Source organism: Podarcis bocagei, assembly GCF_964188305.1.
Source record: "Podarcis bocagei genome assembly, chromosome: 4".
In the NCBI taxonomy this organism is placed as follows: domain Eukaryota; kingdom Metazoa; phylum Chordata; class Lepidosauria; order Squamata; family Lacertidae; genus Podarcis; species Podarcis bocagei.
Window position 1 is genome coordinate 54751256 of NC_138128.1, and position 72089 is coordinate 54823344.

The window sequence follows — 72089 nt, forward strand, 5'->3', positions numbered from 1 at the left end:
TTTCCATAAGCATCTTGTTGGCCACAGTGTGAACAGGATTTTGGACTAGATGGTGTAACTGGAAAAGCAAAATTGTGGTTAGCAGGACCTTGAAAGCTGTGTAGTATTTATTGTGTCCCAACCATGTTGTATTAATAGTTTGCAGAAAAGAGTTATTCAACAACAACCTTGTTTGGAATTGGGAAATGGAGCATATGAGTTCATAATGCACAGTCTTCATCCTACTCACTTCTGTTCAGGAAACACTAACTGAGTTTTTCCAGTTCTGGATTTGATGGTGACTGGTGGGATGAGTAAGAACAACTTGGGCAACAGTTACTCACCTATCAATGAATGGTGCACATGGCTGTTGAAGGATGAGTACTTATTGATGAGCACTAGAAGTAACCACTGAAACTAGGAGAAGACAGTGGCATGCCAGAAGAGGAGGGGAGTAAGGGAAGGAATGATTGGCAGGAGGATAAGGTATATGGGAATGGTGTGTGCAGATCTGAGGCTTAGGAGAGATATCATCCTGTGGCTTCTTCATAGGGATGTAAGAAGACACCCATTTCTACCCTGACCTGTATTCATTGCATTCAACACTATTTCTGTTCCACTGCAGTTCAGCTTCAAACAAAAACTACGTTATTCGTTTCTCCATCTGCTGTGGCAGAATTTTTACATAATTAATTATGTTATCAATAATCATTACATTGTTCCACTCCATTCCCTTTCAATGCAAAGAAAACACAATAGAACTTAGGGGGGGTCATTCATTACATATCATTTACAGAATGAAAATAACAGCAAATAAGTACTGTATTGATTATTTCTATTCTGGACATAGCATGAATAAGCAAACATAACAATTTCCACTCCTGTTTCCATTTCCATTGGAATTCTCTGACATCCCTACCTCTTGGAAGTAGTTTACTTATCCCAACATGTTCCCAAGGCAGCTTGCAATAACTGCAAGCAATAAAACCCAAAACAAAATGCAATTCACAGTAACTAAGAACAGAGAGATAAAATAAGAGCCAAGTAAACTCACTGTAAGGAGCAAACAACAAAAGCAAAACACCTCAGGTCAAACCAACGGCCTCAGTAAAGAAAAATGTTTTTATGTTTCACTGAAACATCATAGCAGAAGCCCCTTGGACTTTTCAGGGGAAGAAGTTCCATGGTCTGGGTGCCACAATGGAAAAAGCCATGTCCTAAGTCCCAGCCACACAAAACATCAATAGGAATGGGGACACAGAGCAAGGCCTCTGATGATAAACACGTAGAACATGAGGAGTCCCATGTGGAAAAAGGCAGAGGGTTAACCCTTTATCAACCTGTTGGCATCGTATCCAAGACTTTGCCTCCTGTAGCATATGAAAGAGGTGGCTGAATTCACCAGAAAGCACTGACCCAGTAACAGCCTACATTTATCAAGTACAGTGGTACCTCGGTTCCCAAACGTAATCCTTTCCAGCAGACCATTCAAGTTCCAAAACAAACAAAAACCAAGGCACAAAGGGCTGTCTGCAAATATAATTGAGAAAATTGAAAAACATGTAGTGGAAGCCGTTCGACTTCTGAGGAGCATTCAAAAATGGAAGCATGTACTTCTGGGTTTTTGGTGTTCGGGTTCTGAACGGTTCGTCAACAGAGACATTCAAAAACCAAGGTACCACTGTAGAATATGAAGTAGACATGGCTAGCCTGAAAACTTGTGCCATATCAAATCTGAGTACTGTAGGTATTACCCATAGCCAGAATTAACTGCCCACCATAGCTATAAAATGTGATGGCTAACCAGCTATAAAACCAAGACCACCCTATCCTCTCCCAGCTTCCAATCTGAGGCAACACCAGAACTGAAAAATTGCCTTCAGCTGCGTACACACCATACATTTAAAGAGCATTATTTTACCCCAAAGAATTCGGGAAACCAGTTTCTGAAGCGCTCTGGGAATTGTATTAATGCAAGGGTCAAACTACAATTCTCAGGATTCCTTGGATGAAATAATGTGCTTTCTGTGTATGGTATGCCGGCAGCCCTAGTCGCTTTTGTTGTCAGGGCATTTTGTTTTGTTTGAACAGCAGCAGATCATTATTAACATGTCCTGAACCTTGACAATCCTGCAGCATTTCAAGCCCCAATGGGATAGAGAAAGAGCAGCAACATTTGCAAACATGCCGAACAGCATCAAAAGCGTACAAACGCTTTCGGCACGTGCCCCTGGGAGCAAACTTTTTGCATTCACCTGCAACCTAAGGCTTGATCACACTCCGAAATTCAATATTTATTGCCACATGAAATGTGAGAAATGCTTTCACTCCAGCAGAAAGTGACATTACTGCCAAATGGCAGGTGATCACAAGGGCTCCATTTCAACAGTGCACCACATACCAACAGACTCGCAGCCGCGTAGCATCCAAGACTGCCGAACGTATTACAATTATTGCATCTAATTGCACATAAATACTTCAAGTGAAACATTTTCAAATGACAGCCTCTGCAAACTGAACAGAACTGCAATAATTATCGAAGATGCTTTATGACAACACAGAGGTTAGCCAAGACATAACTCACCCATGGAAAAATTGTCTTGGCAGCAAAGTTTCAGTTAAATATTTCATCATAATAGCTACATGAAGGCTAAGGGCCATACGCGATAAGACACCACTCATGCAATTACCAATTGCAGCTTTGCTGTTGTTGTTGTTGTTGTTGTTATTATTATTATTATTATTATTATTATTATTATTATTATTATTATTATTCAGTGCCTTTCTTCTAGAAAAAATGGTGCTGGTACTCACCATGAAGTACCCTTTTTGGCCAACCAGCTGTGGGTGCTGCTGGGTGGGCTGGGCTGTGGGCTGGGCTTGATGCAGGGCGAGAATCTGCTGAGTGCCCAGAGCTGGACTCGCCACAGCCGGGAGACATGGCCTTCATCCTCTGTGCCATCCATGAGGCCTTTGAGGAAGCTGGAGTCCTCTTGGTGCTGCCTGGTCTGGCTGCCACCGAGGTCCCACCCTGCTTGCTCTGCCTGCCAAGCGCTTTCTGCCGACCTCAGAGCTGGCTGAATGGTGGCAGCAGGTGCAGTAGCAGCCTGGAAGCTTCCTGAAGCTGTGCCGCCACAGGAGGAAGACAAGGAAGAAGCCCCACTGCTGGGGCTGGCAGTGCCAAGGGGCCCACTGCCAAGGACATGTGAGAAAAGGTGGACCCTTCTAACACACTTTCTTTAGAAGCCAAGATTTATTTTTTGGAGGGGGAGTGTCGGTACTGTGTACTGGTGAGTACCATCATAAAAGAAGCACTGCTATTACTATTACTGTTGGAAAGCATGGCCCCTGGTCCATATTGGGCTCTTGGCAGGGAGAATAGATGGACTTTAACCTGTTCTCCCAATATGGGGTCTCAATCGAAACTGAGGCTGGTGCCTAGCAAACTTAACACTAGTTCTAGTTACAGGTAGGTAGCCGTGTTGGTCTGCCGTAGTTGAAACAAACAAACAAAATTCCTTCCAGTAGCACCTTAGAGACCAACTAAGTTTGTTATTGGTATGAGCTTTCGTGTGCATACACACTTCTAGTTATTTAGCCCTTTACTTAGTAGCCCACCTTAATGTACACAATCTAAGCATTTTGAAGCACATCAGAACTATATGGGTTTTGTACGTTAATATTATTTATAACAAATACCACAAGGAAAATGGGAAAGTGTTGTGGATAGACATTTATTTTATGATGATTTGAAATCTGAACTTGTGTGTTGGAAACAGAGCTGAATATTCTTTCTGGCATGGTTTTAGAACTTCCTCTAGATATGATTAAGAAGCAGGTTTGTCAGATGGCACCGCTTTCATCGTAGCACATGCTGAGCTGCTAATGAAACCATGGGGACTGCAGAATTTTAATCATTTGCCGTGTCCTACCAACCTACACAGAGCTGTGTAATGCATCTCCTGCATGGAAACATTTGCATTGTACCTGTACATTGTACAGAAGGCTGGGGGAAAGGCTTAAAATGGAAAGCTTACAACATACTATGCTAAAGGGTGAGCCATTTGATACAACAGCAATCACTGCCTCTTATTCCCATTTTAAGCTCCGAAGACACCTTCCTGCAGAAGACATTGGTATTTTCAGTTGTGGTCTGTACCTAACACAAATAAAATAGTGGGGTTCTGGACAGGCACAGACAATGCTTGCTCTCATTAACAGAAGTCATTTTGTCTTTTCCAGGTAAGATCTTCTTCTGCACCACAAAAATGTTGCAGAACTTCACATTCTGGATGCCAACCCATATGTTCGTATATGGAAGGCAGCTTCCAAGAATAACACATTCAAGTTTTGCAAACAAGCAGGCTCCAGCAGCAACAAGAAATGCACCACTGTAGACAAGATGCCTCAGAGACAAATGTAGTGCATGCCAGATCATGCATCTCAGAACAGGGATTCCCAAATTAAGTTTCATGAGATCTTTGCCTAGCTGCCAAGCACACTGACACCTTGATGTGGGATTTTCAATACTGACATATGCTGTCTTATTCCTGCACAACATACACAGACTATCAGGCTGCCATAAACAACCACATCAATGACTAAAGATCACGCAACCAAGACTGGGGTTAGGCAGTTTTGTTAGAATAACTACTCAAACTGTAGGCTTAGTGCAGCGGATGTGGGGGGTGGGGGAGCTACATTTATAAACATTTGTTTTGAACAATTTTGGCAGCATTAGGCATGCAAAAGTAACAGTGTTCAAATGTTTGGAGGCACCCTCTGCACTCAGAGCCTGGCAGAATATCATGGAAATCAGAATTAACCTTTAGGCACCCCTCTTCAACACTAAACATTTGTACAGGCAAGTTAAAATATCATATAAGTATAAGGTAGCAGTGCCAGCCCCTGTAGGCAGCTTCATAGGCATATGGCTGAGGAGAGGAGGAACATGAGATGCAAAAGACAAATTAACATGGTCACAAGAGCTAAGACTTTCCCCCTTTACCTTGATTCACCCCAGCCTCTATTCTGGTGCTAAACATCGCTAAGATTTGTGTTCCCAACTGAACCCCAGCTGGCAAAGCATCTCATCCCCAGTTAGAAAGGTAAACAGCTAAGCAGACAGGTTGGTTCAGGGACAGGGCAAAGAAGCCAGGGTAGTCAACCTTCCTCTTTTTGAGATCATACATATCCCAACTTCCCAGGTGATAAAGCCCAACAACAACAAACAGTTATGAAGGTAGAAAGCCAAATGATGCATGAGGGCAATAGAGCACAGAATGTCCCATGTATCTACTGCCAACTGGGTGTAGACAGAATGTCCCATCTGCCTACTGGGTGCCTGGTGTATTCTTGGTACAAAAAACTTCTGGCTCTCGGGGAAAAATTTTGTTCCCTCAAGATGAAGATAGCTGTCCTACAGAAGCAGAAATGGGAGAGAGGTTTATGAACAAAGCCTTCAAAGATATGATAGCAGAGTCTCATTTGGATGACTTTGCCCAGTTCTGAGGGCCACACCTCAAAAAGAATATTGTTGAGCTGGGAAAGGTTCAGGAAAGGAAAAACAAAAGGTTCAGGGGCTGGAGCAAATCCCTTATGTGGAAAGGTTACACATTTGGAGCTACATAGTTCAGGAAAAAAGAGTAAGTTGGTGGACACAATTTAGAAGTGTGTATAATAGTGCACGTTGTGGGGGAAAAATGAACTGAGGTAATTTCTTCTCCCTCTCTTGTAATACGAGAACTAAGGGCCATGCAATGAAGCTGAAGACTGGAAGATTCAGAACAGACAGAAGGAAGTACTTCTCCACACACCACATAGCTAAACTACAGAATTGACTCCCATGGGCTATAGTGATGCTCACCAATGAACAGCTTTATAAGGGGATTAGTCCAATTCATGGAGACAAAGCTATCAATGACTGCTAGTCACGATGGCTACATGTTACCTCGAGTATCACAGACAATGCATCTGAATACCAGTCACAGTGGAACAGTGGGAGGGTGCTATTGGCCTCATGTCCCGCTTGTGGGCTTTCCATAGGCATCTAGCTGACCACTGAGAGAAACAGGAAGCTAGACTTTTGGTCTGATGCAGGAAAGCTGTTCTTATATTCTCAACTCATTCATGCTAGAATATAAACCTGGGGTGCTAGCAGAAGCCAGCTCAAAGGCTCCCACTAAAATGGGGCTTCCCTCATACACTCCCTCGTACATTCCCCCAAATCTTCTCCAGAGGTCAGGAGAACCCCCATAACATTGCATGAGGGAAAGAGAGGGTTGAACATTACATCTGGCAAGCCAAAATGCTTGTGCTGATGGAATGATCCTAATAGCATGTTGTTGAATTCTTCTCTGTGCCTTTCAATTAACAGGCTGGTTAATCCAATTAAATGCTCCCGGATCTATTTGCCAGCCTCTTACCTCCCCGTTCTTGGTTATCACTAGGGCTCTAATAAGACCAAAACAACTGCAGAACAGTGCCCGCAATACTCATCTCCTGTAGATGGTTCTGGTGGAAACCATGGGCAATGGTACCAAAAGCCAATGAGAGATCTAGTAAGAACAACAGGGTCTCACTCCCACTGTCCCTCTCCCAACAGAGATCATGCTTCAAGGCAACCAAGGCCGATTCAGTCCTGAACCCGAGTCTGAACCCAGGTAGGTATATGCTTAATGCATTAAATGGCAGATTGTTTTCTGAATCCACATGAAAATTAGTATGCAAATACATATTAAGATATATAGAGCTAGTATGGTGCAGTGTTTAGAGTGCTTTACTAGGACCTGAAAGACCAGGATTTAAATTTCAAAACATCCATGAAGCTCACTGCATGACCTTGCGCCAGTCACTGTCTCTTATGTCTAACCTACCTCACAGGCACATTATGAAGATGAATGGTGAGGGGAAAACTTTATAGCCACACTGAGTCCATTGGAGGAGAGGTGGAACAAAAATACTAAAGATATTATTACAAAATACATGTTTTAAATGCATGCATATTATTTCAATGTATACATTTCTAAATGTATTTCATTCTAAATTACATATATCAACATATTTTGATGCATTTTTGAGCTGAGAACTATATTGCAAAGTTCAGAGAAGTTTAAACTCTGAAGGAGAATTGTCCTTAGTTCTGTACTGCACTCCAGGAGTTGCACTGGAATTCTGCATTGGAATCCACACAGAAATGAAATTCTTCAAACATCCCCACATGCAAGAAGAATATACTTTTTTTTTACATTTTATTACTGAGATCTTTCCCAGTCGCTAATCTTGAACTTGGCTTCAGTTAGGCACTTTTGGATGCCAGCCATATAATTATTTAACTGATGACTAGATCAAAAACATGCTTTAACTCACGAGAGTCAAGCATTCCTTCCAGCATCTCAAAATGAAAGGGAGCACTCCTGCAATCCTAGTTCTCCTTTAGTCCATACAGATGGACAAAGTACCTCAGGCTAAGCCCTCTCACTCCAAGATAGTTGGGTCATCTATCATCCTGCCAAGGGCTAAGGAGAATGTTATTACACATCAGGAGCAGATGCATGGAGAAATGAACAGGGAAAGATCATCTGCATCCACTCTGCCTTCTGCCACTCACACCCATTTCTTTAAGCAGTTCAGAAAGCAGTGAGTTCTCCAGCTTTGATGGATAGCTTTTAACTTGAGGTGTGATGGACAAGAGCAGCTTCTTTGTAAAAACAACAACAACTAGCCGCTTTAGAAAGTTCCTTACAGTTTTTCACAGATGCCGAGGCACCTTACAAACCATTTCAACTGCTCAGTTGGGATAATCAAAACACTTCATTTGCAAAACCTCTCTCTAAAACCCAGCAAAAATAAACAAGATTCACTGTAGTTCCATTTAAGAAATCTATCTAGCATCGGCAGGCCACACAATTCCAACTGACATCAGTGTCAAATGTCTTGAGTAGTTGTTGCAAAATTGAACCATTTCCACAGTGAGCGAATCAACTTTCTTCCTTTGACTCTCATTAAACTGTGTGCTCCATTTCCCGGCAAGTTTTCCTTTCAACAGCTGTATCGATTCAACTGCACATGATAAATTCCATACAAAAGAATGCATGTTGGAGATCAAATGGGAATCCCCCAACCAGTTCCATTACCTTTCAAGCTCCAACGCTGACTGTGGGTGGAACTCTAAGTGAACATCTGAGACAATGCTTCCAGCCGCTCCCAACTTTGTTGATTATCTGCCCAGCCAAACTTGGGTTTTTGGTTCTCAGAAATTCAGCAACATGCTCTATTGATAAAAGACTTCTATGATCCTGATTCCCTTCTTCCAACATTCTTGCCATAATATCATATTTTTCAACTTGATATCCCCAAGAGTAAGGCATGGTTTCAAAAGCCCCAGGAATGGGCTGCTTAACTTAGGATATTGCCTCCAGATCTGTTACTGAATTGTAGCAACATTTGCTCTGTATATTTCTTGGAAGCACCCAGCTGTAGACTTTAACTCTTGAAGAATAGCAAAAGAAAAGATGCAGCTCTCAAAAACCATCTAAATAACTTTATTATCACAATATTACACAAGAAGCTTTTAAGTACTTTTCTATATAGTTACTTCTGCAAAATTGGTTTTGTTATTATTGAAGTGTTTATTATTACTCATTTATTTGAATTTGTATACTATGATTGAAGATGTGGCTTTTTAATAAAGCTTTGGCTGATTAAATAACTTTTGGCTTGGTTTAGGTTGAGTTTTAGTGTCTGCTGGATTTATTCATTTGTGTGCTATTTTACTGGAATTAGTTTGAAATGTTCTTTGTTTTATATTGCATTATTATGTACAGTGGTGCCCCGCAAGACGAAATTAATTCGTTCCGCAAGTTTTGTCGTCTAGCGAATTTTTCGTCTTGCGAATCACGAAATCCCATAGGAATGCATTGAAAATCAATTAATGCGTTCCTATGGTCAAAAAAAGTCCAAACAAAGCCAAATTTGGTACAACAACAGTTTATTAACTGCTCTTTAAAGTCACACATACTGTAAAGAGCAGTTCAAAAATTGAAGGGAAAATAAATTAACTTTATAAACATGACAGAAAAACATTTAAAAATCAACAAAGTGTACAGTACATTTTCTAAGACTCTGGGGGACAACTCGAAGAAGGCTCCTATTCCACTCTTTGCTTCTTGCTCAAGAACCTGTCCATAGTCTGCTGCTTCATCCGCCTTTTCAGCACCTCCCTGAAAGGCGACATGACACTCGTATCAAAAATGTTCCCAACGTCATGTGCCACGTGCTTCTCAGGGTGGTGCTGCTCTGCAAAAGTCTGCACCTCCTTCCACTTCAGGCAAATGTCCCTCAGTTTTTCGGAGGACAGCCGTTCCTCAGTTGCTTCCTCCTCTTCCAGTGAGGCCTGCTCCTGCACAGCCTCTGCCTGCAGTTCGACCAGCTCCACGGTGGTCAGCTCATTGTCGTGCTCCTCCACCAGCTCGCAGACGTCCTCCTCCGTGACCTCCAGGCCCATGGTCCTCTCCAAGGCAACAATGTCCTGCACCACTGTTGACTCTGGTGCATCAGAGTCACTTGGTGCCACACAGTCCGGCCACAGGCTGCGCCAAGCGCAATTCAAATTTCTCTGGCTGATCCCGTTCCAGGCCGTGGTGATCATCTTCAAGCAGGTGACGATGTCGAAGTGGTCCTTCCAGAATTCCTGCAGGGTGATGGTGGTGCAGTCAGTCACCTCGAAGCATCGCCTGAAAAGCTCCTTGGTGTAGAGTTTTTTGAAATTGGCGATGACCTGCTGATCCATCGGCTGGAGCAGTGGCGTGGTGTTAGGCGGCAGGAACATGATGTTGATGAAGCTGAACTCCTCCAACAAGTCCACCTCAAGGCCTTTAGGATGGGCAGGAGCATTGTCCATCAGAAGCAAAGCCTTCAGCAGCAGGTCGTTGTCCAGCAGGTACTGCTTGACAGCAGGGCCAAAAGCAAGATTGACCCAGTCCACAAACAGCACACATGTGACCCAAGCCTTGCTGTTGGATCGCCACATGACACTCAGCCGCTCCTTGTCGATCTTGTGTCTCTTGAAGGCCCGTGGGTTCTCTGAGTGGTACACCAGCAGGGGCTTGATCTTCAGGTCGCCGCTTGCGTTGGCACAGAAGAGCAGGGTCAGACGGTCCTTCATGGGCTTGTGGCCAGGCAACTTGGCCTCCTCCTGTGTGATGAAAGTCCTTTTGGGCATCCTCTTCCAAAACAGCCCAGTCTCGTCGCAGTTGAAGACCTGCTGTGGAACGTAGCCCTCCGTCTTCACAACCTCCAGGAACTCCGCTGCAAAGTCTTCAGCCGCAGAAACATCAGAACTGGCAGCCTCTCCATGCCAGAAAAAAACACACAAGCTTCCAGATTCTTGCAAACCGCTCCCCAACTGTTCCCCCAGCCACCCAGCACACAGAAATTCAAATCCAGATTTTTTTTAAAAAAAGAGCAGAGTGGCCCAATGGTCACAGAAAATCATAAAAATGCAGAAAAAAACACACAAGCTTCCAGATTCTTGCAAACCCCTCCCCAACTGTTCCCCCAGCCACCCATCACACAGAAATTCAAATCCAGAATTTTTTTAAAAAAAGAGCAGAGTGGCCCAATGGTCACAGCAAATCATAAAAATGCAGAAAAAAACACACAAGCTTCCAGATTCTTGCAAACCCCTCCCCAACTGTTCCCCCAGCCACACAGCACACAGAAATTCAAATCCAGAAATTTTTTTGAAAAAACAGCAGAGTGCCCCAATGGTCACAAAAAATCATAAAAATGCAGAAAAAAACACACAAGCTTCCAGATTCTTGCAAACCCCTCCCCAACACCAAGTCCTTGAATTTCAAACACCCCAACCCAAAATCCAAAACCCCCCAAAAATGTTTTAAAAACTTAACTTACCAAATGGCTGCAAAAGAAGTTCTGGAAAAGCTTCAAAAATCACCAAAGTCTTTAAAAACCTCAAAAAAGGCTACTATGTACACTGCGTTCTATGAGTTGCTCCTCGAAGTCAAGTCGCAACTGTATTAACAGTGTTAAGAAAAAGGAAACAAACTTGCAAGACGTTTTTGTCTTGCGAAGCAAGCCCATAGGGAAATTCGTCTTGCGAGGCAACTCGAAAACGGAAAAACCTTTCGTCTAGCGAGTTTTTTGTCTTGCGAGGCATTCGTCTTGCGAGGTACCACTGTAATATGTTAGCCACCTTGCATTTCCATGAAATGTAAGTGGGATAGAAATTGTCTGAATGAATGAATAAGTGATACTATGGGAATAGTTAAAGTAACTCTATATTTTATGATGAAATATTAGTTAGAAAATAATCTTTGTTATGTGGTGACGCTCTAATTGTTTGTTGGCCCCTTTGACAAATATGAAATCTGTATAATATGCTTATGCTCTCTCTTTTTGTTATATCATTTTGTTATATCATTATCTTGTATTCAACTTTGGGGGATTTTTTGTTTTTCTAAATTTTTTACTTATCTGAAAATTAAGTAATTTAAAAAACAAACAAACAAACCACATTCTTTTATGCAAAATTCTCATCAATAACTACGAAAATATAAAACACAAGTAGAATTTTGGTAGACGTAGGTTTGTCTATTGTTTTATTAATTCTATTCCAGCCCTATTTTCTTATTATTATGTGGTCGTGGGAAGTTTCAAAAGCCGTTTTTTGTTTTGTTTTCGTTAAGGGCATTGCTGAAGAGAAAACAGTCAGACAATCGTCGGTGCCTGTGAAGCTACGTCGTTTGAAATCCATCCCTCTTTATTTCAGCATCCACTTTACCTGGCAAAAGCTGGCATGGAACTTAATGAAACATCTATAAATGTAATGTGGAACTTGAAAGATTAAGATCAACAGGTTTGCCTTCACACAGAGTAAGCTCTTTATATATATAAAGAAATCCAGCGAAGAGAGAGCATTATCTCAGAACAGTTGGTGAGATTTACTATGGTTTTGACTTTCTAATCAAGGATACATGTCGCTTTCAGACATGTCGATTTTCCCTACAAATCTCTCATATTTAGAGGTGCTTTTATCAATGAGAAGGATGAGGCTTATATATATCATGACTGGTCTGCGTCATGTTTTACCAGTTGCCTCTCCCCAAAAACATTTGTAAACGTCATTTGCCTTTTATGTGAAGTGCTAATGTGTAACCTTGGGACATAGGTGGTGCTGTAGGTTAAACCACAGAACCCAGGACTTGCCGATCAGAAGGTGGGCGGTTCGAATCCCCGCGACAGGGTGAGATCCCGTTGCTCAATCCCTGCTCCTGCCAACCTAGCAGTTCAAAAGCACGTCAATGTGCAAGTAGATAAATAGGTACCGCTCCGGCAGGAAGGTAAACGGCATTTCCGTGTGCTGCTCTGGTTCGCCAGAAGCGGCTTAGTCATGCTGGCCACATACCCGGAAGCTGTATGCCGGCTCCCTCTGCCAGTAAAGCAAGATCACGACTGGACCTAATGGACAGGGGTCCCTTTACCTAATGTGTAACCTTTTTGCATTTCATTGGGTGGACAAACATAGGGTTGATATTATTATTTATTAAGTTTATAGCACTCACCTTCCTCCAAAATTGCCCAGGACATACATTTCTAATGCCTGCATAAGAGTGGAATAATAAGGTTATCATGTTTTAGCGATGCCATTATAACATCAAACCTTTAAGTTGATGGGAGTCCTGCACCTTTGTTAACTATGTTCAATGAGAAGAAGCAGATTGCACAGGGACCTACTTTCCATATCAGTATAAATTTAAGAAAGAAAAATAACTATCATTATTAGAGAGGGATGCAACCTGTTAAAAATACCTCCACATGTTAAATTTACCTTGTGGAGCCTGAATTTTCTTTTCTCTTCCTAGCATGGGTCTTGACTCTCTTTCCTACTTCAGCTCCAGGAGGGATCTTCCTTGATCTTCTTGTTGCACCTTTCATTTTCCATTGTATATTTCACACTTCTCTCTTCCTCACTAAAAAGACGAATTGGTTATTCTCACATAGCATCCTACAGTAAAGCTTCTCATCCCAAGGCAAAATGTGAAATTCTTTGCTGGAGAGTCCTTGGGTTCTCCAAGCGTGCCTCTTGTGAACTGCGTGATTGGAATTGCAGTCCCTCTCTATATGACCTTAGTGTTTTTACTGGCAAAAGGATGACTTTGTGTTGCTTTGTATTTGTGTTGCTGAAGGATTTTAATGCTATCTGGGGTCATTGTGGTGCTTGTAAATGTAGTTGCTGCTCTCCTAGCCATGGTGTTCTTAGTGAATTACATTTCTATCTCGCCTTTTCTCCAAGGAGTTTAAAGTGGCATTAGCTGTTCTCCCATGACACGTCTTATCCTATGGGAAGCCTGTGACGTAGGTAACTGAGAAATGATAGCTGGTCCAAGGTCACTGAGTGAGCTTCATGGCTGGCTGGAGACACTTTTAAGAACTATACCGCACTGGCTTAGTTCCTACTGACCACAGCTCCTAGCAATCTGTAGTGGAGGCAGAACTGTAGACCTTTTCTTGGTAGTGTGCTTGCTTCTTATGGGTGGAAGGTACAATTAGGCAACACTGGCATGGCATAACCATAGTGGTCATCTGTTGATTGGGGCCTTCAGTATGTAGCTAATATGGGATGGAGCCAGGACGACTCTTTTGATTGTTTCTTGTTGATAAAATTGTTTGGGACTCTGTAGGAGTGGTCACATCTATTGGTACAATCACTCTCTTTTCAACTTGCATTCTTGTACTTTTGGTGTTGCTGTTGCACAGGATATCACCTAATAAAAATGATCTAAGCACTGGCCATTTTAGCTGGACTCCTGCTTCTTCTGTTCTATCTTCCACCACACTACTAGCTGAAAGCAGTGTATGTGTGTTTAAAACCATGCCTTGGATTCTCTAAAATTTTGAAATTGCAAGAATTTGTGTGTTATAATCCAGTAACTGTTGAAATGGCACAAATCCCCTTTAATTGAATAAATTTGCTGAAAAGCTTCATTGATGTAATGGTTTTATAAGTCATTTAACTAGAAAAGATTTTGCTCTTTAAGCCAGCTGTAACTTGCCCTGAGCATTGTATGAATTCTTCAGCAGAACAGATAGCTTTTTTTATTTGGTTGAACGTGATGTTCAGTAGTTTTGTTTATCAATGTAGAAAAACATGTCTCAACACAGTCGGTACTGTACTTCTGTCTTCATGAAAACCATCCTTCTGTCTACCACACTAATAATCCCGATAGATTAAAATTTATCAAACTGTAGTCCTAAAATTCATATCTAACTGAAACTGAAATACTTTTTGACGCCTCCAAAACTTGGAAGCTGACGTAATATATTATGCATGTGTGTGTCTGGATATATAAAATAAGCATTCTATTGCTTATGGTTGAGGTTTTTATGTAATAACGTAGATAAAACCATCAAGAAGGGTGAGACATTCTAATTAACCCTAGGTTTTGGGATAGCTCCAAGTTTGCAGTTTTCTTTCAGCCTAGTTGCACCAGGTGCCTAACAGAGGCTCTGAGACTGGGCAGAACCAAATGTTACAAGGAACAATGAGCAGCCTTTCTTTAATGTCATGTTTTAAGACTTAGCCCTTTCCTGGACAGGAGCCTGCCCCATTCCTTGCATGGAGAAGCTCTGGCAAAGTGGCATTAGTTTGTTGGTAACATTAGATCTGAAATACAGTGAAACGTTTGGCTGGCAAAACAAATCCAAGATCCAAGCTACATGAGCCATGGGAGATCTGTGATAAGCTCTCACAATGTCCTTAATTTTCCGTAAAATATCAGCCATGGGGCATATTAATTAGAGCACTGGTTTGGGTATTTTCCCATTCATTTTTCAGTTTACATCATGGCTGCCATTGCTCTAGGCACTATTAACTGTGGCATATTAATGACATATACAACATGGGCAATTTAAATAGGGGAAGCAGCCTAAGGAAAATGGGTTATTTCTCCCTCAACTTGGCTTCTGGGGAGCAGCAGCAGCAGGAAAGGGCTATCTTCATGCTTCACTTATGGACCGCCCCTTTTAGACACTGTGTAGAGTTGCTATATGTCCTCTTTTTCCAGGATAGACACCCTCTTTTTCATGGGTAGAGTTGGCATAGCGATCCATACTTAAAAGTAGACGTTGGCAAATGTGCCCTCTTTTTTGCTGTTCAAAATATGGCAACCCTACCTACAGGAAACAGAATACTAAACTAGCTGGACCTTTGGTCTGATCTGGAAGGGCCATCCTTGTTTTCCAAACTATGCGTAAGAAATATGTTCTTCTAATGTGAAGGGTTTTAAAGAAAAGATTTGCAAAGGCTTTTCCTGCTTGTTGATATACCTGTTCATCACTTTATGTACTCCTTGTTGGAGCAAAAAAGTTTCTAACAAATTGTATTTTGGAAGAATTAGGAATGAAATTATGCATGATCGTGTTCACAAACTATTTTGAAAGTATTCAGGCATGCACACTCTTTCTCTCTCTCTCTCTCACACACAAAATATGCTCTCTAGGTGAATTTTAATAACTAGCTGCTTGTTAATTGTGCTATTTTAATGGTAAAATCTCACCACCACAGAATAGCAGGACTGATAACTGATCAGCTCCACATCTGGTTAAAGCAGATTTCTGCTTTGTCTTTTCTATCTTGCTATGGAGCTAATACATTGACTTAACCAAAGAGCAAGGAGAACACAGGTTTTTCTAATGCTATTGTTCGCTCTCTTGTATAAATGGCATGATATTCATTAATGAGACCCTTTGAAGTTACCTCTAAAGGTGTCCTGGGGAGTCAATTTTCAAGGAATTCCTAATGGAAACCGCAGATATCTGAGAATGAGGCCCACATCACCTTAACAAGGCCTGCATGAATCATTTAGAGGAGGAGGTGACATGACACATTGCAGTGTTTTTCCTTGTTAAAGCTATTGGCACCAAGCGACAGGCACCTACGCAGGGCAACAATAGAAGCAATCTGGTCTGCCACAGTCCTGTGACACCAGATTTCTTAAGACGTTCCCTGCTGATATTGGTTAGTTTAATCCCTAAAGATTTATAAAAGTGTCCTAGAGACCTAGAAAATGGAGGCGACAGCAGGCTGAAGCAATACATTTGCCCCTGACATATGTCTTACAGACAACCCCTTAGTTACTAACCCATCTGCTAAACTTCCTAACATTTGTCATTGTCTTGCACTGGAAATCAGAGCTCCACACGGATCTCTTCCTCCCACCCCACAACTGAGCTGAACTATATTTAAGATTTGTTTCAGGGTGTTGTCCGAACGGGGGATGCGGTTAAGCTGTCTCCTTAACCACAATCTGCAACACAATCTGCACTGAGCTACAAAATAGGAGGACTGGGGAGGAGTCACCCAGCAGCAACCCTCTTCCCGTGAGCCAGTGCACTTACGCTAATCCCTGAATTACCTTAACATTCAATGGGAACATGGGCATTCATTCTATTTGTAGTTGTTTTTATTGTGGTTTTATTTCTTAGATGATTTATTTTATCATTTTTGTTTTTGCTGTCCAGAGCTCCTTTGGAAAGAAAGGTGGGGCATCAATTTAATAATGAATGAGCAAAAACATTTCTTGTCTTCAAACACTTTTTCAACTGAAATTTCCAGGCAGGATTTAGGCATGGAGGATGAGTTGTTGGGTACAATCCTGCTGATGGTTATCTACACTGGCTACATGGGAAGCAGGTGCATTTCCAAGCACAATTTAAAGCACAGGTTACTATCCTGTTTCGAACCAGGTTTTCTAAAGGAATGCTTGCAAATGTACAAGTCTTCCTGGGCTTTAAGATCAGCCATAGGTGTAACTACATTCCCATTCCCCCCTCCCAAAATCTTCTCCAGAAGGTGCCCCAGCCCACCCCTAAAGCTGATTTTGAGGGCACTTAGTGATCAGAGGTGGGGAAAATTCTATTCCATTAGCAGAATTCTGGGCAGAATGAGAGCACTGGATACCACCTTGTGGACCAAACCTTCCTGTGTTAAACAGATTAAGTCTGAAGGAGGCTCCTATGCATGTTTGCTTGAATGCAAGAAGCCTCCAAGTGATTGGGAACCTGCTTTATCAAGGCTCCTGATCACAAAAGGTTCTACTATTATTATTCTGCCCATGTTCAAGTGAATGTGGGAAGATAGCTCCCTTTGCATAAGAATGTCAAGGTGGGGTGGGTGTGAGGGGATGTTGGGGACAGCAACCCATATCTCCTACCTGGGTTGATAATTCTACAGCCCAGATAATTCAGAAAAACAGTCTGCGTTGACACAATCTGTACTTTTCTGCACTTAGTTTCCTTTCTGACTTCCTGGTTTACAATTCCTTCACCCTGACTGCGAATGAAAACATATGTAATAAATAAATGTGTTAGCCTTTAAGATGCCATAAGACTTTTCCTTTGCTGGAGGACACTAACATGGGCAACTCTCCAGGAATATAAAGGTAAAAAGGTAAAGGACCCCTGGACAGTTAAGTCCAGTCAAAGGTGACTATGGGGTTGCAGCGCTCATCTTGTTTTTAGTCTGGGAGAGCTGGCATTTGTCCACAGACAGCTTTCCAGGTCATGTGGCCAGCATGACTAATCTGCTTCTGGCACAATGGGACACTGTGACGGAAACCAGAGCATGTGGAAATGGCGTTTCCTCCACAGCGGTACCTATTTATCTACTTGCACTGCTATGCTTTCAAACTGCTAGGTTAGCAGGAGCTGGGACAGAACAACGGGAGCTCACCCTGATGTGGGGATTTGAACTGCTGATCTTCTGATTGGCAAGCCCAAGAGGCTCAATGGTTTAGACCACAGCGAATATCTTGTGTTGGAAATCATGACATCAGAAAATGCAGGGCTGGTGTAGGCTACAGTTGAACTTACTACATCCATCACATTATTAATGCAACTGAAACACACACTGCAAGGAGCAACAGAAGACCTACTGCTTAAAATGAACTGAAATGACTTGCTTACTTCATGACTACTCTTTTTATTTTCTTACAAAATTGCTGCTTTTATCCATTTTTCAGGTTTATGATTGAGAAGCTAAGTACAAATACTACTCTCAAAATTCCCAGACAATTTATGCCACCCATTTGCATCACTGATAATCAAACTTGTGTTAGTTAATTTTTCACAGTATGAATATTACAAACCTTGAAGTGGATTTTAAATCCTTGCTGCACTGAATGTTTTAGAATGACCAGACATATGGCTGTGGCTATGGAGTGCACAGTAGCATTTTATTGATGTCTGACATGCAACAATAACTGGAGTGAATCTCTAAAATTAAGATTACAATTTTGATCAAATAAAACATGTTCAAGTTTACAAAAGCAGTCAAAATAATAGTTCATGCATTTCATCATTCTATATACACAGGTATCACATAAGATGTGACTTTTAATTTTGGAAAGGGAAAATTCGTACAAATGATTAGTCATTGCACAAAAACAAAGGAACCCTCTTTTATCCAAGACATGCACCTATCTTTTGTATAGTTGTTTAAGTCTCTAGTACAGCATCTTGTTGTACTAAATACATTTGCAACCAATTCAGAACAGAATGTGCTGTATTTGCTGCAGATTCCCGGAACATAGAAATGCTCTTCAGACATTACTCATGTGAAAAGGGACATATACAAATGGGTTGTGGGATGTGCATGTGGTCCCACCCCATTGCTGCACACAAATTTATCTGTACTGTAAGCACTGGAAGAGCAGTTTGTAAAGTCACACGAGGAGCCGCCATGAATAAAGAAGGTTCTCTGCTGCAGATGTCACAGCCGAGCTCCCGATAGCAGGTAACAACTGAAGAGGCCTATATTCTACAGGACTAACTGATGGCCAACAATGCTGCTGGCAGAGGTACCTTAGTTGATAGATATCAATCTGAGAATCTTCACCAAAGAAGTCAATCTGTTAAAGTCCTGTAACTGTTGCATAATACTGCTGGTAATGGTACCTAGATTTAGAGTCAATTTGGACACGCATAAATGGGGATGTCAGAATGCAAGTCATACTGCTGCATAACCTGCTTCTCCTGCTCAGCCCTTAGAACGCCTGGGAGAAAAATATTTTAACAGAACCCACAACAGACTTGTTCATCTATCAGTGCTGTAATCCTTCATTAGTTGCTTGGGAGCAAAGAATTTTGACACACAACAAACATATTTTAAAATACATACATTTTCAATTCTTCCACTTCTACAGCTTTTAAGGACACACAGAGCTCAGCTTGTGGGGAAACCCTTAGCCTAAGTTACATTTTTTAAAAATATATAGCTGTAAATAATGTTCCATTGCAGCAGTAAATATATTTTAAGACATACGTTTCCTTTTTAATTGAGTGAAGAGCTTGGGGTGGGAGGTGGGAATAACGGTTCGTTAAAATGCTTAATTGAGGATATGACCCCATTCATAAAGCGCTCAAATACAAGGCAAGGTTTTAACAGCTGGAACATTACAACTAGCCCTTGATTTACAGCAAACAACAATAGATGTAGCTAAGCATAATCTATGAATAAGTCTACATTCATTGGAAAGTGGCAATCAAGTTCAACATAAACATTTAAAATACAGCAGTGAAAAGTAATATAACACTAAACATTCTTTCTGGTAGTAACTTTTCACTTGATAGCTACAACCCTAAGAATGGCCTTCATATACTTTACAAGAAATGCTAGCCATTCTGCTCTTAGGTGGTGCAACTTGAAAAGGAATAAAGTACGATTGCCAAAAAGCCCTTCATGCTAATTTTTCACAAGACAGAGAATAGAAGGATGGGTAAAATGCGGGCATTCCCAATACTGTCCATCTTGGTGATGAACTGCACGTGGCATGAAAGGATGGGTTTTGAAGCTCCTAAAACAACTCAGCAGAAATTGCTTAATGCTACAGGTAAATAAAAAAATATTGGGGGGCAGTGTTTTATTATAAAATGAATATTGTATATAGTTTAAATAGAAGACATACAAATACTGGAGTGTGCTCTCACCAAAGTTATTCTCAGGCCAGAGTTGCCTTGCGAATTGCCGAGGTGGTACAGGAACAACCACCCTCCTTTCTTAAGAAGCCTCTCCTAATTTCTGCTTATAGCTGAACCTTGGTCATTGCTCCTAGAAGCATATATTTGTACAGGACAGTCCTGTGCCTACCCTATAGTGTAGCTCAGAATTGCTCAGAGAATATGGATCAGTATTCAAAGTTATATTTCCAGTAGCCACTTTTTGTCACAAATTATGAAGAGGTTTTGTTGCTTATAAACACTGTATTTTTCAGTCTTAACAATAATAATTTTATGAATGTATTTGCCATTGTTTCTGATATTTGCACTTAAATATTGGAAATACAAAGGTGCTTGAATTCACTTATAGATCAGATTGAAAGCACACAACAACCCTTCACAAAATGTTAACTAAAGTTCTGTGTATGAGAAAAGCTCTATAGTCAAACAGTTTGATCTTTCACATTAAGATGCTAACAGAAGTAATTCGAAAGGTGATTGAAAATAAAAGAGTTAATAATTAACATGAGTTCAGAATTCTGTGGCTTATACTCTTCTGTTGTAGCTGAGGAATGCTCATTGAAGACACATAATGAACTTGCATATAATGGAAGTTCAAGTTAAACACCAGCGGCCCTGTAATTTCCAGTATCATGGATGGTAGTCATTAAGTATGGTACTTTGGATCTGCAAGCTTTAAGTGAGCAATGGAATTTTAAAATACATTCTGGTATAAATGATGATGGTAAAGCATCTGTTTCAAACACAGTAGTTAACCTTAAAACACAAAAATAGCTTAGAATATGTATCCTTTGGTATTCATCTAAAGTGAAAGTTCACAGACTTACAGAAAAAGATCTTCATGTTCTTCTAAGACACAGTACCAACATTTAGAGTTACTCATGTATTAGGAATGACAAAATTGCTATAGGAAAGTGGAAATGAATTTGTCCATGGCACAATATTCTGCTTAATGTGGCTGAGGATATTCAATAATAGAAACACTCCCCTTTCCATCATATTCTGATGACAGCTCTGCCCTATTATTTTAGTTAAAAGAATGTTTTGATTAAGGAAAGGTTCTTGACCTGGTAACAACAAAAAAATAGAGCTATTTCAATTAGTATTCTTTATCAGTCTAAAAGGAGGTGGAAACCCTCTTTAGGTCTATATTTGAGAAATGTAGATTACAAGCAAGAAAAATGAAAATCTCAAAAGAAAAAGAAACCTTCTTAACACTTCATGTACCTTATGTTTAAACCTATATTTCACTTCATGTTAGCAAACATTCTGTTTAAGGTTTTGTATAAAGCAAATTAAAACAATGCAAAGTTTTTATTACTTGTATAGCAAACTATCTTTCTCTTCACGGCAGTGCTTCCCATTAGAATTGCATTTTGCTACTTTGCAACAGGCACACTATACACAAATGTCACCTAGTCAAGAGACATGCTTAACCAAATACATCTGTCACTCATAAGTGAAGGTCAGTATTTGATTTGGACAAAGAATATAGTACTTAAGAAAAGAACAACAACTCCCCATTTTAAAAAGCACTCTCCTAGATTGGGAAACACAAGCGAGCACACAATTTCCATTTCCCAAATTTGGCAAAAGCCAAGGAAATATGTAAATGCTGACGTGTCCATCAGCATTATCTCCCATAATTCATATAAACTTTCAGAAAAAGAGGTATTCATTCATCACTTTCCTATGCTTTCTTTACTTAATGCATATTTGCATGCCATGTCCTCATATTTAGTATCCATACCAATTTTAATAAATTGCTACTTGCCATTTCAAAAGCCCCTGACTCTTATTGGGCACAAATGCTTCAAATACATTCCGTTCAGGAACCATTGCTGTCAGCATCCTTATGTAAAAACACATGACACTTCCTCACTGATAATCCTCTACTGGTGATTCCTAGTCATAAAATGCTAACAATAAAATCTCACATCTTCAGATTTTCCTTCGTTTAGAGCTGCAAAACACATCCCGCTTGTGCGCATACACATAGACAGCATGCTGTAACATCAAAGAGACTGATTGAAGTGCAAAATAAATATTCAAGTATGTGTCTGGGACTGTGTAGCTCATAGTGGTATACAAGTTACTACAAAATTTAAAAACAAAACAAAAGACGCCTGCATGTAAATGTTAAGAGGAATGTTTCATAGCAAATGGAATTTAAATCTTACTTTTCCAAAAAGCGTTATGCAGCTCGTGTGTGGGTTGCCAGTTTTGACAATACTAATCAGTATTTGGAGTAAAACTCTCTCAGGGTGTAAAGAGTTAAAAAGGGAAGCGAAGATATCAAAACACTGAAATAAGCAGTCCACCTTATTGAAGAAATACCATCGGGTGTTGGCACTGGCTTAGCTTTTTGAAAATTTGCCAGCTCGCCGAGAAGGTTCATATGGCACTCGGAGAATACTAGGAGTTTCTTCCATTACTCGCACAAGAAGATTGTCAATATAGTCCTCAAGTTCACGAATATGGGTGTCCTTCTTCTTCAGTTGTTCTTTATGTTTCACTAATTCTTGTAAGACCTCTTCATGTGTAAGGTTACGATACCCTGCAGCAGCATCAAAAGGATTTGCATCCTAGAATAAAGAGAGGTGGGTTTTTTTGAGGGGGGACATTACAGAACTTCAAACATCACATTAATACCAGTACTAGTGCTAGAAGAGAGGATGCGAATCGGAAACCACATATAGCAACTCCTTCCCCCTTTGACATAGTATCTGACTAGCACAATAACAGCCTATTTACATAAAGAGGAACAGAGAAAAGCAGCTGTGGTACCTTGAACAAGCTGTTTATCTGGTTCAGCTAAAGCATAGCTAGATGATTCAGCAAGTCTATGTATACCTTGTAAAGGCATTTTTACAATGCTCAAAATTCATGCTGGCTTAAAAGTGTAATATGCCAAATTCTTTAAAAATGTGAAAAGTATAGTCAAATCTTGTCTAACCTAACTCCTCCACCCAGTCATTAAATACTGGACTGTAATACATCAGGCACTGATGCTGTGTAACTCTCATCTTCATGGAACATGAGGATAACACCCAGTGGGTCACAAACTTCATGAATTAGTGAGCAGTTTGCTGTAACAGAATCCCAGATTCTTAATACCTTACGAATCATTATACAAAAAAATGTTGAAAGAGCACCAGAATATAGGAATACTGTCTCACTAAAGTACATATCCTTTGCACCAAATGGACTGATGTGGACTAATGACTTGATTCTTAGGCTACACCTACCATGTGGAGCCACTGGAGATATTTCTACTGGGTGGTCAGATCACCTGAGAATATTCACTACAGGGATCTCCCACTGTGTGTAGCACAAGCTTTACATGGTACTTTGTAACCCATGCTAGCATGAAAACTACATGTAAGTTATTTCAAGTGTTTGCCCGGTGTATTTCTGTGTGGTTTAATTGGAATAGGCTCTGATAGCCAGGACAACAACTGACAACACCACCTGTGCCAGCGCCCCCTGTGCTGTTTTTCAGTCAGTTCGCCATTACACAGGAAAACATGGGTTGAACCACTGGTTGACAATTCTCCTTTTTCTAACAACGACTATGTTATATAATGAAGTCAGTCTCAAACAACATCATTTCTGATTTGTGAGCATTTGCTTACATATAGTCTAATTCATTAAGCAATCACAGTCCCAGGAGAATATTGCAACCATCAGAATGATTTTGCTGATTAATTCTGGCAGCACTTCAGTAAGAAAGGAAAGAGAAGTTGCAGCAAAATATAAATACTGAGGAGTTTATAGTACACCAACTTTTCAAGCTCTCACTGTTGGTCTGTAGCAAAAGCAGGAGCAGGTTGTAATTGAGATCTAAGGGAAACAGGCCTCCATCTGGGACCCACAGTACAGCATTATTAAGTGAACATTTCTCTGGAACATTTCCCACTTTCCTGGCAGAAGATGCTGCAAGGGAACCAGTCTATATTTGAAAAGAATCCAAAACGATTAAAATGGATAATAGATGTGGTTCAAAAACATTTCTTGGTTGCTTCCCAACAGTGAGATAATTCTTTTGCACTCTTGCTTTTTAATGAATCCAGGCTCTATTTTAAGACTTGTCTGCATCTATCACTTTCTATATTTAAATAGCAAGTTATGGATAATTCACATATGCACATACCACTGTTTGCTCAAAAACCTGTGGCTCAAATGAGTGAACTGCCTCCTTTGAGAAGTATTGTATTCGTGGTTATGTCTGGTATGGTGATTTGTCTGCGATGACCATTTCACAAGTGCAAGTCATCATTTGAAGTTGCAAGTCATCAAATCACAAATATGTATAAAAATACTGCTGCCTTTTGAAAGCAGTTATATTAGTATCAGGAACACAAAATAGCGTTTTTTATTTAAAAGTATAACAGCCAGACTCATCAGCACTGTCAGACAAACAGAACTGGACAACAGTTCTACAAAAATTTGCCAGATTCCGTAGTTGCATCCCAAGCACTTTGGCAGATGGATGGCCAATGAAGAACTGACAACTGAAAAATCCCTGTTTAGCTGAAAGCTTGCTGAACCTTCTGAGTCCCAGCTAACCCCAATATCTCACCCCAATATATTTATCTATTGGCCTCTTTAAATCTGACCCCTTGCCCTAATCCTATGTGTGGAAGGGAGAGAAAACACATTCCTCTGTGTTTAATTTTCCTTTCTTTTGGTAGCTCCTCTCTGCCACTTTACATGCCAAGCCTCGTCTACCATGGGAATGTGGAGAACGGAATTGTGTAAACCAAGGCATATCCAAAAACTACTGTTTGAACTGCCTTTCTTTCACAACTCAACCTTTAGGAATGCAGCCAAGGATTTATGTAGCTTCTTAAGCCTTGTTTGTCTAATTACCCATTCTAGTCCTCCTGTGTCTGTGATACAAAAATCAGAGCACTTGGATTTAAGCAGATTTCAATGGGACTAAATAGTTTATGGATCAGGCTGCTTATGTTCTTTTTCCAGACTGCTTAATGTGTGTTGCAACGTTTGAACAAAGTAAGAAATATACTACAATTATGAGACAGCAGTTAGCTGGAAAGGAAGACCTATTAAAACTGACCTACGGGGCTGCTGATGTTGCATACAGAATTTTGAGCTAGCCTACAAAATAAAATTAGAAACTCACAAAACTGATGGGCAAATTTAATTGATTTACAGTCCAATCCTATACACGTCTACTGGGAAGGATTCTCCTCTGAGTTCAGTAACTTACTCCCAGGTAAGCATGTAGTGAAGCTGTGGGTGGGTGGAAAATTTTTAGGGGGAAATTGAAATATATGCAGTGCTTGTATGCCTATCAAATCTAAATATGTTTCACACTATGATGACACACATAATTCATAACTCAACATATACAATTGTACAATCTGATAAATTTATTATATTTTCAGTGCGATTCTATGGATGTTTATTCAGACTCACTCAGTTTAGTGGGCCTTAGAAGTAAGCATAATGAAATGTCGGAGGCTGTGCTAAGAATTGTGGGGGTGGATCCCTGGAAAAAGCAAACATTTTCTCCGCCCCAAATTTCCTCAGACCTTGATAATAACTTGGATAATAGCATAGAATTGAAGTATTTTAAAAAATATAAAATTAGTGTGTAAAATATAGCTGATTAGAAAAGGCAAGCTAGTGAGCCAGTATAAATGTTACAAGTTAAAACATCAGTCAACTGTTAAATTTTTGAGCTCTTGATAATCACTGTAAGCAGAAGAATTTTTGACTGCTTTACACTTCAGCCAACTTTCCTTTATCAATTACCACAATTAAGAATATTTACATCTTGAGGTAATATTTTGTAGATTAATGTGTTTAAGAGAAACTTACAATGTGGTAAGTTTTTGTCTTAAGGATTTGAATTCAAAGCCAATTCAGTATATTCATGCATAGTCATTTTATCTCTGCATTACAAATGAAGGGTTTGGATAATCAAAAATGTTTGTGTGTATGTACACAAACTAAAACCATGTTTGTAAACAAAAGTAATAAAATCTGACGTACTTCTAACCTACAAAAAAGCTAGTAGCAGTCATATAGTTTTTAATTATATAATATATCCCAGATGGTTCTGTGTGATGTATCTTTAAGATGTTCATTTATAAAACAGACCATATGATTATTTCAAGAAAAATGGTCATATGCATACAAGTGCCATAGCTATTGAAAACTATAATTTTAGTACTTCAAGTAAAATGAAAACATGTGTTCAATGACTGAGGACAAATCTTGCTGGAAAATAAATATTCTGCTGTAACTTTCTAAACAACAACAACAACAAAATCCCACAGACTATGATACCTATCATTCAGGAAAGAGCAAGGAAAAGGGTAAGATTTCAAATGCGTAAACATGTAGAGAAAGCCTTGATAACCAAATATTATTTGGGTACAAACTGATAGTCACAACTGCTGGGAAACGGAGAGATAAAATGACAACTTGGCATACTTTGATCATCTGTTTATTGTTCTAATGAGGAACTTTGCTTTGGGAATATCATCTAAACCACTTTCTCATCTCTTGTCCTACTTGCTTCATCTCCCTTTCAGTTCCTAATTAGGCTTTAAAGAGCTCTTGGTGCCCTTTCAACTGGCTATTGCTCCTGTTTAAACACTGTTCATTCAAAGACAGGTGTTGGCATCACCAGAGCACAAGGCATATAAACTTAATTACCAAACACCACTTCCAAGGGAATAAAAGAAATAATTCATTGGAGGAACGTCATTTAAATTACTTCAAACTACTTACAGAATAATCTTACAACATTTGAATTTTTACAATAGTTATGTTTCAAACTTACTATATAAAAACATACTCTAACTGTATTTTGCCCAAAATGAACTGGGCATCAGCATTGCAAGTAACAAAGGTTAGCTCATTCCTAGAGAGGAACAAGTCCCAAACTGGATTATTTTATCACCTTTAATTTCTCTAAGGAAAACTAATTGCTTTCTTAAAAAAAAATTCGTTCGCTAGCAATTTATTGCATAATGTTGGCTGTTATCATTAAAATACACAGAAGCCAATTAGGCATTTTCCAGACAATATACTGAAAATCATCTCTAAGGCTGCAATCCTACACACACCTATTGGCAGTTAAGTGTCAACCACAAATGAATTCAGTGAGTGATATTAGTCATACTCAGAGTAGACCCATTTTAAATAATTGATTTCAATGGGTATACATTGTATGTGACTAATGTTGGATATTAAATATATATATATGTAAGATATGCCTATGGACTTAAGTTATGACTAAATTTCACTAGAATGCACCCCAAAACAAGTTAAAACATTTTTTATAAAAATATTACCTAACTCATAGAATAGGCTTGAGCACTAGTATATTTCTAAAGCAAAGGGAAGGTTTTTGTTTTGTTTTGCTTTTAATCTCATCACATTAGCTATTCTCCTGAATTTTCAGGGTCAGATGAATATTCCAAACAAAAACAGATTACACTTTGTGAGCATTTTTAATCATCATGAGAGTTCATTTGTTATTTGTATTAGCAATCTTGATATATTTACTCATCAACTTAGCACACTCACTTTGTTAAATCCTCCTAAAACATCTCATATTCATAGGATTTGGAATTGTGAAAGACTAGTTAAGTTCATTGTCTTCCAGTAAATCTGTTCCTTAAGAGTGTGTATTCCACTGAGCAGACTGAATAAAGACTATTGCTGCAGCTAATTTATTAACCATAGCACCATTATGGTACTGCATGCTGACTGCTCTGGTTGTCTCAGTTAACATGACTAAGAGACTGGAACAACTTCCCTGCAAGGAAAAGCTGAAGAAGAGATGAGGCTGTCCATTCTAGAAAAGGGAAGAGGGACATGGTAACTGCTCTTAAAATTATGGATAAAGGATTTTATTTTTCTTTCATGTAAGGAATGCTCACCTGCTAAGAGGGGAAGTGGGGTTATGTTAGTGAGCACACCAGCAAACCAGTCAAACGCACTGCCAGCTGCATGTTAAGCAAGTATGAGAAGAATCCCTACATGAATTCCAAAAGACATGTGTACAACTCCTCTACATAAAGCTGGATCCTAGGTCAGTCATGATTCCACCCTCCACTTCACATGAGGAGGAGCTCTACACATGTATGTCAGAATAAAAGGAGAGCACATTCTTACAACAGGTGGTGCGTGTGTGTAGTCGGTGCAGCAAATTGATGCTCCATTTGCTAGAACTCTTCATAACAACCACAGAACTAAAGATCACCACATTACATTGATTGGCAGCCAGTTTAGGACAGACAAAAACATTTATATAATATAAATAAATATGTCATTATCATAATCTACTTGTGTAGATCTATGGTGTGATCGCACTTGAAAACTGTGTTCCATTCTAGCAGCTGCATTAAAAAAAAGATATAGAGTTGGAAAGGTTGTATGGAGCAAGACAAACCAAGAGACAGTATGCCTTTGAATGCCAATTGCTGGGATGGAACTCATGAACAGGAGTGCACTATTGCGCTAATGTCCTTTTTCTGGGCTTCTTATAGGCATCTGATTTGCTGCTGGGAGAACAGAACGCTGGACTTTGATGACCCAGCAGGGTTATGTTCTTATATAATTAACTGAAACTCACTACCACACTAGCTTTGATGGTGGTTGCTAAATTGAGTCCACATGTTCAGAGGCAGTAGACCCGCAAATATCAGGTGTTGGGATGAACAACAATGAAAGACTGCCTTGCTTATGAGCTTCTTAGAAGCATCTGGCTAGACACAGTTAGATGCAAAATGCTGGACATGCAACACCCTTGGGCCTAATTCAGTAAGGTAATTCTTATGTTTATATATATAAAACAGCAAAGTAAATATTTATGACACACTTAAATAGGGTTAAATAAAATTTACCCTGTTTTATTTTAAAACAACTCTCAGACATCAAGTGGAGTATTGATTAAGCAGTAACTTACCACAGTTTTCCTGAGGTCTTCGATATGCGCAGGATTCACATTAAAACTATGGAAGCAAACAAAATTGTATAATAAATTCCTTTTTCCTCTTTCCTTTGTTCATATACAGGTAGAACAGAGTCACCTTCAATTCCCACCGGCAGCCTTATCACCCACAAAATAATAACATATAATGTTACAATCAGGTTTGCCCCATCATTTTCACTGAGGAAGTCTTTATTCATTACAATCATACATGGGGACTGAAGGAAGGCAGAAGTGTGTTAGTTAGTTAGTGAAAGTCACATGTAATCCAGGTGTTAACTTAAAGAGACCCAGTGGTGGGTGTACCATTTTGTGATCCCTCCTCCAAACTCAGTGGCCCCGCCTGCCACATTTGCAAATTATTGTTGTTTGCAAGGCACTAAGTAATGACTTGCTACTGTTAAATGGCAAATATGTCCAAAACAAAACATCAATCATCCATGATTCGATCCTGCAAAAGGAAGCTGGCACAATTTATATTACTGAGATCTGTGCGGAAGAGCTAGGACTAAATTTCTCCTAACTGTGCCTGATAAGTAGGGGGATTGGTTTGCTACAATCTATAAAGATTTGATCTCCCATTCCAGACTTGACAGTCAGGACTGAGGACTCTGTTAGAGTACCATCCACCACATTGCCCAATAGTTTTCCCTGCATGAGCTGACAGAGGTGGCATGTATCTGGTTTGGTGTTGAGGACTCCCATGATGTAGACTCTGAAGGACTTCAACATCCTTGCCAAAGCTACCTTCACAGTCACCACGACAACCATGGGGCAGTCCCAGTGTGTCATCAATCAACAGAATGACACAAGAAAAAATGGTTATTTTCAAGCTTACTCTTGTGTCAGTGAAGAAGCCTTCTTCAAAGCACCATCCAACAGGGGTGTTCTGAAACTCATTCAACAACAACAACACCCATGTTCTTGGCTGAAATGCCAATGATGAAAGAAGAAGAAGAAGAAGGGGGGAAATGTTTTAGCAAGCTCTTCAGGACACCAATGAGGCAAGGCCTACCCTGAAGTGCAGGAGTCTGTCGTTGGAGGAGACAATTAACAAGCTGACCTTCATTCATACTGTGTAGGAGGGGCAATCATGAAGGATGAAAAATTTATCCCCTCCACTTACCAGAAAAAGGGATTTATGAATCATCATTATTATTATTATTATTATTATTATTATTATTATTATTATGAAACTGTACTGACTCCACCAAGGGTTGCATTTTTAAATTCAATGCATCATCAACTCTAAATTGCAAGAAATAGTTTCTTAAGAGCTAGCAAACAAGGAACAGTAGATAATTTTTCCTAGTTCTCTCAGAATGACTATGGGAAAATTCACAGGGACAACTCTAAATATAAAAGCCTTAAGATATGTTTTGGCACCTCAGATACACTCCTTGGTATAATTACCACTATCTCTGTATTGCTATTAATTGTGCAACTGCAATAATTATAAGATGACTTAAATGCCTTTTTGAATCTCAAAAATAAAAATGCCCTCGTGGAGCACAATTTTCTAAAACAGTTTATACAAGAAACAAAAAGTTGTCTTTATGAAAGGCAAGATTTTAATTGTACATTTTTTAAAAAATAACAGTTGCTAGGATCAAAAGATTATAAATTTAACTGTCACAGATTAAAAGCCCCTACAGTTTGGTATGTGTTAGTAGATCCATTTCAACATTTGCTGTTCAAAGATCTAAATGACATTCATTTGACTTTGTACTTAAAGATCTGAAAATCAAGATTATTTATTGCCAATTCTTAAAACCAATACATTTTAACCCTTTTGTAAGGAGGCTATTGGAACAGCCTCAGTATGATCAAGGTAGAATAGAGAGGGACTATTACTTCCCTTGATTGGGACACTCTACTTCTTTTCAAGCAGTCTAGAATAGCATTAGTGGGGGTTTCGGGGGGGGTTGTTTGTTTTGCAGCACACTGGGTACTCATGTTAAGCTTGTGGTTTTCTAAGACCCCCTATATTCTTTTCACATGTACTACTGGTAATACAGGTGTTCCTCATCTTATATTTTGCAGCTGGTTCTTCTTGCCTAAGTGTAGAACCTTTCATTTGTCCCAACTGAAATTCATTTTGTTAGTTTGGACCCGGTTCCCGAAACTGTTACGGTAATCCTGAATTCCAATTCTGTCTTCTACAGCATTAGCTAGTTTGGTGTCATCCCAGTTTGGTGTCACCTGCAAATTTGATGAGCACCCCCTCAATACCTTCATGCAAGTAAATAATAAAGACACTGAACAACAGTGGGCCCAGGAGAGAACCCTGCAGCACTCCACTTGTCACTTTTTTCAGCGATGACAAGAAACCATTAGGGAGTACTCTTTGGGTTCGGTCAACCTGCTACAAATCCACCTAACAGTTACCTTGTCCAGCCCACATTTTACCAGCTTCTTGGAAAGAATATAATGGGGGACTTTGTCAGAAGCCTTACTGAAATCAAGATATACTACATCCACAGCATTCCCCTGATCCACCAGGTTTGTAACTCTATCAAAAAAAGAAAATGATTCGTCTGGCATGATTTGTTTTTGAGAAGCCCATGCTGGGTCTTAGTAATCATAGCATCTTTTTCTAAGTGCTCACAGACTGATTGTTGAATTATCTGTTCTAGGACCTTTCCTGATACTGACGTGAAGCTGACTGGTTGGTAGTTACCTGGGTCCTCTTTTTCCCCCTTTTGAAAGATTGAAACAACATTTCCCCACCTCCAGTCTCCAAGAATTCTCATCAGGCCCTGGAGATGTGAATTCATTTAAAGCAGCTAGGTGTTCCCTTAACAACTCTTTCCCTATCTTTGGGCTAAATCTCCCTCCTTGCATCATTTATTCTGTTGGGCACTGCTTTCCTTCAGAGTGAAGACAGAGGCAAAATAGGCGTTCAGCAGTTCTGCCTTCTCCCTGTCACCCAATAGCATTTTTCCATCATCTCCATGCAAGGGACCTACTGCTTGCTTGTTCTTGCTTCAAACATAGTCAAAGAAACCTTTTAAATTATCTTAACCTCCCTTGCAAGCCTGAGTTCATTCAGAGATTTGGCCCTCCTTACCTTCTCCCTGCAGCTGTTGGCATCTCTTTATGATTTCTCCTTTCTTCCATTTCTTATATATGCACTGCTTACATCTCAGATCATCTGTAAGCTCCTTATGCAGCCACACCAGTTTCTTTAGGTGCCTCCCACTTTTCTTTCTTGCTGGAACTGTCTACCATTGTGCCTTCAATATTTCAGCCTTTTGAAAGTCCAGAGTGCATGTCTAACTTCACTCAGCTTTCCCTTGCCTGTGGTGTTTACCTCTCCTACAATTTTTACCCATATACTGTAAGTAACCCAGGGATTCAGAGGGATTCAGAATGACACCTTTCTCTCTCTCTCTCTCTCTCTCTCTCTCTCTCTCTCTCTCTCTCCATTCCATCTGAAACACGGGAGACATATCCATTTCATCTGGCTTCTGGGTTCCAGTTCATTATGACTTCTGTTTGGCTATTTCGTAATTGAACTGCAAATTGGATAATTCTGTAATATTACAGTTGTTGTTTTTTGTATTTTAAAACCAAGGGACACTTTGTAATTAACTTCACTCAAATATAACACACACACACCCCATTTTTGTGCTTTTCCAGTACTTCTCTAGTATCTACCAATATTCAGGATTATTAAACACACACTCTCTCTCACACAGAGGGAGTAAAAAAATAGTTCATGAAAAGTGAAAAGAACCACACTTTGCAAATATGGAAAAACAGTAAGTCTCAAGACAGAAAACAATGGAACTATTAAGACTGTTTGAAACTTTACAAATACCTGTATTGTCAACAAGAGGCATTCCAAGTTAATGCCCAACACCCTAAAGCCATCAAGCCTGAACATTAAAGCTCATCAGCGTGCAGAAGAATGAAAATTCACAGATGAGGCAAATAATGTTGCAGCTGAGACTGACAGACAAGAAAGCAGAAAGATAAACATAACAGATGGAGATTACTTAAAATATTTAATTTTTTCCTTAAGCTGTGATTTTTTTTTAAAAAAAGAATGTTTGAAGTCGCAAAAGAACATTTCAAAACATAAGCTGTAAATATAGATTACAAGATACAAGTCAAACCTTCTTTGCTTCTATTTGCCATGATACAGCAAACTAAAAAAAATGTCAATCTGCTCAAAATCACTTTAAAATTTTGCTATTTTCATTCTTGTCTTCAGAATGTTAGTTTTGCCTGTAATTAGTTCCTTTTTCAGGAGTTAGAAGATCTTTTAATCAATTAGTGTCTTTCCTAGGGCAATTTATTAGGAAACGAAAGTTGAAAAACACAATAATCACTTTCTAATAAACACATTAACAATTTTTTTTTAAAAAAAACTATTGCATTATGAAGTATATGTACTTCATTAGTTCATGTTGGCAGATTTACAAAACGCTACTCTGGTAATCTAGGAATCATTTATATTACTGCAAAAAGAGGTTTAAAAAAAGAAGAGCAATTTATGATTACCATTTTTTTAAAAAAATCACCAATAAATAAAAGCACAATTTTACTTCAAAAGGAAGAAGGGGCACCCTTCTGACTAAACTAACATGCAGCATATATATATGTTACTTTGTGACACAATTATCTCAGTTTTCTGTTCCACTGTTCCCAAAATGCAACAAACTCCAGATGTGATCTGGGGTTAATCAATCTCACTTTAACGGGTACATCCCTAGCAGTACCATCTTAAATCATTTATTTCATTGGGATTCATGCCACAGTAACTCTTTGACAGGACTATTGTGGGGCTGCCTTTGACAACTTCTTGGAAACAAAATACAGGTGCTAGATTACTGATTGGGACTGTTCCCAAGCACACTTCAACATGCTGGTTGTTACCCTTTGAAACGCTAAACAGCTTGCAGCCTGGCTACTTGACTCTCCCTCTAAATGACTGAAAATGTCCCAAGCGTTAAACCATCAATTTTGGTCTTGGTCAGCATCTGGATGGATGACCACCTGAGAACCATGTGAATGCCACTTCATGTTCCACGATGGAAGAAAAGCAGGGTATAAATGAAAGTAAATCAAAAAACGTTATTTCACCCCTACACACATAAGCCTGCCTAAACCCTCTCACATTCTTCTCTTGAGTCTGTCTGCTAGTTGAGGGACTTCTCAGTTGAGTCCCTCTTGGATGTGGAATGACCTCTTCAGAGAAGCTTGCCTGGGATTAACTTTAATGTCTTTTCAACAACAGCCCAAGACTTTAATTACCTGGGCATTCTGTTATGTTTTTATAGGAGGTTTTAGAACTGCTTTATAATGTCACTAGGTTTTTGTGAATTTTAATTTTATTTATAAAAACTCTGTTTTATGAAGTACAGTGGTGCCTCACAAGACGAATGCCTCGCAAAACGAAAAACTCGCTAGACGAAAGGGTTTTTGCGTTGCTTCGCTAGACGAATTTCCCTATGCGCTTGCTTCGCAAGACGAAAACGTCTTGCTCTTTTTTCTTAAAGCCGCTTGAAGCAGCGCAGTTGCGACGGACCGTGCTTTGCAAGACGAAAAACATCGCAAGACGAAAAGACTCGCGGAACGAATTATTTTCGTCTTGCGAGGCACCACTGTACAGCTGGCTCATCTTCTGTGAAAGAATATAAGCAGAAGGAAGGAGAAGGTGATGCACTAAGCAACAACCTGTACTAATGTCTGGGAAATAACTACCAGAACTTACTTTTCTAGAAATGCATGAAAAGGTGGCAAGAGATATCAAAGAGACAAAGATTACAACTTCCACAAGAGGCTGAACTTAGTGGAACAGAAGCCAAATACATGATAATGCTACATGTGAATAAAGCTACAGATCAGATAAAGCTGGAATATTGCTACTCCAGCAATAGCTTCTAAGCAACAAGTTTAATACAGAATATTTGAAATATGTTACAGAAAGGTCATACTGACATCTGACTGTTCTAGAGTCAGGTATTTAGAAAGCTTCCTTCCCCAATTTCAAAAGATTCACAGTAAAAGAAGAACTTTTCAGTAGATAAGTGCTCATATATTTATTTTATTTTTATTTATTTGGGGACACAGCCTAGACACAAGAGGGACATAGCTTAGATGGTTATATAAGCATGTTAGTCCTATTGCTGGGATGCAATCCAGTGGTCTCTGGAAGGGCATTCCAGGGCCAGATGATAAATCAGATTTGCCACCTGATGTTGAAGACAGAGATTTAATGTTGGAAAGGCCAATCCAATGTCAGAGACTCCTTCACCAACACCTCAACCCAACCAACCTTCTACCTACTCGTATAAAAATAACAATAAATATGATAATGATATAACTGTTCTCAGTGGCCCAGTTATTATCAATTTATGCTGCAAAAGGCAGAGTGAAACAAAAATGAGTGCCAATGATAAAACTGCCCAGTGTGCATGTTATTTACAGCCCCATACTTAAGTAAGTGGGTACAGTCTTGGAGCCTAAGAACTTAATAGGAGTATATAAAACTGCACTACTAAACTCACAACCATCATGAGTGCTAGTTGCAAGAAAGACCCAAAAAGGGAAATATTTAAAAGATGTTCCCTCTAGAGCTTAACAGGGAAAGCATGCAAAAATATATAGGGATGCAAAGGGATGCAAGGCCCGGTTCCAAGAATAAATAAACAATATTCTTATTTAGTTGCAAAGTAATATGGTTTAGTGCTCGGATTTTCACTTAAGGATTTACTTTTCATTTAAGGAAATATAACGTGTCAATTGGAAACTTGATTAAAACTGATGATTCCAAATGACATTTTTCTGATTTAAATTAATGATTTCATTTTAAGTTGATCTACCCTGTCTAGACATAAATCCCATTTATTTCAGTGAAACTATGAGTTCCACCTAGAACAAGTTAGGGATGATCACTTTCAAGGTGGGTTGGGGTACAAACATCTTTCAGTGCTGCCGTCATTTCAGCTGATACCCACTTCTAGGGGTGCCAACTTGAACAAACTATTGGGGGGGTGAGGTCAGTCCCGCCCCGCATAATCGATCACAAGATTCAGTGCACACACACCATTTGAATGGCAATGCCCATCAACTTTGGGGGGCCCTGGTCCCCTCAAATATTTTACTGGGAGGAGCCAAAGGGACCTTGGCCCATATAAACTGGCTCCTATGCCCACTGCTAAAGGGCCTTGAATGTTGCCTGGGGCAGGAAAAGGATCCGTTTCCTAAATCTTACAGGAAAGGGCTGCCCCTCTGGGATACAACCTTTTATGTATCCCAAAACCAGCACAGAATAAAGGTATTACCTATCGTGGAGGATAAAGGGCAACAAATCTCTTCAGCCTAATCCCACCACCGACATTCAAGTGACGTCTACTCCAACTTTGGCACCTTTCGTTCTTGCTGCTATCTAAGAGTGAATTGTGCCTCATTCAAAGATAAATTACCTCATTAAAATACTATTTTCTTAATATGCCATTTTCATTTTTCTCTTTTCTCCCTAGTAATCATTGTAAAGGGCACTACATTTATTGCCAATTTTTAAATGAAATTTCGATCTTAAAAGGGTCCTCACGGGTGGGTGGGTGTTGCTATTACCCTGACTGTTATATTGCAGAAATGTAATCTAAGGAGTTTATATATAATAAAAAAATACTAATTAGACACCTCACTGAGACACCTATCTATTCACATTCTCAAATCTGGCATTTGATCATGGTAGTAACAACCTGTCCCCTTTAACTACTGGACTATTTGTTACCCTGTGTCCAGTGCCTAAGAGCTTGTTAATTACCCAAACTCTCTTTCTGTAGGTCTTGTTAATTACCCGTCTCCTGTCTCAAAGGACCTTGTTAATAACTTCCACAATCCCTCTAAAGAGGGCCTAACAACACATTAAAATTAAAGATGCTTTTCTTTTAGCACCTGTCAAGTGCTGTAAATTGAGAAATTTTCACATCAGTGTATTAGCCTACTGTAGCGTAGCTTTAAAAAACAAACATTTTTTTACGGAAATGTTGCACATAGTGCTAGCTATTTTATGGGGAAGTTTGTATATTAAGTTGACATTTGTCCTCTGGTATGCTCACTGTACAAGACTGCCATGACAGAGAGCTGCAGATTAACCCCTTGAAAGCCAGTGCAATGAATGATTGCAATTAGACTAATGAAAGCAATCAAACAGCTTGCAAATGCAAACTTTCAAAGATGTGGATTGGGCTTAAAACAACATAACCCTATTACCACCAAATGCTAACAGGTAGGAGCTACCAGAGCCTAACACAGACTTGTTATTAACATACAACCTTGTCACCATTGGTGACTAGAAATTGCCTGCTGTCCAAGGTAACTAGGCAAAAATTCAGATTCTCTGATGTAGCACCCATTTTTAAAATTCTCAACCTGTGGGTCCCCAGATGTTGTTGAACTACAACTCCCATCACCCCTAGCTAGCAAGGCCAGAGCTCAGCGATGATGGGAGTTGTAGTTCAACAACATCTGGGGACCCACAGGTTGAGAACTGCTGCTAGCAGCATGGGGGGGAGGGGTCAGTCCAACATTTTGTCAGTTGCAAATCCACGCAAGAAGATTCTTCCTAAAGCTTTTGCAAAGGCCTTTGCTCTTTGAATTCTTTTTGTGCCCCATCAAGACCTAGTAAATTATGACAAAGATTCAGTCAGCTGAATTGTTCATGTTCTCAAAATATAATCCATTTTTTAAAAATTTAGGCTCCAGGCAAATGCATTCTTTTTCACCCAGGGCCTTTGGATATTAATTTTCTGCTTATCTTTCAGTAGGGTAAGCTTAGATCTGTTTTTAATGTGCATTTTGTAAGTCACCTTTAATTTCATTCGGAGGGGGAGCAACTAAATATAATAATTAATAATCATAGATAAAGTGTGGAACACATCTACTTTTTACTACTTCACTACTTTTAGTAGCATAAGAAAGACAGTATGCCCATTCAGATCTAATTCCAAAACCATGATTTAATGCTAGCCAGCTCACAAGCTTTGTGTGCATTACTACCTTCTCTGTTTTCAGAAATCAGAGTACACATGTGTGAAAGTGAGAGTGACCAAAACATGGGTCAGCATAACATCTCTAGTCTGTTCCTCTAAAAAGGTCCACCCTACAAAGGAGGGACAATAAGAGGTTTTTCTTGTTTAGATTTAATTGACTTAAATCCTGCATTTTTAGCCCTAAGCCTTTTTAAGTAGCTAAAAATGTTAAATAATTATAAAAAACTCTACAGTATAAAAAGTTACAATACAACCTTTTTTAAACTAAACAAAAACAAGCCAGTTATCCAATAAAACAGAACTCAAACAATGCAGCCAAAATGCTTTCCTGAATAAAGTTTGTGTAAATCTTTTTTTAAAAAAATAACAACTGGGCAATGAATCAGGCAGGCTAGCTTTTTAGCTATTCTAAGGCGGATTTGGGGGCATATTCCTCCAGTGCTCAGAGAATTCAATCTAATCAGTTAAGGTTAGAATTGGCCTTTGCATGCTGAGCTATGCAAGGCTGTTATTGGGGGAAGGAAAGGATAGAGCTTCCCACACAACAGCTGAGTGAGCTCCTTTATAGCATAGCAGTAGCCATCTGGGGTTAAATATTACTTTTGAAATATACTTCTAATAAGAAAAAAAATGATAACCTTGATGATTTTTTTTAAAAAAAGGTTTGCCCAAACTCTGTTTTCATTTTTATAAAACTGACTCCAAGACATCATATCTCAAACACAGTAAAGCTTACCTAGAAGATGGCAGCACTTTTGTTGGCTTGAAGCTTGTTGTAAAGGGATTAGTTGAATCAAAATCAAAACTGTCCTGATGATTTTCGCCAAGTGCACTAGGTGATTTCAAATCAGCAGAAGCATCTGATCCTCCATTGCTAAGTCTGTCAGACCGCTTGCTATCTTTTTTCCCAGTCACTCTTTCAAAGAGACTAACCTTCTCCTTTTTCTCTTTCTTAATGTCTTTTTTTATTTCAGCAGGTTTTGAAAACAGACCTACGTTTTGGTCCCATGACATGGGGCTTTCTTCGAATGGATTCTTCTGCCTTGGCAGGGTGGCAAACTTCTGAGGCAACGAAGCACTCACATTTTTAAAAGGGTCATTTTGTGCTCCAAAAGCTGAGTCGCTGTCATCAACTGTGCTGTCTGGCTGACTCACTTTAGTTGTATCTGCACTTAACGTCCGTCTGTGCGGAGATTTTACATTTCCTGCAAATCATTTTGTCATTAGTATACAAGAGACATCACATCATATTTGGCAATACCCACACAAAAGCTTGCATAACTGCATTTAGAACAGGAAGGGGAACCTGTGGCCCTTTGGGTATTGCTGGACTACAACTCCCATCATCTCTGACCAGGCTGGCTGAGATTTCCCATCCTCATTTCTGAATGTACTCAATTGATCAACCAGTCAAACTGTTGTTGATTTTTTTAAAAAGGGAGGGGCATGATCCACCCAAACACAGGGATGTCCAAGTCCCATTGATTTAGTAAGAGATTTGGGTACATACTTGGTACTCCCAATGAAATAATGTTTCTATATTAAAGATTTATTGTAACATTCTATATGCACTACAAAAGGTTCTGGAAGGCTGTCATGGTTTAAAAGAAAAGTGGATATGATTGACTTAAGTTTTTTATAAAATGGCAAAACAATGTGTTATTATTAATTTCCTACACTTCCTTCAAGGAACATAGGGAAATGTAGAGAAAATAGAAAACACAGGCTGGACCAAGATCTCTCTGAGGTATTGACGGTCGAGTGGGAATTTGAATCCAGGACTCCTCGATTCTGGCTTGACACTCTTAACTTAGGTGTGGGGAACCTCTGGCCCAGCACTTCTCCCCATTTATTACTATTATTATTTATTGGACTTATATACCACCCTTCATTAGGGCTGCGGGTGGCACTGTGGGTTAAACCACAGAGCCTAGGACTTGCCAATCACAAGGTCGGTGGTTCGAATCCCCGCAACGGTGTGAGCTCCCGCTGCTCGGCCCCAGCTCCTGCCAACCTAGCAGTTCGAAAGCACATCAAAAGTGCAAGTAGATAAATAGGTGTCTACTACTCTGGCGGGAAGGTAAACGGCATTTCCGTGCGCTGCTCTGGTTCGCCAGAAGCAGCTTAGTCATGCTGGCCCCATGACCCAGAAGCTGTACGCCGGCTCCCTCGGCGAATAAAGCGAGATGAGCGCCGCAACCCCAGAGTCGTCCGCGACTGGACCTAATGGTCAGGGGTCCCTTTACCTTTACCTTTTACCACCCTTCATTGTAAGATCTCAGGATGGTTCACAAGAGTAAGAATAAGGTAAGAGCACAAATAAACAGGTAAAACGAAGCAACCAAACCACTCACCTCCCCCACCCCCGACATCATGTCAGGTGTGAAGAAGGTGGTGATGTGGCTAAAAAGGAACAATCAGGAGCTTAAAGTAAGCTCCCAATTTTTCCACTGAGGGAGCAAGATATCCCAGCACGATTAGCTGATGGGCGTATGAAGTGTACCATGCTCCAATAGCACCAAGCATTTTGCACTGAAACTCCTGCTAAAAAAGAATGGGGAAGCTCCATTTCAGCAGTGGTTTCAACACAAAATGTTTGGTGCTACTAAAACAGCAAAGCCTCTTGTGCTGTGATTTCCTAAAAACACAAACAACCCATTGGATTATGAGTGCTTGGGAAGCTCTGCACAACAAACTTTGGGAGTGGATGGGGCAACTAATCACATGGCATCATAAAGACAGCTACACTGCCTGCCTAAAGATGGACTCTGGGGATGGGGGTGTCAGATAAGGATCTGGTCCACCAGGCTAAAAAAAAAGATTCCTTACCCCTGTGTTCCAACCACTAAGCTACACTTGATATATTTACAATTAGCTTCAGTATCTACTTTATGTTTACTATGCTATGAAATTGGAGGACAATATTATAACAAGCTCCTAAGACTCAATGAACCACCAGATAAATGTGCAAAATGGGCCAAATGGTCAACACAATATTATAATCTAGTGTTGCACTGGTCCAACAAGCTAACTTATATCACATCAACAGAATGTAACTTTAATTGGGAACAGACAACGTGAAAAATTAACAATTCTGATGTACAGAGCTCTAAAGTTTCTTGATTTCCCCACGCTTTTCAATCACTAATCTTGTTGTATCTCTGCTGGTTCCTTTTAATGTTTTGATACTCCCAGTAATTATTGTTTTATTGTATTTGTATTTTGTGTTTTATTGTATTTCATGGTATTTTATTTACCAGCCTGAACATTTTTAACTGAACGGCACACTGCAGCTTGAGTTGGACCTGGAATTATTTATCTCTCAAGCTTTCCTAAAAACATCACCCACCTGTCAGCTGTTTCCAGAAACCTTTGCACCTAATATTTGGTGATAACCTGCTTGAACAGGATTGCTGCTGGTACATTACTGATGTGCCCCATTTGCCTTTACCTTACAGTGTAGTCAATATACACTGCTCTGTGAGCTTTTGCAACCACACATTTCTATAAAGTAAGAGCGAAAAGATAACAGGCTGGAAGCAACGAGCAAGAGTCTGTCGAAGTTTCTTACATCAAACAGCATCAACAATTTTCACTTACCACTTTCATCTGCAGAACCAACAGACTCAAGCTGACGTCTGAAGAGGTATGCATTGGCAACTGTGCCCGATTTAATTTTTTCCGAAGTCACCTGGGGCCCAGTTAAATCGGACATTGAATGAGCTGAAGATAGTCGCTGAGGTCCCAACAGGAAAGGCTTTTTTGGTTTAGATTTTAACTGTATTTCACCAAGGGAAGTTACAGTGTTAGTTTCTGGTATGTGACTGCTTGGAATGATTGCAGAGGATGTATCCAAAAATGTTCCATCAGTCTTCCGACCCTTCATTTTGTCCTTTAGTTTAGCAAATGGAGATTTAGTTTTGTCCTTCATGGAAAGGTCAAACATGCTTGCTGTCATATTGTTCCTCACAAACTGAATATTGACCTTTATTTCTCCTCTGTCTTTAGTTCTCTTTCCTTGTTTGGACTCCAGGCTAAACCACCTTCAAGATAAGATAACAACACACTGTAAGTTGTGTAACATTGTATGAATTTTTTTTTATTTAAACTGCTGCTTTTTTTTAATCTCCCGTTAATCCTGTTAGATAAATCATGTAATTGTTAAGAACAAATAATCCAAGAAATAAAAATTGGCTGCAACCAGAGATTTGGGCTGGTGTTTTAAATATATGTATTTCATAATAAGAAAAGCTGCCTTAAATCAGGGCAGATCACCTGTCTACCTAGCCCAGTAAGGTCAATGCTGCCTGGCAGCAATTTCGGGGGGGGGGGGGGTTCATCGCATTACCCTATATAGATATGGGTATATGCTCTATAAGAGCATTTGCATTACCTACTACTTGATCTTTTTTTAACTGGAAATGCCAGGGACTGAAACCAGGACCTTCTGCATGAAAGGCATGAGATCTACCATTCAGCCTCCTGCAAAATTCAGTTAAAATGATGCCCATGTAGACGAATACAGAAAACAAAAATTCACTTGTCCACAGCCATGTATTTGGAAAGCTACAAAAAAGAATTAAGACAACTTCTTTTTTAAAACAAACCAAATAAACCACCCTATGATACAATTTGATGAAATGTTACTTTATGAACATTTTTTTTTTCAAATAAACACTGCAGTTGTAAAAGGCCCATAAGAAAATAACTAAATTTGTAATGTGAAATCAAAAGTGATTAAGACTAATGTATCTTCCATTATGCTTCCTTTAATGCAACACATAAATGAAAGTATCAATGTTCAATTTAGGAAATGATCCTTAAACCAGCCAAAGGCCAGCTGAGGGACTGTAGGAAGTGATGTCAAGTGCTGCTTTGCTAATGGAGATGGAAGTCTTGCAGCGCTGGAGTCCCGCTCCCCACGCACCCATGGAAAGCTCAGCAGGCGCAGATGTTCTGCTGCACCAAATGCCAAAAATGGGCTTGTCAGGAGTGGGCAAGGATCCACCGGATCCTTTGTGAGTAGTTCTTCCCCTGACATCCTCCCAAAGAGAAGCCTTCAAACAGACCAGCCCGAGAGATGGAACAGTATATTCCCACCTGCTGACTACAGTTTGCGGGGTGGGGAGAGAAAAAAATAACGGGGCAAAAAAGATAATGAAAATCACCCTGCACCTCCATCCCTGCTGGAGTCAATTGGCAGGGCTCAGGAAGTAGCGGTGGCTCTGCCACAGAATCTCACCACAAAGATTGCCAAATTTGTTCTGCCTGATGCTTACAGAGATTTAAGAGTTTCCCCAAATACAGAGATTAGAAAATATATCAACATGCCCTCAAAAGTACAGTAGTTCAATGCTTTTGTTTACTCCTGCTGTGATACTGATCCAAACCAAATACAAAATGCTTTCCAGTGAGAAATGCCAACCGGGTATAATATGAACCAGGCTGTGCCATGAGATATCTTATCTCTTAGATTGCTGTAAAAATAATAATAATAATACTAATAATACTAATAATAATAATAATAATAATAATAATAAAAAATTCCACTCTTTCTGGGAACGGACTGAATGAGGCATCACCCTGATCACCTAACAAAAGTGGTACAGCCTTACTCATTCCTTAACTCTCTTGACAAGAAGAATGAGAAGAATGAGTTCGCCCAAGCCCTGCAGCAGGTTACGATTTCTCCCCAGGAAGTAACTAGCAAATAGGCCTTACGCCAGCACATATTGCCATGCTCAACTTCTAATCATGAAAGATATGAATAGCTCAGGTGTTCTTGGTATAACAAAACTAGGACTGTAAATAAAGCCTTGAAGACCACCACCTGCTCCAAATCTCAACTAGCCGTTCCAATAACCCCTTATTCCTTTTCTTTAAAAAGCTAATGATTTTTCACACTCATGAAAGGGAGAGCCATTCTGGAATAAAAATATTTATGTGCTAAGCTATATTAGCTATTGTTTTAGTTTCTTATATCTTGTGCCAGAATGAAGATATTAAAATATACGACAGGGGCCCTCTCGTAACACCACTGCTTCAGGAAACTTCGCTGCCTTTATTTTTAAAGGCATATGTTTGTTTTAAGGTGCAACCACCAGCAACTTAAAAAGTGTTACGTGCAGCAGGCTATTAGTTTGTGGCTTAATACGTGGTTAAAGTCACTATGGGCTGGCATACACACTTCTCTCTGTTAAAAGAAAGAAAGCCCTGCATGTTGCATGCGCTGAAGCTTTCCTAGAAATTCTAGATCAGCTGGTAGCCTTCATTTTTCTTACAAGAAAAAACACACATGGGGGAATTGCTGACAAGGTTCAGCATTGTGCAGAATATTAAATATCTTTTTTTGTAATACTCTAGTGACTCTGAAGTCTGTCTCTTGGAGAACCATATGTACAGCTGTGCTGGAAGGAGGAAGCTATTAAATATATTAAAAACTAGAAATATTACCAATAAAGACACTTCATCAAATATGTGGATCTCATTTACCCACAAACTAAGCAATGTTCAGGTTACATCAACTTTAAAAAGTCACTTTGGATATAAGGCTCTGGGTCTGCTAAATGCATCTGAAAGCAAAAAACCACTATTTAATAAAATTTGTATTTATCATCAGTTTTGAAAGAAATCAAAATTATATTGTTAGGTATCAACTTTTGTTTTAAAACTATGGGGTCACAGCTGTGTGTCCTTAATTTTAATTTAAATAACTGAAATTTTACTCTGTATTTCCATAATTGTGTTTTTTTCCAGGCAACACATACACAATTCAGCCATATACCATTTGAAAAAGCAATAGGCTACCTGCCTCCCAGTTGTGCTGGCAAGTTTCTAAACACCACAGTGATAACATTTCCCTAATTTTTCCACTCCTGAACAAAGAGCATCTTCCATCTCTGCAGTGAATTCCTGATAGTAATGTCACACTATTATGTTGTCCTATCTCACAGTTCTGAAATCACCACGTACAGAATATTCAATTTCAGTAGTACCTTACTGAACCTATAGTTCTTGTAAACAACAATATGCAGACTGAAAATGGATATGTATACAGTCATATCTCGGGTTACAAATGCTGCGGGTTGCAGACCGCGGTGAACCCGGAAGTACCGGAACGGGTTACTTCTGGGTTTCGGCACTCGCGCATGCGCAGAAGTGCAAAATGACATCATGTGCATGCGCAGAAGCACCAAATCACGTCGTGTGTGTGTGCAGACACGGTGCTGTGGGTTTGAACATGCCTCCAACACAGATCACATTAGCAACCCGAGGTATAACTGTATAGGTAGATTTCTGGGCCAACTCATAGCCCTTTCCATGTTACAAAAGTCAGAACCGGACATTTCAAATAGCAGTTAAAAACAACATGATCTCGCCCCTATTTTCAATGCTACAGCAAGAGTATTCCAGATCTTGTTAGTAACGCTAAAGCCCATATGCTGAAGTCCCTAAAATATGCATAGTCATGGGTCAAGATTGCACTGCCATACACACTCCAGAGCCCGGGATTTCACATTTGCATAGGAAGCTTACTCAAGCAGAGCCTCAAACATATAGATTAGAACTGTGCAAACTGTACACCACAATATCAAGCAATATGCATTGAAGTTTGGGTCAACAGACACTGGCTTCTCTATGTACATGTGTACGTACGCATGTGCACATGGCTTCTATGCATTCTGTGTGTACATCTTACACAAATGTAAAAGCCAATATGCAAGAATCAGAAGTTTGTGGCTAATATTTTGTCCCAATACAACCAACAGAAGACATAGCCTTACTGAAAAGAGAACAGGCTGCTTTTTCATTCTTTCCCCCCTCTATCTCTTTTTGTCTATTTTGCATGCTGTGTGCGCTTCAGCACTAGAAAGTGGAACTTCTTGGATGGGCACTGTATGAGAAGGTGACAAGTAGCCTTGCTGGGTTTTCAATATGCGTGAAATTGCGGGTGGGGGGAGGGCTGGGGAAAATACTGTATTTTTCGCTCCATAAGACGCACCTTTCCCCCCTTAAAATCTAAGGGGAAATGTCTGTGCGTCTTATGGAGTGAATGTGTGGTCCCTGGGGCTGGGGGGGGGACCCGGGCTTCCCCCGCCAGCCCCCAACTGCTCTTTGGGGCTGGCGGTGGGGGAAAGCCAAACTTCCCCTGCCAGCCCCGACAAGCTCCTGAGCAGCTCTGGGGTAGCCCGCGAAGCCTCCGCAGGGCAGCGGGGAGCCTTCATCCCACTGCCCTGGGGAGGCTTCGCGCGGCTTTTGCGGGAGGTGGGAGAAGGGACAGAGCAAGGCTCTCTCACTTCCCCCACCTCCCACAAAAGCCCCCAAGAGCCGCATATTTATTTTCTTGAACCCCCCCCCCCAAAAAAGTAGGTGCGCCTTACGGTCGGGTGCGTCCTATAAAGCGAAAAATACGGTACATGTATGATTGTAGTACCAAGGGGAGTATTCAGTCACCAAGAGCAAAGAATAAATTTGAAAACACTTTGTTAAAGGTATTTCTTAATGGCACACTCATTAAGGCAAGAAGTGAGAGAACAGCTTGTGAATGGTTTCAAATGATGGCACAGATACTAGCCAAGAGATACTCCTAATACTGATGCAATTGTGGAACAAACGGAACTCCAAACTGCAATGTGGAGAGTACAGCGGTAGGCAGAGGCGCATCACCTTTCGCCAACAACAAAATGTTGTTTACTGCTTGGCAAAAGCAATTTCTCTTTAATAAATGCACTTATTGGTGTAAAAGAATAAAAGGCAGGCAGATGCTTCCGCAACTACAAGTAACAATTTCACATTTATTTTGTAATAAACACTTAACTGAAACAGAACTATGACTGCTGCAGTAAGTGTGTATGCTTAGGCATAAATCTTAAATTCACATAGGATAATAGAATTGTAGATAGGAAGGCATCATAAGGGTCACCTAGTCTAACCCGGCAAATGCAGGAATCTCAACTAAAGCCTACATGACAGATGGCCATCCAACCTCTGCTTAAAAGCCTCCAATGAAGGAGAAAGTCCATCACCTCTAGAGGGAGGGTATCCAATGTGAGGACATGGAATCAATTTTGTAGCTCCAGAGACACAGCATGGCCCCTGACGGTCCTGCTCTCTTGTGTCACGTTCCTCCAGGCGTTCACCTCCTGAATCACTTTCCCTCCTGCCACTAGATAGCACTGCCTCAGAGTAAGTTCCATTGAACTCAGTGGAATCTACTTTCAAATGCAAGTGCAAAGGAATGCACTACAGAAGTTGCAAGATTGGAATTTACAGTCTCTGACACTGAAGAAGTTCACATACAACAACAATTTATTATTTAAATCCCACCCATCTGACTGGGTTTCCCCAGCCACTCTGGGCGGCTCCCAACAAATTAAAAACAGAATAAAATATCAAACATTAAAAACTTCCCTAAACAGGGCTGCTACAAGACAAGCAGATTAAAAATGCAAATTATAAATATACAGGCGAATCCTGATTTAGTATATGTGCTGCCGAAGCGAGCACCAGGCGAATCCTGATTTAGGCGCATCCTATGTGTGTGCGATCGTGCACATGCGCACAGTCTGGAAGTTTTTAGATATTTCTAGCCCACCTTTCCTCCAAGAAGCTCAAGTGTCAAGCTGGGAGTCAGGAACCAGTCAGCAATAACTCACAAGGTGTCAATGAAGTTAATTTTTTACTCAAGAAAACAAAACAGCTCAGTCCTATTGAGCACAGCAACTCTTCCCAGCAGGTCTTGCCCCAATGGGGGAATTGCAACTGAAGGTCCACAGCTCCCTAAGTTTCCTCCTCTCCCAGGTCCTTCCTAAGCAATCTGAAACACCCATGTCTAGTCTGTCTCTGCTCCACCCTCTTCATACCTTTGTGGGTTCTGAGAGACCAGCAGGGAGGGGACCTGATCACAGTCAAGCTTTACTTGTCAGTTTATTTCAGCGTGTTTATAAAATGTAGGGTTGCCATATTTCAAAAAGTGAAAATCCAGGCACAAAAGTTGTTGAGTATTGTTGGCAGAGTTGTAGAACTTTTTTGGGGGGGGCAAGATTTCAAAAGAAGAAGAAGCTTTTAAGCTGTTTTTAAGGAAATTCGACAAAATCTACACTTCTGACATGGGTTGCCATATATATGTTCGGATCTGATTCTGCTGGCCAAAATCCCAGCAATGTCCAGGAAATTCTGGATGTTTGGCAACCCTAATACAATGGATGTGGTGATGTTGCAATCAGTGAATCACTTCCCTGTAATGAATTCATTTGCATTTCATAAACATTTCAGTTTGACTGACTACAAATGACATTTCATTATTTATTCATCATGTCATTCCATTAGTCTTCCATTAACCATTTTTAGCAGTGATCTGTGAATAAGAAACTATTTAATAATCATTTTACCTTATTTTATCTTAGACTTTGAAGTGGTGGACATTTCAACCAGACATTCTAATTTGACATGATGTCAAAATTTGAATAATAAACATTATGAAACCTTTATGGTTCTCTTGCAATGCTTAAGGCCCAGAACTCTATCCTACAACAAACAGCATTGCAGTTAAGAGTCTTAGACAGAATTCACTGCCTGTTAAATAATAAATTATATATATAGGCTGTTTTGTAACATGTAACACATGAATAAGGGAGATGTTAAACATATAACAGCATTATGGGGACAGATATCTATTAGCAACAGTTATGTGCAAAAAAACCCAACCCTGAAATAGTTAAGACTTCCAAGTTTGGAATCAAGGGTTAACTAGGAAAACTAGTATCTGAAGAAGTGTGCATGCACACAAAAGCTCATACCAATAACAAATTTAGTTGGTCTCTAAGGTGCTACTGGAAGGATTTTCAAAATTTTGTTTCGACTACAGCAGACCAACACAGCTACCTACCTGTAACTAGGAAAACTAGTTATTCTGAGATGTTATACCATCCCAATAAACCAAAAGCTGTATGACCGACACAAGTAGATACCACATGCTCATATTGTGTCTGCCATTATAAATTACAATACCAAAGGCTTCATTGGGAACAAATTGATTATTGTCCTAAGGGATAATGTAAAAGAATGCAGTACTGTACTGAAGCATGTAACGGTTCAGACATTCATGTGTTATGGAATAACAGAAGAACAACCAAATTTATGAGTGACAGAACAGAAGACAGAGTGAACCTACAAAACAGAGTAGGCCAAAATGATGTACAGTATTTTAAAAATAAACCATTTCTTTCAAACTTCATAGTATGGAGGTATACCAGTGGGATTTACTTTCTTCTGCATTTCAAATTAGCATTTTGGTTTCATCCAAAGTGAAACTCCTGCACAGTTTGTTCTGCATCATCCAAATACCTTCTGTTGACAGGCTAGCAATCCTCAGCCCCCAATTACTGATGAGACCCTACGTACCATTTGGGAATTATTACTATGTATGACCACACATCAGTAATGAAGTGTGCATGTATAAATTTCAAAATGATAATACAGTCATACACCTATTAATACTGCTCTGCATATAAACTGGTTTTTGGAGCATATGGGTAAACCTTAAAGCAAAAAAAGTTCCCAGCATATATAAGAAAATAACACTTACTCAGTTTTCCTTCTGAGCTTGTCCTCAAAGATATCATTCAGATTTATTGCCACTTGTCCCAGAAACTTATCAAGCCCAACAAGTGACCTGTGCATCACTATCAGGCAGAGGACGTATTTCTCAGGATTCCCTTCCATCAGCAATCCGGGCAACTCAAAGGAGGCCTCTTCTTTCCATACAGGATCCAGGGTCTTCTCTGCCACGGAAGTGGAGTATTTCTCCTTTCCCAACTGTATGATTGTGTATGTATCATTAGTGCCACTTTTGCCCTTTGGCTTCAGGTCTCTGGCCTGCAGGACTGTGACCTGCACGTGAGTTGGGAACCACTTCTGGGCTTGCTCGGCCAACATACTGTCGGCCGGGGTGGGGGGTCTTCAGCAGCAACAGCGACACAGGTAACCTGTTCTACAGGCAGGTACACTTATTACTAAGGCAGCTCACTTTAGGCTGACAGACCTTTGAGGACATACAGGCACAAGGGTCTCAACTGCTCCTTGGTCAGCTTCCTAACAAGTGGGGCAAGATTCTAGCTTCGATTATGCCCTCAGTATTCATTTGCACTGTTTCCCTCCCCACTTTCTAGCATCAGCCCTGTTTCCCTGCACTTGTGTTCAGGGCGCAGCTTATATCTTAAGCCCCCTGCTCTGACTCTGGCGAGCGGGATTTCCACCTGCTACCCCCTTTGCTTTTTAAAAAGTGGCGGGGTGGAGGAGAGGGCAGAAACCAGCACTGCAGGATTTAAAGAAGCAGGGAGAAAGTCCCCAAGGGAAACTTCCCTCTCCCTCCCTCCCTAGCAAACACCCTCTCTGCGCTTCCCCCACAGCCTCGGGGACGAACCCAGCGCCCTAGGAGTGGGGCGGGGAAACCCCAAGAGAGCGGCATTTAAAAACAACCATTGGGAGGTGGGCAAAGGGGGCTCCTGCTGAGGGAAACCTGCGCCCGCCCGGGCGAGGCCTGTCTCCTTGCTTCCCCTTGCGGTTCTCTAATGCCTCCCCCCCCCCCACTGAAGCAGCTGGGGGAGCCTAGCCGGGGCAGAGGGAGAGGCAAAGCCGCCGCTTCCCGCCCACGGAGGCGTCGCTTGGGGCGAAGTAGCGGCGCGTCCTACCGCGGGAGCGAGAGGGAGAGACGCCCCGCCGGCCCCTCAGCGCTGCCCGGCCGCCTCCCCTGGGCAGAGGCTGCGAGGCCGCCGGGCCGAAGCCGCCACTTCCGCCTTCCCCATTGTTGCCTTGAGCCGGCGCCGCTGAGTGGGAGAGGACGAGCAGCAGCAGCAGCAGCGCCGCCTCTTTCCCTGGGCGGTCAGAGGGCGGAGGGCAGGGTTCACACCGCCGCCGCCGCCGCCGCGCCTCTCCTCGCTACTCCCGCTTTGCCCTGCCCAGATCGCAGCTGCCTCCGCGCACGGGGTGGGGGTGCTTTTATTTATTTACCCCCCCCCCAAAAAAACAAAATCCTTTCCCAAGGCATACAGAGGAAGAAGGACGGGGCTCCCTGGCAAGCGGAGCATTCCCCGCAAGGCACCGATGCGCCGAGATTGGGTGCGCGCAGCTGAGCACCCTTTGTAGGACATCTCTCCCTCTCTCTGCGCGCGTCTGGTGTGGCGTTTAAAGTCAGCGCTCCCCCCAGGACTGAGAGATCGGTCTTGCCTCTCTATGTACCCAGAGTGGGGTCTTTTTCTTAACACCGCCGTCGGACGGTGGGGCAGACGCGGGAAGCCTCCCGATGGGTGCCTAGTCCTTTCGAGCCGATCGGTTTTGTACTTCTATGCCGCGACCAGCTGTGTGCCCAAAGCGGCTTACTACACAGCAGACATCCCAGAACAGCAAAACGGAGAACGTTGGACATAACAGATGTACAAAAGGCAAAACATGTCGGTAGTTTCGAAATAACTTGAAATTTAGCAAGCACAGAATGCTAATAGTGCTAGCACAGGACTCACACAATTTTGAGCTTTGATTCGCACAAAATCAACCCTGGTAGTTGAAATCAATGGGTGATAGTTAAAGGTAGTCATGATGGGAATAGGTCCACTGAAACTAATGGTCTTAAAAGACCATTGATTTCTACTGGTCTACATTGTGTGTGAACAGATTTGTTTTAACACTCATTATTCAGTATGTTAAAACCATGACCTCTTTTCTGCCACAATAGAGCTGGGCGGTATTCTGCTAAATTTTACTTGGAGTGGTTCCACTGAAATTAACATAACGTAAGTTAAATCCTTTAATTTCAGTGCATCTGCCCCGAGTAAAACTTAGTTAATTATCACCTTCAGTGCCAAAGAAACTCTTATTCAATTGCCCATAGATTAAAAATTACATTTTTATGGGTCATGATGGCCTGAGAAACTACAGTGAAAATAAGAGCCAAACCTGAACTGAAAGGTGGAAAAACTCCAAAGAGGAATCGTAGGGAATGGGCACGATTGATGTGCAGTGACTATAGTGGAATGACCACAAGAACAATGAAGTAAAAGACCCCCCAAAGTAGGAAAACAGCACAAAACAGAACAATGATTTTCAGCATACAGGAAAAAAGTGTAATTAATATAATGGACGCGGGTGGTGCTGTGGGTTAAACCACAGAGCCTAGGACTTGCCGATCAGAAGGTCGGCGGTTCGAATCCCCGTGATGGGGTGAGCTCCCGTTGCTCGGTCCCTGCTCCTGCCAACCTAGCAGTTCAAAAGCACGTCAAAGTGCAAGTAGATAAATAGGTACTGCTCCGGCAGGAAGGTAAACGGCGTTTCCGTGTGCTGCTCTGGTTCGCCAGAAGCAGCTTAGTCATGCTGGGCACATGACCCGGATGCTGTACTCCGGCTCCCTCGACCAATAAAGAGAGATGAGCGCCGCAACCTCAGAGTCGGTCACGACTGGACCTAATGGTCAGGGGTCCCTTTACCTTTACCTTTACCTTACTGTTCTGAAGCAGAATTATAGTGCCACAATAATTCCACAAATGGAGTAACAGCAATTAAGAATGGTAAATTCAGAGAAAAACTAGTTTTAGTATATTATAATTCCCCAAAATATTCAAGTCCACGAGTTTTAATGATAGTAGCATTTGTACCATATTATTGTTGCTGCATACTCCTTTCTCTCTGCCTTGCTCAGCACCTGAAAAAAGGAGATTCAAGCTGAGCTCCAAAACTTTGAATGATTGGTACTGTGTATTACAGGGATTATTCTGGGATAAAAGTGCTGCTAGGAGTGAGATGTTGGTGGCATAATCTTAACTTCTTAACGTTAGGCACAGAAACGGAATTACATTTTCTGGAACAGTATGACCATGGAATGGCAGTCCATAACACAGAATAGTATAATAAAGCCTGCTAATGCGTGTCAGGGTATAGAGAGGCTGGTATGACAGAAAACAGGAATGTCATGTGACTAAATCATAGTTGACTAATCTTACCTATTTCATTAAAATGTATTATTGAATTAAAACTGTGTGTATCTGTGTAAAAGCAAAAGCACTGAATAAGAAACATGCTTTGTTTGTATTTAATGTATGTGATGTCACAGCAGGCACCATTGTTGGAGAAGTAGTTCTGCTGTGTTAAAGTGAAGGCATAATACTTAAAATTTTGCATTTCTTTTCAAGGTTGATCTTTCTTCAACCTTGGGTTCCCAGGTGTTGGACTCCCTTCCCCTATCATCCCAGCCAGCCTCACCAATTATCAGGCATGATCAGGACCCAGTGCTGAACAACACTGATCTAGTGAATGCAATAATACATCAGTGTTTGTCTCCCCTCTACAGCCTCTCAGGTCTTTTTCAGCAGCCTAAGTATGTCCAAGACCATACCTTGTCATTGCCTCTTAAAGCAATGATGTTATTCCTTAAAGCTATTCCATAAAATAAGCATTTTTAATTGTAAAACCATGGACTCACTGTACCTCAGTTTGGTTCCACAGACCAAACACTGGAAGTGGCACTTTAAATCATACACAACTTGGTATGTGTGCAATTCATTAATACAGATCGCCAAACACTTTTGTGTCATATGTGCCTTACATTGCAATAGGATTGCACAAAAATAAGGACTATTCCAGCTGAAACAAATAGATCTTGTTTGCCCAACACTGGGGCTTGGTGGATTTAATCCTTGAAAATCAAGGTAGGGTTACTATTTTGATACTTCAAAATGAAAATGCAAGAATTTGACTATATTTTTCTCAATCAACAAAACAGCATTAATGTAGTAAACTACCTTTACCCAACCTAAAATGAAGATGAAAAAATAGCCCTATCTTTAAAAGAACTATCGTGCTGTCAATTAATTAAATTGACAGCACACTAATATGCAAGTATTCCAATCCTATACCCACTTATTATGAATAAGGAGGACTTCTAAGACCACGCAAGACTTATTTTTTCTTACTGTTTATTCTTCATGTTGATAATTTTTGCCTGAAGATAAGCTACATAAAGCTCAAACCAATTGCTCTGTTTTTCTGTTTCCATCAACAAATGATCTGTTCAAGGAGGCCTTATCCATTGGTAATTAATTGATTAATTAATTGTATGTCATGTGTCTACAACTGAGATGTAAAATCAACATTAACTAGAATTTACATTCAACAAGAAAATGATTCTCTTTATCTTCCTGTTCCACTTTCACATTCACAAGCAATACATCCCAGATTAAAATGTGTTCTTGGCATCCAGTTAAGGAAATTATCTAATGAATGACAAATAATAATACATATTTCCTCTATGGAGAAAACCTGAAATAAGGAAATACCCACCAAAATAATTTGACATGTATGAATTAGTGGGTAAATACTTTCATCAGTAATTGTTATCTGCACACATGGGAATAAAAACACAAAGTATGATTGTGCACATATATACACCCTATGTGAAATTAAATTGGTTTGAAAGCAGCCTCACTCAGCTCAAAGATCATGATTTTTCAGGATTTTTTTCTCCATGTCTGGAGCTCATTATGATTTTCAAAGGGGCTCCAGTTTGTAGGAGAGGGCAATTCCTGGCACATCAACTCCAAGACTTGATTCAGCTGCCATTGAAGCTTCTGCACTGGAGATATCCAATAACTTCAGCGTGAGTGGGTTTCCCCTGCCCCCAATATGGGCACAATCAAAAGACATTCAAGCCATCTGTTAATCTCTCTAAACCAGCAATGGTTCGATTTACTTAATGATATGTATGTATGTGTGTTTGTGTATGTGTGTCTCCAGAGCACAAACATATGCATTTACATATCTGTCTCCATACAAACTTAGATCATTTAGGAATACAGGAGTATCTTCATATTAACAAGACTACTATTTCTGCAATCCTGAAATCACTTCATGTGGAAGAATCCATTGACTTCTATAAATATAGCCCTATGTTTATGTTTTGGGGGTTGCTGGTTTGCTGCATTGGACTTGAAAATGTATGCAAGGACAACCACAAGCACATCTTCCTAGCAATGTTTCTGGGCACAATTTGGTGAAGTAATGGGATTTACTCATCCCAGCTGTTTGCCAATCCATAGCATTAGCCTGCAGAATTGTTAAGTGACAAGCTGGTGGCAACAAACAACCTTAAATAACAGGGTGAAGGCCCAGGGATTTAAGATCCTTGCAAGGGTTCCCGTCTTCACAATTTACCAACCATGAGCCCTTTGAAAGGTAAGTTTATAGATCAAATGATGAATCTTTAGATACAACTGAACTAGATTACCATGAATGGATTCAGTTTTACAGATTTAGGGGTGTTATGTACTGAGTTGAATAGGATCAAAAAGGCAGCAGTCTGATTGGTTCTAGGATCCAGAATGCAGCAGTTTGATTGGTCCACAGGAGCCACCCAATCCAGCTCCAGGTGGAAGGGAATCCGCAACCTGATTGGCCTATAGGAGAATCCCGGAATTAGCCAATCACGTGGGGCCCATTGTGTAAATAATGTAAATAAGGCAGACATTCTGGGGGAACTCCATTCTTCCTCTCCTCTATGAGCGGAATAAAGAGCATGAAATCCAATCTTGACTCTGAGTATCTTTCAAGGATGTTTATGAGGACCACTATATTCATTCACTAAGTAGGCCTTCCTCTCTAGTACAACCTAACCAGTTGAATCCAGCAGAGTGGGCTCAGCTGAGCTACTAATTTACCCAGTGGCCCTTCAATAATTACTATTCAGTGACTGGCCTTGATAGTACAACAGCTTTCTTGCATTTACAGCTTTGTTTAAGCAAAGTTTGGTCCACCTGCAACTGTTCAGATAAATCACACAGTATTGGAAACTGCTGCATGGCTTCTGAGCCATGTGCTATTCCAGCTCCTCCCAGGCATGCCCATGTTTTGCCAGATTCTAAGTCTCTCCACGAGTTCAAGTCGCACCACAGGCACTATGGCAGTTGTTCTATTAGCACAAGCAGTGATGGGGGTGGGGAGTGACTTTCCCATTATGGACAATTTTGAAATACTAGTAACACAGCATGAGCAAAAGCAGAATGACCACACATCCTTTAACACAGTATGGTAACAGACAGAGGTTCAGGCCTGCTTTTGATGTTGCGCCTGCGTGAGTGCAAGCTGAGGGGGCAGAGTGACGCATGAGTCAGAAGGAGATAAAACATCACAGTGCAGCTCCAAACCTCCATCTCAACTCCAGCTAATAAAATGGGAGTCAGAGGAGAAGGAAGACACAAGCAGAAATTCACAGGTGTAAGAAACATCTTAAGGTTTCAGCAGACCTAGCATGCCGTTTCCTTAAAAACAACAAACCAGTTTTACGTAGAAGCTTCACAAGAAATGAATGAGCCAGTTCCTAATTTATTGGCTATTAGTTGATTGATTTCACAGAATTCTAGATTTTAATATTTCTAATTATTATTTCAAATAGTAGTAAGAACTCTTGTGATGTAGTTGCTCAAAAATGGAGAATATACACATTAGGTATGTAAACTAGGCAAGCATACTGTTGTGTCAGCTAATAGGGTAAGTTAGCGTGGTTTTGGTTTGCTTGGGCTCCTGTGGTTCTCTCCTTGTTCTAACTGATAGGAAAGAAAGGTTGAATTTGAAGGCCTGGCTATGCATTGCTTACTTCCTGAACCCCCCAAAAACAAAACACTATAAAATAATAAGACTATATATTCCAACTGTTTCTGTTAGACACAGTCCATTTTTTCCAACACCTGTCTCTGGTAAATTACCATCCTTCTTTTTGTCTTATGAGGAGCTCGGGGTTTGTGTTCTATTTATTTATTTACGGTAAGTTAGCCTGTGTGTGTGTATGCGTATAGACAAGAGTATAGACTCCCAATAGCAAATGTTACTGAGTGTGTTCTGAGTTGCTACTCTTCTATGCGTAGATCCATTGCATACTGTTTTATCATTCTTACTTTCTTGAAAAACAATTAAATATCTTAGAGGGCTGAGTTAAACATCAGCTCAGCTGAACCTGCAGTGCAGGGTTGAAGGTCAGGATGACCAATAGAGAGCCAGGCTAAGAACCTCTAAAGCCATATTATAGGGCCATCAAAAAGCTAAAAGCACAAAGCCATTTTAGAAAGCTAAAGACTATTTCTCTTTCTCATGTTTGTCACTTTGCCACCTTTTGCAGAGGCAGCAAGCATGCAAGCTTGTGGGTGCCGCTAGCTTGCCCCTGCAGGAAGTTTGCTAGTTGAGGTTAAGCCATTTCTGAGAAACGACCCCTGACAAAGGCAAGTAGCAGGATGTTTGCTGACCGCCAGGCTCCAGAGATAACGCTTAGGTGTGAAGTTGCTAAACCACAAGGACATTTCTTGGAAGCGGGGGGTTCAGGGGCACTTCCTGGAACTAGTACAGAGGTTAAGTAGATTATAAGCCAGTAGCGCCACCTAGTGGAATAGGCAACTTGGAACCGAAAGGACACACCAAATTTATTCATTGGTTGAGCTTTAATGAATATGCATCAATGACCATAGGAAATTGTCAATCATTGGCTAAAGGGATGCCAAGGGGCTGAACTGTGCTTTGCAGAAAGATATATAAGTTGACTGCCCCAAAGGGGGGGCGGGCATTCTTCATTTTCCTGAATGCACCCTATTTGCTTTTTGTCGGACAAAAATCCAAATAAAAACTTTTTCTTTAAGAAACTTTGCTGCCTGATTTTTACATTCCTGGTCTGAATACCGATGTCCCTTTCATTTCTGGTGCCAAAAGTGACTCGGATCAGAAGGACTTTAAGTGTCCTCAGAGACCAGGAGGCAGCTCCCTTGCCCTCTGGGCAGAGACAGGGGAGGGTCAACAGACCTCCTGGCTTCCACGTGCACACCGAACCTTTTCTTCGGAGGGGGGCAGAAGGCAACTTGACCCTCTTGCTGTATCCTGGGACAGAGGACAACGGATTTGAAGAGCCGAGGTTGGGAGGACAGGACAGAGAAAAGCCGGCTGGGGTGAGTACATGGCAACAAGCCCTGAGGGGATAGGAAATCCTCCTTTTAATTAAGGAGAAGGGAGATACTGATCACATCTCCAGCGTGGATAGTGGCATTAAGTAGAAGGGTTGACTGCTGACAACCACCCACGCTTTGGTATTAGGAAGGAGAAAAAGGGGGGGCACAGGGTGGTTAGTGTGTCGTGCAAGCGTCCAACGAGAGAGGCATTTTGTGCATGTATGTGTGTTACCCCGGGGCATTCCCCTGGGGTCGTAGCAACAAGTACTCCATTTCCCAGTCGGGCGACCGCACCTGGGTGAGAAAAGTTGCGAAATGAATGTGTGAGTGTTTGGTGTGGGGACGCTGTACAGGGCCATACTGAAAATGGGAGGGGGGAGGCTTGAAAGCCTTGAAAGGTCCAGTAATTCCCCTTCAATGTATGTTAAACAACTTCAAGGAAGGACCAAAATCAGCATAGACCAGGGGGGACATCCTGACCAGATTCCCTATATAGACAACTGGCTGAAGGTGGTAGATGACAATCACCCCCCCCCCCGGTTGAAGAAATGCAGGACTGAACATTGCAAAGTCACTCCCTCATGTCAGGTTTTGGAGAGGGAAGATGTCCAGAAGAAGTGCAGTGTTTATGGAGAAGAGTGTACAGAACAGTAAGCAGTTATTACTGCATTAACAGAGGAAAATAAAAGAAAAGAGCATGAAACAGGATGCTGCTATAGAATTAATGTAACAGGATCTTGAACAGACAAATGAAGGACTTAATAGATTAAACACAAGTCATTTAGAAGAGAGGTCTCAACTAATTCAAGACCTCCAGAGGCATGGAAGAGAATTTGACAACCTCAGAGAGGTTTTAGCTGAGAAAGACAAAGAAATTTCTGCTATTATTTCAAATACAAATGTGTATTCTGAGCAGATTAATATTCTGAAATGTCAGATCAAGTGCAAAGAGGATGAAATGCAAGACAGGGAAATAGTGTTGTCTAAGGCTGAAAGGGAAGTCCAGTTACTGAAAGATCTACAAACCAAAAGGTGTGAACAGTGGAGGCAGAAAGCTTTCAGAACTTTCTGAACAGTTAAGTGCAATAAAATCAGAACTGGCTGAGGAAAAAAAAATGAAAACGTTAGTAAAACAAAAGAGAATGAAGAATTTGTTAGGCAAAACAAAGAGACTAGCCAAACAGTTAAAGATCTTCATTCTGCAATTAAGACTTGTGATGTTACTTACAACAACAAACTCATGGAGTGTGACTCACAAATTAAATTGTTTAAAGAACAAATAAGTAAATCAGCTACAAAATTGCAAGAAACAGGAATAGAATGTAAGGAGGAACAGACCATTTTAAATCCCAGGTCGATGAACATATCTCTGTAAAGGAGAAATTGAACAAGTTACTAAAATTAAAAGAAAAACAAAGAACAAAGTTTTGTGAATGAGCTGAAATCAGTGAAAGATTCATACAACCAGCTCACTTTACAAAATGCAAAAAAAGAAAGGGATGAAGATTTAGCTAATTTATCCAGACAACTTGCTGAACATACTGACCATCTAGAAATTGTCAAAAGGTCACTGCAAAAAAAAAGAGGCAGAGATTGTGATATCCCTAAAAGACAAGCTTAAAGTTGTGGAGCAGTAGGCTTTTGCAGAATCCTGATCCAAGGCTTCAGTATTTTAGCAAAACCTCTAAATGAAGTTACCAGAGGAAGAGAAAGAGACCCCTTTGAGTGGGGACCGGCCCAACAATAAGCCTTTGAGACTATCAAGCAATTAGATTCCACAGTGAAAGGCTGGCCACCCTGTCTGTGGCCTGTCACTGCCACCGCCACACTAGTGGAAGAAGCAGACAAGTTCATGTTTGGCCAGGAGATGCATGTGAATGTGCCCCATTCGGTTCTCACCCTTATGGAATATAAGGAGGCTGAAACAGGCTTTGCCCAACCCATTGAGAAGTCTGCAGGCGCAGTGGAAGCTTGTGAAGCAGACGTGCCTGATGTTCTAGAGAGACCAAAGGGTCCTAGTCATTTTAAGGGCCAGCGTTGATTCTTGGCTGTTGGCAATACTCCAAGGGAGGAAGTCCTGGGTAGCGTGGCAGCCACTGAAGACAGCATGTCAGGCCACAGTGGCAGCCAGACCAGAAGGGGCTGTGGGACGCCCAGAAAGCCCAGAGGGGGCTAGAGAATGCCCAGAAAAAGTACCAAGCCCAGAGGGGGCTGAGGCTGTTTTGGGAAGCTGTTTCTACGCTTCAATAAGTTGTTCCTCAGGCAGCAGAGCACCCAGAAGTGGGGGTGCAAGCCAGGCAAGCCAGGCAAGCCGTTCCAATACCTCTAAGAAAGCCAAAGTCTCCAAGAGTTGTTTGTGTTCTGAGGCGAAGTCCAACAGCAAAAGGCATTGCCCTGCAATTGGCAGCAGGATGCAAGGCTAATGTCCAGAAGTTGAGACGTTACTGGAAACAGTATGGGGTCCCGGAGAGATTGCCGTGATGCACTGCAAAGCCCATGGGAGAGGCCGGGACATGGTCACTAGGGGCAACCGGAAGGCAGACAACGCAGCTCGTGAAGCAGCTTTGAAACCTCCACCAGCACTCAACGCAGCCCTCATCCCACAACTCACTCCAGACGATGTGGAACCATGCTACACACCGGAGGAGCAACAGTGGGCACGCCAGGAAGGAGCAACACTCCAGGAGGGATGGTTCCGTCTACCAGAAAACCGTGTTTTTGTGCCCCAACATCTGGCTACCGTGATTGTGAAGAATTACCACGAGTCCACTCATCTAGGGGGTCCAGCTGCCAGAGCACACCTTGGGAGACTTTTCTATATCACTAACCTTTCTCAACTAGTTGCTGCTATATCCCAGGGGTGTGTCCTGTGCGCCAAGAACACCCCCAGACAAGGCCACCTCCCCCCACCGGGTGTACAACACGTGGGCTTTACCCCTATGGAAAGCCTGATTGTGGACTTCACTGAATTGCCTCCAGCTAGGGGTATCAAATACCTGCTTGTGTTTGTCTTCACCCTGACGGGCTGGACAGAGGCATACCCCACTAGAACAGAGATACCTTGTGAAGTGTCCAAGAAACTGTTACATGAACTCATACCCCGATTTGGCCTCCCCAGAAGTATTGGCAGTGACAATGGCCCTGCCTTCATTGATAAAGTTGTGCAAGAAGTGTGCAAGGCGCTGCAGATAAACTGAAGGCTACACACAGCCTACAGACCCCAGAGTTCGGGAAAACCTGAGCGTATGAATCGCACCTTGAAGACCCACTTGGCCAAGCTGACCCAGGAGTCAGGACTACACTCCAACCAAGAGACTGAGACTATCACCCTTTGAACTTTTGTATGGCAGGCCACCCCTTTCGTCTGAGACATCCCCGCCAGTTTGGGGCGGGTGGGAGATCACATCACTCAGGAACAAGTGCAATTCCTGTCCCCGTGTGTGTTTGCTTCCCTTTCCAGGTACTACCTCGAGCCTACACCGTGCAGTCTCGCTGAGCCGGTCCACCAGTTCCAGCCGGGTGACAGCGTGGAAGCGCAACCCCCTCATCCCTAAGTGGCGAGGCCCATATACCGTCCTCCTCTCCATCCCAACTGCGGTGAGAGTAGCCGACGTGACTCCCTGGGTGCATCACATGCGTCTGATCATCACCTTGTGTCTGACGCTACCGGAAACGCGTTGGGCCACGGGCAACGTAATCCTGCGACTGATCATCACAAGGACTTTCACAAGGACTTTCCCCTTTTCTCTATTATGTTCTGTATTGATTTGCTCTATGTCCTACTGCCCTTTTTGCTCTATGTCCTATTGTCCTGACCCCACTGAGCCATACCAACCCTATTGGCCTGCGGACCTCTGCTATGACTGGTTCGTCTTGCCAGTGGTAAGAAATGGCGTGCTCATTGGTTATTGGGAACAGGGCTTTGATGAGGTTGCCGTATTGAAACATCCCACTACCCCACTGTGGCTTCTCTTCCACACCACTGTCCAGCGCACATGGGTACTGCTCCTACGGGAAGTTGCAGAGACGGTCGAAATCTATCGAGTTCTGGACCGCTCTTGCTGTTGTGGGGAGGGAACCAACTGTCACTCAGGGGGTAGAGCACTGTACCAACCCCATCTGGTAGACCAGGTCCTAATCTTAATCCAGGTGTTGCATGGGACGGAGCCCATCTTAATGCAAATATTGCAGGGGAGGGAGCCTGAACCAGGTGCACATTGAAATTGCTGAACAAGTGCCAGTAAATCCTGCAGCCCCACCTGTGGTTGTCGTGGTGGCTCGAGCCTCCCATAATCCCAGAAGAATACCTGGCCTGGTAACTCCACATCTAATGCCCTTGAATGTGGTAGGGTATTCTTGTGGCTGCATAAGGGTTACCACCCCAGGCTTCAGCCTCCATAGGCCCTGGTCAGAGACCACGTAGGTGACCTCCACCCAGTAGGACCAGCCTTTGAACTTTACAGAGTCTATTGCCATCCCTATAGCTCCCGAGGCCTAACAGTGTATCAGTGCCAGGCGGCCACTTTTCCCTGTGTAGAGTGGGAATGTTTTGTGTGTAGACGCTGTTCACGCCTCAGTAGGGCCAGGAGTTAGAGGCCCACATGACCTGACCTTCGTGGGCCACCATCCCTTTGGCTTGTGGTATTACCCTTTTTGTGGTATTTCTGTGTTGGTGGTACAGTTCTTCGTTCTGGGCCACCGAACATTCCTCGAATCAGGATGTGGATCATACCCTGCCTCCTGATGGTTCTCACCTCTCAAATGGCCACAGGGTGGAAGGAAAACACCTTCCTGAATATGACAACAGCTGTAGCTAAGAGCCTGAACAGGTCTGAGTGTTACAGGCTGATTTGTACCACAAAATTAGTCTAGATGGTGCAGGTCTCCCCAGTGTATGTAGTTGAATTAGTTCTTAACTCCCAGGTTGGTCATGGTTAAAAGAGATTTTGCTTGTGATTTTACTTCTCTTCGTTACCGTATTATTCTTATCATGCTTTTTGCCTTGCCTTATCCAGATTGTACGCCAAATGGTAAGCCGCTCAGTTAATGCAGCAACACGTACCTATATCCTGGCTCTCTATGATGTTGCACCTATAGGTCCATCAAGCGAAAATGGAGAACCGTGACCGGTCAGCATTTTCGTGATGGAAAGGGGGGAATGCAGGGGTGAAGGTCAGGATGACCAATAGAGAGCCAGGCTAAGAACCTCTAAAGCCATATTATAGGGCCATCAAAAAGCTAAAAGCACAAAGCCATTTTAGAAAGCTAAAGACTATTTCTCTTTCTCATGTTTGTCACTTTGCCACCTTTTGCAGAGGCAGCAAGCATGCAAGCTTGTGGGTGCCGCTAGCTTGCCCCTGCAGGAAGTTTGCTAGTTGAGGTTAAGCCATTTCTGAGAAACGACCCCTGACAAAGGCAAGTAGCAGGATGTTTGCTGACCGCCAGGCTCCAGAGATAACGCTTAGGTGTGAAGTTGCTAAACCACAAGGACATTTCTTGGAAGCGGGGGGTTCAGGGGCACTTCCTGGAACTAGTACAGAGGTTAAGTAGATTATAAGCCAGTAGCGCCACCTAGTGGAATAGGCAACTTGGAACCGAAAGGACACACCAAATTTATTCATTGGTTGAGCTTTAATGAATATGCATCAATGACCATAGGAAATTGTCAATCATTGGCTAAAGGGATGCCAAGGGGCTGAACTGTGCTTTGCAGAAAGATATATAAGTTGACTGCCCCAAAGGGGGGGCGGGCATTCTTCATTTTCCTGAATGCACCCTATTTGCTTTTTGTCGGACAAAAATCCAAATAAAAACTTTTTCTTTAAGAAACTTTGCTGCCTGATTTTTACATTCCTGGTCTGAATACCGATGTCCCTTTCAGCAGCAGTTCTAAAGCTGGCATGTGCATTAGCGAATACCATGTACAATCCTATGACAATCCTTCAGCAATATGTGACAGAGTGTAAGTGCATTGAAGTAGTGATCCTGGCTCTGAAAACAAGGATCATATATAAAGTACTCAGCCCTATTTTCAGTTTTGGAATGTTGGGGAGTGCATAGAAACAGAGTCATACAAATGTTGAATGATGAAATAATTGAGAATGTTGCTGAATCTAAATGAATTGTGTGGGTACAAAGAGAGCATGTTTGGACCGTGGTGTGGTTCCAGATAATCTGAGGAATCCCCCCCCCGACCCACATACAGTACATACATACATACACTATTTTTCAAATAGAAAAATTCTAATTTAGTATGTGGGGGGGGGGAATGGTTCTTGAATTTGTACATAAAATGGATGCTGTGGTCTGGCTGGAGGCAAGTACTATCCCATTCTTTGCCAAGATAAGAATGATTCAGTGTTTCACTCATTCCAAATAGCTTGTTGAGCATCTTCTTTCTGACCCCCAAATCAAAAATGATTGCAAGGGCCATGGGAATTGTCTGAATTTACTTTGGCACTCACAAGTGTTAGAAGAATATTGGAAACAAATCTTGGATATGTTCTCGTCATATGAATATAAATTAGCTTTAGGCAGATTAGTTGGAGATTGAACTGGGAAACTCTAATTGAGGCCAATAAATTGCTACATTAGGGCCAAATCTTCTTGTCATTTGCATTATTATAAATTCTGAGGAACTACTATTGAAAGTGAGTGTTGGAGTTACCATGGATTTAGGCCAGGGAAATCTGGCCTTTGATTGGTATATGAAGTTTGAGGGATCATAATTTAGTATTAGAAATCCATTCGCTCTTACTAGCCTAGTCTGGAACTTGAAAATGGGCCTAGGTTCAATTCATACAGTACCTTATCGGTTTCCTCCTATGACTAAACTAATAAACAAGATGAGCTTGAGCTCTTGGTACAGCAAACTAAATATGACATAATAGGCATCACTGAAACCTGGTGGGATAAGTCCCACGATTGGAATGTAATAATGGGGGGATACAATCTATTTCAGAGAAACAGACCAGACAAGAAAGGAGGAGGAGTGGCGTTATATGTCAGGGATGTGTATACCTGTGAAGAGATCCAAGATTTAGAACCTCAAAGCCAAAGTGAGAGCATTTGGGTCAAAATTAAGGGAGAGAAGAATAACAGAGACCTCATTGTGGGAGTTTACTATAGATCCCCAAGCCAAACGGAGGACATAGATGATGCCTTCCTGGAACAGATGGCCAAGCATGCAAAAGGAAGGGAGATAGTAGTAATGGGGGACTTCAATTACCCGGATATTTGTTGGATGTCAAACTCAGCCAAGAGCATAAGGTCAAACAGATTCCTCACTGGCCTTGCAGACAACTTCATTGTCCAGAAAGTGGGAGAAGCAACAAGAGGAACAGCCGTTTTAGATCTGGTCTTAACCAATGTTGATGACTTGGTTAGTGGGGTAGATGTGGAAGGATCATTAGGCGCGAGTGATCATGCTCTTCTGAAGTTTACTATACAGCGGAAAGGAGCAGCCAAGCATACTAGGACTCAATTTCTTGACTTTAAGAAAGCCGACTTCATAAAACTTAGGGAAGTGCTGGGTGAGATCCCATGGACAGCAATACTAAAACGAAAGGGAGTTCATGATTTAGATTTAGATTTAGATTTAGATTTAGATTTAGATAAATTTATTGTCATTGTCCGTATATACACAGTATACACAACAACGAAAATCAAACACCCACCCAAAGACCGGGTTCACATATACATTTGCACGTATCTCCGAACTCTCATCCTATTTAGACATAATCTATAAAACATAACATAATCCAGAATATAGCATGACCTATTAAAAACATAACATAACCTAAAACCTATCTCATTCCTTCCACTCCCTACTTACTAAACCTTGCAACTGGCCCTGAGATCATTATTTAGTGCAATCAGAGCTCTTGGATAGAAACTATTCAGAAGGCGTGTGGTTCGTGTTTTCATTGTCCTATATCTTCTGCCCGAAGGCAATAGTTCAAAGAAGTTGTGAGCAGGGTGGGTGGGATCTCTCAGAATATTATGTGACTTCTTCAAGATGCGAGACGTGAAGATCTCATCCAGGGTTGGTAGTCGGAGCCCAATAACATTCTGGGCAATTTTAATTGTTCGCTGTAAAGCTTTTTTATCCGTTTCAGAGCTGCTCCCATACCACGATAATATACTATAGGTTAGGACACTCTCGATGGTACTATGATAATAGGACAGGAGTAGGTGCTGGGATAGATTCAGTCCCCTGAGCATTCTCAGGAAATACAACCTCCCCTGCACCTTCCTCACAACCATATGTGATGGCTGGGAGTTTGTTAAGAGGGAGATAGTAAAAGCACAACGTCAGGCAATACCATTGAGACGGAAACATGGAAGGTGCCTAAAGAAGCCAGGGTGGCTATCTAAAGAACTTTTAACTGAATTAAGATTAAAAAAGGATGTGTACAAAAAATGGAAAAGGGGGGAAACCACCAAAGAGGAATTCAAACAAATAGCCAGCACATGTAGACACAAAGTCAGAAAAGCTAAAGCACAGAATGAACTCAGGCTTGCTAGAGAGGTTAAAAGCAACAAAAAAGGCTTTTATGGGTATGTTCGTAGCAAAAGGAAGAACAAAGAAACAGTGGGGTCACTCAGAGGAGAAGATGGTGAAATGCAAACAGGGGACACAGAAAGGGCTGAACTCCTCAATGCCTTCTTTGCCTCAGTCTTCTCCGATAAAGAAAACAATGCCCGACCTGAAGAATTTGGAGCAAATGATTCAGCAAAGGAAACACAGCCCAGAATAACTAAGGAGATAGTACAAGAATATTTGGCTAGTTTAGATGTATTCAAGTCTCCAGGGCCAGATGAACTGCATCCAAGAGTATTAAAAGAACTGGCAGACGTGATCTCAGAACCACTGGCAGTCATCTTTGAGAATTCCTGGCGAACAGGCGAAGTCCCGGCAGACTGGAGGAGGGCAAATGTTGTCCCTATTTTCAAAAAGGGGAAAAGAGAGGACCCAAATAATTACCGCCCAGTCAGTCTGACATCAATACCAGGGAAGATTCTGGAGCAGATCATTAAGAAAACAGTCTGTGAGCACCTAGAAAGGAATGCTGTGATCACCAATAGTCAGCATGGATTTCTGAAAAATAAGTCATGTCAGACTAACCTGATCTCGTTTTTTGACAGAATTACAAGCCTGGTAGATGAAGGGAACGCAGTGGATGTAGCCTACCTTGATTTCAGCAAGGCATTTGACAAGGTGCCCCATGATATTCTTGTAAAGAAGCTGGTAAAATGCGGTCTTGACTATGCTACCACTCAGTGGATTTGTAACTGGCTGACTGACCGAACCCAAAGGGTGCTCATCAATGGTTCCTCTTCATCCTGGAGAAGAGTGACTAGTGGGGTGCCACAGGGTTCTGTCTTGGGCCCGGTCTTATTCAACATCTTTATCAACGACTTGGATGATGGACTCAAGGGCATCCTGATCAAATTTGCAGATGACACCAAACTGGGAGGGGTGGCTAACACCCCAGAGGACAGGATCACACTTCAAAACGACCTTGACAGATTAGAGAACTGGGCAAAAACAAACAAGATGAATTTTAACAAGGAGAAATGTAAAGTATTACACTTGGGCAAAAAAAATGAGAGGCACAAATACAAGATGGGTGACACCTGGCTTGAGAGCAGTACATGTGAAAAGGATCTAGGAGTCTTGGTTGACCACAAACTTGACATGAGCCAACAGTGTGACGCGGCAGCTAAAAAAGCCAATGCAATTCTGGGCTGCATCAATAGGAGTATAGCATCTAGATCAAGGGAAGTAATAGTGCCACTGTATTCTGCTCTGGTCAGACCACACCTGGAGTACTGTGTCCAGTTCTGGGCACCACAATTCAAGAAGGACACTGACAAACTGGAACGTGTCCAGAGGAGGGCAACCAAAATGGTCAAAGGCCTGGAAACGATGCCTTATGAGGAACGGCTAAGGGAGCTGGGCATGTTTAGCCTGGAGAAGAGGAGGTTAATGGGGTGATATGATAGCCATGTTCAAATATATAAAAGGATGTCACATAGAGGAGGGAGAAAGGTTGTTTTCTGCTGCTCCAGAGAAGCGGACACGGAGCAATGGATCCAAACTACAAGAAAGAAGATTCCACCTAAACATTAGGAAGAACTTCCTGACAGTAAGAGCTGTTCGACAGTGGAATTTGCTGCCAAGGAGTGTGGTGGAGTCTCCTACTTTGGAGGTCTTTAAGCAGAGGCTTGACAACCATATGTCAGGAGTGCTCTGATGGTGTTTCCTGCTTGGCAGGGGGTTGGACTCGATGGCCCTTGTGGTCTCTTCCAACTCTATGATTCTATGATTCTATGATTCTAAAATCAGCCTAAATTAAATGGGTGCTGCTTCACCCAAGTGACTATTCAACTGGGTCAGGATCCTGGTGACTACCACTGCATCCTGATACCATTTGTTGAGGGCCTTGTGTTTGGCAGAAAGGAAAGTTGTATAGCCTGAATAGTCATTTTACAATGGATACAAAAGAGACACTGCTTCCTGCAGTTGGAGGAAAAGAGCATTAGAATTCACTTTTTTCTTTCTTAAAAGAGTTCTATACTTAATTTGTTGGGGTGAATTTGAGAGCTGCTCTTCTAAACACCCGCATGCCAAATCCTGGATACACTCCACCAGCAACTGCCTTGTCCCAGAAGCAGACATCTATGTATCTGGTCTACTTCTAATAACACGTTTTGTCAGATTCTTCCATCCAACATCCACCTTGGCTTTTACAAATATGTGAGGTGACTGCAAAATAGAGTAGCAATACTTTTATTGCAACAATTAGAAAGGGGAGATACGAACACTAGCCTGAGTGAGAGATACAATCTGAACTTTCCCATGTGGCTGTCCCCTGTTGATGACATTCCAGTCCTTAAAGCATTATTCTTTAATTAAGTGAATAGCTAGACTTAATAGTTTTCTGTAACTATAAGTGTCAGTGATTTATCCTTACACCCAACCCAAATTACTCTTATGTTTCTCCAACTGAAATACTCCAGCTGAATTGGACTAAGAATGTTAAGAAACAAGGAAAATGTCTAGTCAAGGCATTCCTTTTGCTTAAAGTGCCTACTGATGACTTTTTTTTGTCAGCATGGCAGAGAAAATTTATTTAAAACCTTAATTGCTTGCTTTGGAAATTTAGTCCAAGGTTGCAGTGCTACGAGCACTTCCTTGTGAGTAAGGCTGCACTCCTAGTGCTGGGAGGGGGGCAGCTGTAGCTCAGGCCTGCAGAGAAATTGTGATGATGGACAGGGATAACTGCAGTATAAGGTAGTAAAGAATTGCCAGTGGGCTATCCCCCCAATGGAAAGCTCCCTATTGAGGTGTTTGGTGCAGGGACAGAGTGCTGGAAGTCTTGGCTGTTTGGCTCCTAAGCTGTGCCATCCTGGAGCTGGCACAGAAAAATGGATGAAAAGCTACCCTCTCCACCATCAGCAGCTTCCATTCTTACTGACCAGAGCCAGTCCTAGTCTTTGCTGACTCCACCACTCCAACATGAGAAAACAGTTTTGGACTGAGAAACAGGCAATGCCATTACCAGTATCACTTCACGCGCACACACCCTCTTCTAATATTAGGGGAAGGGCCTGTAGCTCAGTGGTAGAGCACTTGCTTTGCATACAGGAAGTCCCATAGACAATCCTTGGCATCTCCAGGTAGGGCCAGGGAAGACAGGTCTGACTCAGCTTCCTATGTTCCTAAGATGTGTACATTCGATGACCCTCAACATCTGTAAACCATAACAAAACAAGGCTCCAAGTACACAGAGGAGGAATTGGCTCTGGAAGAAGAAGCATCAAGGATCTTAACCATTTTTCGTTGTACAGAACTTGGACACGCTGTCAGTGCGGCATTCAGGACAAGAACAGTGTTCATCCAATAGGTGAACTCTTTGTACACTGACCCACCCTGTCCTTTAATGCTTAGCTGTTTCAGAATGAAAATTGCATACACTTTAAGTCCTTCATTTTCTTGGCGACCCCCTCAGCCTTTTGCATTCTGCCAGCTTTGAAAGCCAGTATATTATTTCCATAAAGAAGGATTGTCAGCAGAAAACTCAGATAGTTAGTGCTTACAGAAATAGAGCCCAAACAGGGACAGTGAGAATCAAGTGGAAGGCACCAGCAAACTCAGGGAATTCTTCAGGTTTGCATACATACAAAGCAATTTTGAAAAAACCCAACCACTAAAAGCACACAATCCTATATAGGGGGTGGGAAGAACTCCAAAATAACCCAATGAGGACTGAGCATGCTAATTCCTCCTCACTGGACTGTTGGAGAAGGAATAAAGATGAAGGGAAATAGAATGCCCTTCATCTCAAGCTCCAGAGCCTGAACAGGAGCACTTCTGTTAGGAGGTAAGGACGCCCTGAAATATGTATCATGTATGAGATAATGGCAGAAACAAACTTATTCCTCTTGGCTCAAAGTGCATCAAAAGCACCCACTGGATGTTCTATGTACCTTCATACTTTGAAATATGATGCGTTCCTTCCTGACTTTCAGTTTAAATCAACACTATAAATTGATTTTCATTTAAGAAAGTTTTGAGTTCCCTAGGGACAATCTTTCATCTTCTTTATATATCATGTTTGTTGTATTTTCTTTACAGTAAGGTATTATATTGGGCAATATATAGGTTTCCTTTGGAGAAACCAATAGATGCTTGAGTTAAAATTTAATTAAAAATATTACCATTGATAGCTCTGCACACTCAAAGTGAAATCCTTTGGATGTGTAGGACCAGAAGTTTATAAATAATAAGACCTGTTTTCAATGGGGCCTATCCCAGAAAATGTGGGCACAGGTTTGCAGCCTTATAATGTCTTCATATAGCTTCTGTGTGCATCAATGTGCATTGATTTTGTCTTGTTTTGAAATGTAGTTGTTTTATAATATGTGGAATGAGCACAATGGAAGAATAAAATCTATTTGAATAACTTCCAATGTATAAGGTTTCAAACAGCCTTAGACCAGATTACCTGAATTACCACCTAGATCACAGTGGTCATCTGGATAAGCCTTCCTGCCTGTCTCACCATTAACTCATGATTGTTTAGTTTCTATGTGAACTGTGTGACACCAGGATTTTGGAACACTGTTCCCACTGTAACCAGGCAGGCATCTACAATTTTGATATTTTGTTTCCTGCTGAAAACATTTGTGTTTCACAAATGTTTCTGTTAGAGAATTTGATTCAGTGTTAGTAACTTGTTTTGTATGTTATTCTTACAAAAATCATAAATTTATGTTTTAATGATTTGATTGTATGCTGTTATATTTTTCTTACGGGGTGGCTGTTTTTAAATATTCTTATAAAGAAAAGGCGGGGGGGGGGGTAAGTAACAATATGACATATTGTTTATTCAGAAGGAAGCCCCAAATTCAGACAGACAAACTCTTTGTGTATCATTAACAAAAGGCTACAATATTTTTAGTACTGTTCTGGATAGTCCGTCCTATGATTTACTTCAGCCTTGTAGTAATTTAAATTTAGGCATTCTGACCCCCGTCTGTATTTTGTTCTCGTTGCAGGTCAAACACCAAAAAGCTTCAGGTTGTAAATGACTAGTTCAGCCATCTTGATGGCTTGTTGTTAAGGCAGAAATGTGTGTATGAGAGCTCTCTCTCTCTCTCTCTCTCTCTCTCTCTCTCTCTCTCTCTCTCTCTCTCTCTCTCACACACACACACACACACACACACCCCTATCTTGGTGCCTAGGTTGAAATATTTTCTGCCCCAGATAAAATACCTTTTTAACCTTCCAGGCTTTCTAACAGACAAATCATTTTTTCTTAGGACTGAATGCTGTTTTAGAATGATTTTATGCTGCAAGTGTTGGCTTTATGTGAGTATTTATATTGATATTATACTTTTAATCCCATTTTATTGTTTTTTATATAAAAAAAATGTCACCCATCCAGAGGGCATGGATGAAAGGCAGTATGTAAGGTGCCAAATATAAACCAAGAAAGAAATAAACAAATAAGGTACCAGTGCCACTAGTCTCCTTATAGTGTGAGGGCATCTCACAGTATTTGAGAATTAAGGGGAAATGGAGTAATCGCTTACAAAAGATTGCATTCA

At 41.2% G+C, this 72089-nt stretch overlaps 1 protein-coding gene across 1 annotated transcript; it reads right to left on the reverse strand.

The window, feature by feature from the left end:
* Positions 1 to 18214: 18214 nt before the first annotated feature.
* Positions 18215 to 50996, reverse strand: RAB11FIP2 (RAB11 family interacting protein 2). Its single transcript, XM_081191156.1, has 5 exons — positions 49589 to 50996; positions 41602 to 42044; positions 38738 to 39206; positions 28967 to 29012; positions 18215 to 22601 (listed from the first exon to the last, which is right to left on the reverse strand). Exons 1-5 carry the CDS (start codon positions 49936 to 49938, stop codon positions 22374 to 22376), a joined length of 1536 nt encoding a protein of 511 aa, XP_081047282.1. The 5' UTR covers positions 49939 to 50996; the 3' UTR covers positions 18215 to 22373.
* Positions 50997 to 72089: the final 21093 nt, after the last annotated feature.

Coding starts and splice junctions, on each gene's coding strand:
- RAB11FIP2 (XM_081191156.1), bottom strand. CDS start 49,938: ATGTTGGCCGAGCAAGCCCAGAAGTGGTTCCCAACTCACGTGCAGGTC. Junction 39,207..41,601: donor TGGTTCTGCAGATGAAAGTG/GTAAGTGAAAAT, acceptor AATGATTTGCAG/GAAATGTAAAATCTCCGCAC. Junction 22,602..28,966: donor AAGACCTCAGGAAAACTGTG/GTAAGTTACTGC, acceptor TCTTTATTCTAG/GATGCAAATCCTTTTGATGC.